The following is a 72,089-nucleotide window of genomic DNA, read 5'->3' on the forward strand; positions in this document are numbered from 1 at the left end:
TGTCAAATACTCGGAGGTCCACAATATTAGGAGAGCTGTGATATTTTCCTCTTGTGATTCTTGTCTTATTTCTCACTGTGTGTTGGCTTGGTCCTTAGGTTGGCTTCCCTCATAATAGTGAGGAAGCTGCCAGCATCTCAGAGTGTTCCCATCAACTTTCTTTGCATCCAGCAGTGAGACAAAGGAAGTCAACCTTCACCCTGACATTTATCTTGACTCTGTAGACTGTTTACAAAAATGGCTCCAATTTCTAACCCCTCTATGAAATCATAACCTTGATAACATGAACTTCTGGTTTCTCTCAGCATGAAGTGCCACATCTTTCCTTACCTCTGGAAGTTTTCTGGTCTTATGGCTTACATTAGTCAGCAGGGTAAGGTAGAAGTGATAAAATGCTTGTTCTGAGCTTAAGCTTCCCAAGAACTCCACAGTCACTGTCTTGAAGTTCTGCCTCACACATGAAGACAAAGCCTAGCTATCCTGATGGGGAGTGAGAGATGACATGCAACGGAGATAGGTCACGTCAACTGGGTCCAACCCAGACCAACCTACAGAGAGCCAAGCCTCAAACACAAGAGTCCTTCCTGGACTACAGGCTACAGATCCACAGGCAAGGTCAGCTGAGAAGAGCTGCATAGCCCACTCTAGAGCTATGAGTTATAACAAACTGTTACTGTTTTAAAACAGGGGTTCTCAACCTATAGGTCATATATCAGATATTCTGTATATCAGATATTTATATTTCCATAATAGTAAAATTACAGTTATAAAGTAGTAATGAAATGATTCTATGGTTGGGGGGGTGTCACCACAACATGAGGAACTGTATAAAAGGGTCACAGTTTTAGGAGGGTTGAGAACCACTGGTTTAAGACATCTGAGTACTGTGGTAGTTTGTTACACGGCAACAGGTAACTGATTCATAGGTTTTCTTAGACAGTATTGACTGCATGTTAAATCATAGGCTCTTCCGAAACTATTATGACACTGATTCACTTCATATTTACCAGGAGATGTAACACAGAAGCAGAAATGGAAACCTTAAGAGCAGTGAGGAATGCTAAGCAGAATGTGGGAGAAATGTGGGGAGAGGAGGTGATGCAATCGTTGAAAGCACACAATATGTCCTCCACCATTGCTTCACCAGGGTTCCCAAGTGTATGAGGGCGGAATAAGATGAACATGCTTGAAGAGCTCCACTGGACTGAGGGACTCGAATCTAAAACAGAGCATCACAAAAATCTCAGAGGAAATGTTTGCCTCAACAAAACTGCCAATCACTGGTTGCTTTGAAGGTGCAAGTTAGTGAAAATTCTTGTCCAATCTACTGGAGCCATTTTTTTTAAAAAGGACTGACAGTTTCTATAGTCCACATGAAAGCAGGCCAAATCCCATGCATTTTGATCTTATAAATCCTTCAAAGAAGAAAGCTGCCATATTTCCATGAGTATACAATGGCATACAAGGCCAGTAACACCCACGGTACTTTTCTCTGGAAGGTTCTGTATCAGAGAATCCTTCTGCAATGCCTAGCAATGCAAAGAAACCTCTAGTCAACTTTATTTGGAAACACTGCTAAGTGTTGCTTCAGTTTGTTTCTCAGTACTTATGCACTCTTCGCTTTTTCTTTAAACACACTGAAAAGGGATTTAAAATAATTTTAAAACAATTAAATAGAAATAGAAGCACAAGACTACACATTAAATTCATTCTATCCCAATAGGTATAAAGTGTTGTAAAAGCACCACTCAGTGTGAAGTCACTACTACTGAGTGCTCCACTTCAAAGGACAGACATTGACCGGTGACTGAAAGAAAATAGTGTCACCTTCGAGTACAGGAAGAAATAATCATAGGGTTCTGGTAGCAAGTAATTTTCTTTTTTGTTTCTCAGTGCTGTTCTGAGAAGCAAAGCCGGAAGGAATGTGTGTGTTGGAGAAATTAATTACGCTCTAAAATAAAAATTTAATGGAATTAAAAAAATCATATTGGTAAGTAGTCAGATTTTATTGCTAGATAGCATATCAAAACTTATGGAGAGCTTAGGAAGAAAATAAAACAAAGGGATTTTGATATGAATATTGACCTGATACACTGTAAAGGACTTAACTTTAAAAATTATATGTATGTTCATAGACTTGTTCATTAAAAATGAAGGAAAATTGAGGATGGGAAGATGGCTCAGCAGCTAAGAGCACTGGCTCCTTTTCCATAGGAGCTGGGTTTAATTCCCAGAATGCACATGGTGACTCACAACTGTCTATAACCCCATTTCCAGTGGCCCCAACATTCTCTTCCAGCCTCTGCAAGCCATTCATGCATAGGGTGCACAGACATACAAGCAGAAAAAAAAACAAGAATATGCATAAAAACAAATTTTAAAAATTAACAAATAAGGAATATTGGATTAACCAGCTGTGGAAATCAAACAAATGTTTTGCCATTCTAAACATTTCTCTGTGACGTGCAGTACCAATATCAATGGCCCCACAGTGTCACAATTGTCTGTGCCATGCCCTTGTATACCTTTACCTTACCAAGTGACCACATTTGGTCTTTTCTTTTGGACAATGGAGCAACAATACATTGGATATGTGTAGAGGTTTGAGACGTGTGCACATTTTCTCTTTTTTTCTTGGATTCCAGTCACCATATTTGTGTGCAGAGGCTAGCGTGCTACAGTCACATGGAACAGAACTTAGTCATCTCAGCCTAGTGGGATTTAAACAAATAAAAATATAGAGCCCACAGACGTGGGAGACGATACACCCTGTCTGAGTTTATTTTGGGTACAAAACTCTGAATTGGTTGTCCCCAACTGCACAGCAGATTGCCTTAATGTGCAGGGGCTTAAAACCTACGCATCTATTAACCCATACAATTGATATGGGTCACAAATCTAGATCAGCCTTGGCAGGGAGGTTTTTTTGGGGTCTCTCAGGGTGTCAGCAGAAGGTCTGACTAGGGTAGCAGGACCTGTTTCTAAGATGACTCACCCAAAGGCTGGTACCAAACCTTGTGACCTGCTACCTAGAAAGTCACCTTGGTCCTTCAGTGAGGGACCCTAAGGTGCCGAATACTTCCTCCAGAGCACCGTTTCAGATAAGAAATCAGAGATAGAGACGAGAAGAAAGGTTAAGCAAGCTTTAATGAAAGAAGAATACAATAAGAGGTTAGAATATCATACAGACAGCAAAGGCAGTTTAGACCAGGGAAAAAGAAACTAGAGCTAGTTGCAACAGTCCTCATGGACGACAGAACCTTTCACTGAAGTGGACATAAAGGTTGCATACGTCCCTGGACGCCTTCAGCCCTGGACATACAAACTGGGCTTCACTCCTCCAAGCAGCCATGGAAGAAACAGTCAAATGCACTCTATTACTCTTGGCCTAAACTTTGCACTCGATCAAGAGTTCTATGGGGCCACAAACTCAAAGAGAATGTCTGCAATGTATTTATGACCATGAATTTATCTTTCAGTTTCTTTTGGCTCTGAGTTAGGACGGCACAGCTAGTTTGATTTACAATAGTTGGTTAACCCTTCAGCTCTGAGGCTACTCTAGGCACCTGACCTGCTAGTTTGGTTTAATTTTAACTATGCAGGAATAAGCAGTTTAAGGATTGTTAACCAAAATATTGGCATTTCAGACTGTTACACGGTGCCTTTGAGAAACTGTCTTTCTCCCAATTCCTGGATGCCTTACCTTGTCTCATGCACTTGTTGGTGTTGGCAGAGGTCTTAGTTCCACACTATTTGCATCTTTTCCCAGGAAAATTACCTTAGTTCTTTTGTGAAGAGGGTTGCTGGCTTTCCACAAAGACGAATGACCCAAAAATGCAAATCACAAGTTACGATATCTTTTTCTAACAACTGTTAAAGTAACACACAATTGTCATATGATATCCTATCAATTTCACAAGTCAGGCAATTCATTGTGCAGGAAACCACATCACAGTCTGAGCCCAACGACATGGGAATCATCCCCTGTAGACCATTTGGGGGAGCGGGCTGCTAGAATACCTTGTAGATCTAGATCTGTAAGTAATACACCAGGACTTTGCGTTTTCTTCTCTATCAGTCTCCAGCATTACTTGAATATGTGCCAGACCTTACTAGGTTTTTTTTCTTTAGAGACTGCCACTGTGACACCTTGTTCTGACGTCTACAGACTCGGTGTCTGTCACACTCAATTGACAGGATTCCAACCTTCCCTTTCCTTCATCTCTAAGGCACCCACTAGCTTTGTTAGAAGCTAGTATCTCAACCCTAAGCTCTTGGTAACTTGTCTGGCAGCAACAGTTGCCTCTCTTGCCTCATTGGCTCACATGGCTATTTCTGGATAGCCCTTCCCTGGGCTCTTCGTTCTGATGATACTGCTCCATGGTAGCCACACTTCCGTCCCCACAAAGTCCTCAAATGGCCAAATTCTGTCGGTGCCCAATTTCTTCTTTGAGTTTTAATGCCATCTCGCTAGTCAAATGAAAGGAATATTTCCTCATGCATGTGTCTGTGTATGTCTGTATCTGTGTATCTCTGTGTGCGTGTCTGTGTGTGTGTGTGTGTGTGTGTGTGTATCTGTGTGCTGTTGTTGATTTACTTTCCTAAAAAGGACATTAAAAAAAGCATCTATCCACCATATGGAAAGAAAAGGAGTCCTTGGATGTATGAAGTCCTGAGTGTGTGTGCAGTGTTGACAGGAGACAAACCTGGAAAAAACTTGCTCCAGCTGAGTGCCAATGCTGATACTGTGTGCTGGAAACGTCACAGTTCTTTCCTCAGCCCCCTCAACCTGGCTGGTATTTACTGCCTGAAGACAGTGCAGAGAATGCTCCCATTGAGATTAGCTAAACCTCCCTCTTTGATCCAGCTGTATACTGTAAATCCTGCCTCCTTCCTCAGATTTTTGCAATAACCCCACCACCCTGGCCAACAGTGTATAATACACATGCTGAGTTTCTGGGTTTTTGTGGCTTATCCATCAGAGAACCCAGTCCACCTGATCCCAGCTTTCCTATGTCCGTGTTTCTGAACATCTGTATTTTCTCTATTCTCACACTGCCTCTAGTCAGGGTTCCAGGACCCTTGTAGCCATGCAAGGCTGTGGCATCACATCAACTAGAGAAGGAACTGGAAGATAAAAGAGGTCCATTGAACTCAGCCGGCAAATAAGGAGCCTCCTGGCTCCTCACAGAAACACGGGTGACTCTCAAGCAGCGGCACTGCTGACAGGTTCCAAATTCAGCCAGATTTCACTCTCTTATGTACTTCTGCATTCCTAAGATTAGGCTCAACTGGGCAGGACAGAAAGGTAACTAGAATCTCCAGGTGATGGGCTGAATCCCGCTCCTCTCTATCCACAGGGGAATGCCAATAGTGTCATTTCCATGGTCACATATAGGGCTACCTGCTCTATGTGCTTATTTTACTGTCATAACTGCAGACCACCATTTTCCATAAGTCATTACAGTGTTAAATGGCAACATAAAATTGAGGCTGGAGGAAACACAGACTAAAATGAAGTGTATGTGTGTGTACACATGAGTATGCATGTGCATTTGTGGTGTTCATGTGTGTGTGTGTGTGTGTGTGTGTGTGTGCATGCATTGTGTATGTGCACTTGCCTGTGTGTGTGTTTGTATACATATGACTCCATTTCCATTCCCTGGAAATATATATTTCATATTTGGCCACAGGTTTGCCCTTTTAGTTTTTCTAGTTCCGTGCATAGTATTTGTTACTATTAGAAAGCTGGGGAGGTTTGAAGCAATTCCACATACACCCATTCACTGTTCTGCACTGTCCTGACCTGATGATCCTGGTGTACATTCTTGGGTGCTGCTGGGAAAGCCTATCTGGATACCAGGAGAGTTGTTTCTGCTAATAGATAATTCAGGGAGAAGAGAACTGGAGAAATGCACAGATTGCAGATCTGTTTTCAATACTGAAACAGAAGGATTTACTAATAGATGAGATATGGGCAGTGATGAAAAACAAAGCATTTTGCAGCTAGATCTTGAGTCATGACATTTACTTAAGAGTCTACGTAGAAGCAGGTAAATTCTGCTGTTATTGGCGATGGTTTCTTTTGTTTGGTCGAGAGAAGAAGTAATCAATAATTCTCTTGGAAATAGATTGTGAGATGACCATCTGAACACTTAGATGAAGTGGCAAGAGGCATCTGAACACACAAACTTGAATCACAGGACTAAGTTCAGCATCAAAGTAGAGGATATTATTCAGCAGGTCAAAAAACTTTGTGTCATGAATAGTGATGTCTTCATTATGCTCAAAATTCTGTGAATTAGTACTGGATAAAGATACGTGATGATCTCTCTTTTCTGGTATCTGATAACACAGCTAGAAAGTAACTTGAATGGCTGAGGCAGGGACATCTGGTCCTAGAGGATCCATCCACTTTCAATCCATCTCCCCATTCCATGTCTTGTTACTGCAACAAAAGATGAACCGAGCTGGGTACGCTGACGAGAATACATGTGACCACAACATATACAACGGTCTCATGGTAGCTGTCTACCCCATTATCACTAATTGCTCCAGGAGTGTTTGAGGTCAAGTGTGATCATGACCTTTGATACAGCCTTCAAAGTCACAGTGTGTCACCATCACTTCTGTTGGATACTATAAACCAGCAAAGTTCAAAGGACTAGGCATTGATCTGCTTCATAGTGACAGAGAAGCAAATAATTCAGGATCATGTTTAAAACTGTCACATTTCATTCATCTCTCCCCCCTTTCTTTCTTTCTTTCTCTCTCTCTCTCTCTCTCTCTCTCTCTCTCTCTCTCTGTCTCTGTCTCTCTCTCTCTCTGTCTCTCCCACACACACACACGAAAGTAAGTTCTGTGAAAAACAGATTTTTGTCTGTCTTGTCCTCTACCATATCTCTGTGCATTAGACACTGTTTTCCAGATAAATAGAACACAGTTTTTTAAAATTATTTTTATTTTGTGTGCATTGGTGTTTTTGCCGGCATGTACATCTGTGTGACAGTATCAGATCCTGGAGTTACAGACAATTAGTTATGAGATGCCACGTGGACGCTGGGAATTGAACCTAGGTCCTTTCGAAGAACAGTCAGTGTTCTTAACCAGTGAGCCATCTCTCCAGCCCTAACAGGAGGGTTTAATATTGAAATTGAACCATGTAATATTAGAGATCAAAAGTCTTAGAATGCCCCATGTGCAAGCTGAAGACCAAGAAAGCCATTGAGATAATTCAGTCCAGATCTTCAGGCTGAGAACATGGGGGCTCTAGTATAAATACCACGTGCACAGTGAGAAGGCCCGAGGATAGTGGGGGTGGGGATGACCATGGCTCCAAGAACAGAAGAATTTCGGTATCTTAGCTCAAGAAGAGAGATTTTGCCCTTCCTTCCCCCTTTTCCTTTTAGAGCTTTCAGTATATCAAATGAACAGTATTAGTGAGGGTGAATGGGTAGAAGGTTGCTTTTTTGTTTGTTTGTTTTGTTTTTAATCATTTGATTCATTGCTTCACTGATAAGACATTCCAGAAACATTCTAGCAGACGTACCTAGAAAAAATGTTTTGACAGGTATCTGGTGTCCCTTAAGCTTGTCAAGTTGATATATGAAATTATCTATCATATCCTGGTACCAGGATAGATGTGTATTTATTAAATGAGACCCATACAAGGGCTATAAAACCATGAAAAATTATTAGGCATAAAGTAAGAGAATAAGGTTACAGGGCTCAATTACAAGCTTGCTGGACACTCCATCATTTAGGGTAGTGGCTCTCAAACTGTGGGTTGTGATCCCATTGGAGGTCACATATCATTTTTATGTTACAAATCATAACACTAGCAAAATTACAGTTATAAAGTAGCATGGAAATAATTCTATGGTTGGGGGTCACGCAACATAAGGAGCTGTATTAATGGGCCACAGCATTAGGAAGGTTGTGAACCACTGATTTAGGGTAGCAAAGGAGAAAGTAACATTATTTTCCTCAGGGTGCCCCTGAATCCCTTAATCAGGGTAACATGATCACCTAGAACCTACACTTCAACCTCTTAAAGATGTAGTATGTAGAGCCAGCTTTTTTGGTCCCAATGGCATCCAGTTCCCTTCCTCCTATGCTCAGACCATACCTCCAGGATGTTCTCACACCAGTCCTGAAGACAATTCTTGGGTATTGGGCTACAGTGGATCAATTCGAATATATGGGTAGTGAAAACCATGCCTAACTAAGGAAATACCTTTAAAACCAGGGGTGGAAACAGAAAGGCTGTAAGCTCAGCCCATGGGCCCAGTAGCCCTTAACCACATTCCCAGGTGCAGAGCACTGTGGGGCCAGGAATTTGAAACCTGGACCTGGCTTCTAGGCTGTCCCAGAGAATTATCAATGTAGAATTATCGGGCATTATTTTGCTCTGCAGTTTTATTAACTTGACTAAGACAGCAGAACATAGTAAGCTTCAATTTGGAACTCAAAATATTTACACATATAGTATACAGATAGGCATTTGTATGACTGTCCTGAGCGCTGTAACTGTGAGGTACGGCTAAACAGAGTCTGTGCTGGAAGGCACAGAGCAGTGCATTCAAAAACCAGAGTATCTGAGACTCATCTCCAATGCTCATAAACCCTTGCTGCACTGGCAATTAAAATTTGCTAAAATTAGATTATGTTGCCATCAGGGGAACTGTGTGAATGCCCTAATGAAGTCATGATCTAAACTTCCAGGCTTCTCCTAAATATGATTAACAAAGATCAAGAATTTAGAATGCCTGTCTATTTAATTAGGAATTTTATGAACTGGGAGCCCTCGTTTAAGCAGCTGAGCATAAGTATCAGCCCATACATTTAGGAAGATATATTATTTAAGTTTTAAAATTCAGGAGCATGAAAACTGAGTCCATGCCACACAATGCCACAGTGGAGTTGACCACAGAGGCTCTTTGTTCAAACGAAAGCCAGGTTCCCTTTGCAATTACGTCTTCAGTCTAAGTGTTTAGAGAGGGCCTATTAGAATCACAAATTAAATGGAAGGGTTAAGTCACTTCCACTTAGGAACTGCATTTTATGTACTAGCTCTGAGGTTCTATGCCTACCTCAGTTTTAAATAACTTTTAGAATGGAAATTTCCAAACACACATGATAGATTTTACAGTGAAACCCATGTCCTCTTCTGGAAGTTCGGCCTATAAACCTTTGCTTCCATTGGCTTTGTTTGGTGGGCTTGAATAGAATCTTCTATTCAAGGCTTCTATTAAGGCTTGAATAGAATCTTCCTCTGCACTGGAAACAATAAGTTCGTATTATGCTTCCAAATCCTTTGTCTTGCTACTTGAAGGAGATCCACGGTTCTCTCATCCTAAATGATGGGAATGGGCTCTCTTGATGGATATCTCTAGATAATAAAAACATTCACCCCAGTTATAGGTTTCACAATTCGTGTCGGTCTACTCTGGTTCACCGATGACTGAGCAAATGTTTTCTCTGTTAACCAAATAGGAGAGTGCTTGGGGAAGAAATGGGAATGGTGACATCAATTTAACACACTCTTCGACAGTTAGCACAAAATGGCAGATCAGCAGGAAATGGTCAAATAGCGTTCCCTAAGAAGAGACTCGAATTGATTCTGACAGCTTGTTCAGTCAGGCATGATGCTAACGAGATAACCTCTAATAATGACCAATGAGAACTGTGTCTGCCTAATCAGGGCACCGAGGCAGGAGACTGGAAGACTACCTGTCCCTTATATAAATGGAAGTCATATGTCAAAACCCAGAACCTAACCCATTCCATTTATTTAGGCTGTAGGAAGCCACTTGGTAGGGATCTGGTGACATTCACACCCTACACCCTAATTTCTACCACTGTACCCACAGGGCCACCAAAGGCTTTACCACCAAAATCGCCCTTCCAGTCTTCTACCTCTAGAGAAGCCACTCGGCTTTCAGCTGGGTACTAATGCTCTTCTACACGTTCCCTCTTCCTTAGCCTTTGCTGATGCTCAAGCTGAATGTGAGGAGGTGAGGCTCAAGCAGGATGTGGCATCGCCTGGCCAACTCAAGAAATAGAGCTGGAGGTCAGAGGTGGCTGGAGACGAAATCATTGAGGAAAGAAGGAAAAGGAATAATAGAAGACACGGGGACACAGGACCTCTGGCTTCCTATGTGAGGCTGAGTTCACTCAGCCTGGGGCAGAGTGTGTGCAGGCAGTAAGGATATTTCTCGGATCTTTTGGCCTCAGGGTTTGTCAGAGGCTGTCAGGAGCAAGACTTGACTCTTCCTGTCGAACACTGAAGCTCACGTACCTTTTCAGCCTCAACACGTCTTCAGGGCAGTGTTGTTGGGACTTGTCCGAAATTGCCTTATTCCTTGCCTCATTTCTTGCCCCTGAATGGGTGAGGGGCCTGACCTGCACTTTAGGCTCCCTTTGGAAGCCCCGAAGGTGAAAAACACCAGGCAAGTCCTGAAAAGGTCATCCATAGACCTCTAAGCAAAAGGCTTGGCAAATCCACAAAAAAAAAAAAAATTCTTACAGGATCTGGGTGTCAGGGCAAGAAGACCTAATACAGTCACTTCTGCTAACCTTCAGAGCAGGGCACTGTGCCATACCCCTCCCTCCCATCTCTCTCCCCACGCCAACACTTTACCCACTCCCTCTTACAGCAAAGACTAAGTGGGCTGTTAAGACTGAAGTGCAATGCCTTTCCAATTCCAACTCTCGGAGTCAGAACTCAGAATGTCTCTGTCATCCTGCACCTGGATGAAGACCAGGGACCATCTAAGGTCTTCAGGGAACAATGCTGTAAATAAAAATGGACAGAAACACAAATACCTGTTTGTCTTCACAACGCCTTGCTTTGCTAGGGTCTGGCTTCTTGAGTAAGACTGAACAGTGAGGTCAACAGGGCCACACTTGAAAGTGAAGCGGTAACTAGAAAAAAATTAATACCTCTAAAATGTGCACTGACTCCTGGGAAAACAGGGATGGGATTGTGCAAAACTTCACCTGAAGGGCAAGGACTGAGAAGTCTCTTCTTAGCCATAGAGAGCAAAACATGCCACACTGGGATTTGGGGAACTGATGCTGTAAGTGTGGTGGAAACATCACCTCTCCCCTCTCAGGTCTTCATGATTACTGGGAATTTTAGTGCAAATAATGTCTGTGTAGGTAATTCTGTGTGGCTATTAGTTCTGGGATCAGAAGGACTAACAAATCCAATGATAGGCTTACGACCTAGGTCAAATGCTGTGTCTCGGTGACTATCCCCATGGCCCAACAAGTCAGCCTGTTCTTAATCCACAACCCTGGTCTCTTCTCTCTGAGGCATTCCTCAGTAAGGGGTAAGGTGACTAATTCCCAAATGCATCTGAATGGCCATGTGACTAGCTCTGACCAGTGGAATGCTGGGTGATGATGGACAAGTTGTGAGCCAAGTTTTGAATTATCAGGCTTGCTTCTTGTCGTTGCGTGCCATTTTCTTGGGCCATGAGAATGAGCCCGGTGAGCTGCAAGAGGATGAGAAACAAAGCAGAGCTGCCTCAGCACACGCAGGCCCAATCAGGGGCTCTCTGCTTGCCAGGAGCTTTGGAAATCTGACTACTCCTCTCAGTACCCCATAAATCAGAAACCCTTTCTATCAACTAATGCAAATCTCTGTAGAATGAATTCCTTAGAGGATTCTTCTACAAAAGAGCAGAGAATCTAATCCTCAAGGCACAAAAGGGGGAGAGCGACTCACTTCCAGATGTTAGTGCCCCTGGGAAAGAGGTCCTGGCACTGGCTGAGGGCCAGCTGAGATGGAGAAGGATGGAGGCATTCCCAGGCAAGGCAGAGGTAATTGCCAACTGTGGGGCCAGGCTAGAAGCACCAGTACCACTAGGACACCAGGGCTTACCTAAAATGTAGCCCACCCTTCAAACATTCCCCATACAACCCACACCCCTCAGAGTAAAGATCACACTTGCTGCCAACAACAATTTCAATGCTAAAACTAGTTTTAATCATAAAATATTTGCAGGAGGTAAATCCTAAATCCCCTAAGACCACCATACAACAAGAAGTTAATTGAACATTGAAATTAAGAGATTTTTTTAAAAAAAAATCTTCAAAATGATGAACTTCTGTTGGAAAAATGTCTGAAGAATCCTTTACTGCATCCTCCTCCAGCTTTTACAGTCATCTGAAAAATCCTGCAGTGAAGGCATCTGATGTGTCAGAAACATCCACACCACAATAAATCATTTCTGTATCTCATTAACATGATAAAATTAAAGCTCTTATTAGAAATCTAATTAAAGTATGACAATTCCTCAACAATACAGGCCTTTGTAGCTTTACAAACTAGACGGCTATTGAGTGTGAGGACGTAAAAGAACAGCACCGAGGCCTTCTCCCACTGTCTCCACTGACAGCTTGCTACAGGAATGTGTAAGTTGAAAGTACATATGCTCAGGTGAGGAACGGTTATGGTTTACTTTGTGACTCAACATCTCCGTTCCGCTCAGCACTTATAGGTGCATTTTCTGTTCAGCAAGCACTGTCACAAGTGCTTTGGAATATTAATTGTTGCCACCTAACTCTTCTAGAAAGGCATTTTCACTGCTACCCTGGAGAGATGGGAGGTTCAGAGGCAGAGCAACTTGCTTCCCAGTCACATGCAGATGGAGCCATGGTTTAAAATTAGATGGCAGGCCAGCTCCAGGCTGATCCATTAGCTACTACACTGTGTCTACATTTTATTTTAGCTTATTCTTTAAAGAAAGCAAGGGGAGAATTTTGAAGGGTTTCTATACTACTACTTAGGTCAGGGAAAACTCCCTTAGAAACAAGAGAAAGGCGAGAGGTTTCACCATCTTTGCTAAGACCTTTTAAGATGGGGTATTTCAAAACTCAACCATAACCTGGGGATCTCCTCTCTACACTTCTATAATCTGCATCCTTTTAAGCATTTCCTAGCTGTTTCAGTCTCCCAATCCAAGGTTCCCTCGGCCTCCAGCCTGATCCAGACTCTCCTACCTAGAGTTTAGTGCTTAAAACACAAATTTGTCTTGTCTGTTCCGAAGTCTCTTAGGTGTCATTGCCTTATTTTGTTGCCTAAAAACCACATAAATGAGCCTGATACATGGAATACTTGCTTCCTGTCCCTGCTACGCTGGTATCCTATTCTAAACCCAGCAGACAGGATGTGGCTTTCTTCTACACGAACCCCTCACTGGGGCCACACTGGGATGTCTCCATCTATTGGGATTTTCTTCTGGGTTCCACACTAAGATCTGCCCATCTAAGTCAGCAATCATTCATCTCCCCTCTTGAAGCCGATGTATATGTTGCTAATGATCTATAAGAAACTCTAGCCTTCCTCTCCTACCTTTCAGCTCTGCTGATTTGTATTCAAAGCCCTTTCTTCTACTCTTTCTGGGTCAGTGATACTGTGTGATCTGCAGACAGCAGCACTGACTCATGAGGAAGTCTGTTGGATATAGTCACTAGGCTCCATTTAAGACCTACATCAGAACTTCTGGGCAACAGGGCTCAGTCATTTATGATTGATTCTCCTGTATCTAACATTAAAGCATTCTGGACCTTGGCCACAATCTCCCAAAACTATAGCATACATCTTACTGGTCTGCCTCCCTGCACTTCTGACTGCTCATGACGAAGCCAAGCACCAATAAAAGATCAATGAATAACAAGCAGTGGGTTAATCCTCTGAATGACTCATTAAACCTTCTGCATCATGCTGAAGTCAGAAAGACATTGATCTCCATCTACTACTATCTATAAATATTCTTAGAAATGCAATTTTTCTTTAAGAGTAAAGATCGATGACAACTTTCAATTTTGAATTAGTTAAGAGTTCATGCAGTTTCAACACTGTAGTAAGAGATGCTGAAGTAATCTAAAATTTAGTTTGGAAGGCACTAAAATGAGAATTCTCTAAGATGTACAGAATGTCTCCAAACACTTTCATGCATTCTACAGGGTAACCGAAGGTAGTAAGTACTCTCTGCTTCAAACTTTGAAATATTATTTATGGGCTTTTAAATAGTCATTACCATTCTTTTGATAGGAAAGAAAATGCAAATTGTACAGCGCTGGTGAAGAGGGCCACATACAAAAATATCTCAGATTATTCCGTTTCACACAAAACGTCTTCATGTTAAAATTAACAAGGTCACTCATATGACTTGTTCTTATTAGCCTTTGTCTGGCATAATCTCTCTTCCATAATAACAAATGAAATAATGGGCATAAGAGAAGCAGTCTATTTAATAAAAAACAGCTCCCAATGTAATAAAAACCAAATATGCCTTTCTTTAAGTAACTTTTTATACTACTATGGCCTTAGTGAAGAAAGACTGCCTCACAAGAAACCTTTAACGTATCACTCCGCCTGTCACCAGCAGCTTAAAGGGGCATGTATTGAGTGAGTAACTAATTGTCCTGCAGACGACCAAAACACAGATGTGGCATCGCTGTTCAACTTACCTTGAGGTTAGGGGCTTTTAAGACATTAAGAGTATAAAATAGTATCTGTTAGCAAAAAATGCTTTCCTCTGAGCATTTCAGCAGACAGGCAACTAAACCGTAATTGTAATTGTAAAGACGGAGCTGCAGAGCAGACACCACCTCTACTGCCCTAGAAAAGTATGGAGAAGACAACAGAGGTGGGAAGGTTGATGGGAAGAAAATGTGACTAAACATTCCTCAGAAGTCAGACGATGGCAGCCAGAATCACATGCTCCGCACTGTGACATCCTCAGTGACAACTATCCATTTTTAAAAACATTTTCATCTCACTCGATGCTGGCAAATTCTCAACTGGGAAACTTCCCACCCATCAATGTTATGGAACTAAATGCGTAAGTTCTATTTTGAAAGAAAATTCTCCAGAAGTGGTTTTGTTAGAATATATATTTAAAAAGTAGAGGGTAAAGTTTAGAACAAGAAAAAGAATTGGTCAGTAAGTGGAAGGCACTCACTGTCAGCACACGTACTTCCTGAGGCCCCCTACATTTTATACCAGTTGGTTTCCACTTTCCAGTTTTCTCTTAAGTTTTGGACTACAGTCTTCACAGGCAAGTCAGTCAACCAGGAAGGTATAATTTCTGTAAGATGTTAATCTTTGGTTCCAACAAAGGAGTTGGATCACTCCTAACTGTCTTGGGATAATGAAAACAAACAGTTGGATTAACTGGAAATTGCAAAGAAGAGATAAAAGCCGAGACCTTGGTGGATTAAAGATCTTTGCAATTCAGGTTCTGTCTGTCCTTAAGCTGATGAGGATGTGGGTGGGGGATTCCAGTTCTCATGCCTAGGAATAATTCCAGAAACCCTTTGAACCAGTAAACAGTAGAGCCTGAAGCTAGATAGGTGAAGTGGCTCAACAAACACAGAATTCACAATAAAGTCTAGCAGAAAAGTATTGGAGAGGTGCATAGGAAAAATATGTATGGATGCATAACTATATATGTGCGATTATAAATACATATTTATATTTATATTGTAAGTACATAGGCGTGTTATGTGCAATATGTACATGATAAAGGGAGATACACCTGATTGTTATCCAAAAGACCAACAAGCAGAACGCTGGGGAACAGAATGGGAAATGAACTGATTATATAACAACTCCACTAAAATTCTTATTTGGCAGTTTATTTCTGGATCCAATTAAGATCTCGGGAAACAGCAATGCAGGTCCCATTAGAACCCAGATGCTGTTCAGCACAACACCCGCTTAGCACGGGGAGATAGAGACTTAAGCAACTATGGCAACTATAGTTTGGAATGCCAGCCAACCACAAATTCCATAACAGGAATATAAATGCATCCATTCACTCACTCTCATTAAGTGAACAGTCAAGCTTTGAACAATGCAACTGATTAACATACTCATTGTTCTCTTATGCTTCTACCTTAAATTTCATGTTTTTTTAGGAATCAAAGATACTGAAAACTTCGCATATAAATGCTCCTGTGAAATGATCATTGTAAAATGCAGTGGTACCCAAAGGGACAAATTTTTTACTACTTCAAGGGAGAAACAAAAATGATAAGAAAGCAAATCTATGAACCAGTTTTATTTTATTTGCATTTAACATGATTATACACATTCATGTGTCTAACAAGATCTGCACTGTTACATTGAAAATACAGTACAATAACATTCAACATGAGGTACTTCATATTTATATATTTTCCTTCATAAATAATGCTGTAAGCTGCTAAAGTCAAGCACACTGATGCACAGTTGCCTAGTGTACTGAATTAGCTAGCTTATTTAAACACCTTAAAAAAAAGACAGTTCAGTGCAATAATTATGTAGAAATGAGACCGTTTACTTAAATACTATCTTACGATATGATTAAGGAATTTTGCATTAGAACTGCTAGCCTAGTTACCCTTATCCCCAGTATGAGCAATGATGAAGACTTCCAGGTATGCAGGGAAAAGCATCTACAGCGTTTTCAGCTTAATAAAGTTGTGTTTTACACTACAGCTGCCAGCCCTGTCAGAACAATGGTTCCTATTTTTACAAACTACAGAGTTCAAAATTACCAAAGAAAACCAAAGCAAGCGCATTACCTTTCATTTTGCTGAAAATGCAGGTAAGAGAACAGGCTCTGAACATAAAATCTCTCAGTTTAGGTCCAGCTTTCCAATCCTACCTACAGTTCCTATCAGAGGTCAGAAAGTGGGCGTGTTCTTTTCTGAAACATACTAATAACTAATATAAAGTTATGTTCTCCCATCCTCAGTGAACTGCACTTGCCACGCCACATGGAGGGCAGCTGAGTCACAGTAAGAGTTGGGCTGGATGCTGCTCCTTTAAGGCTATCACACCCAGCCCAAACTATCTGACAGGACTCGATTAGATTAGTGCTAAACAAAATTCCTTCTCCTCTGGCTTAACAGTAAGTGCCTTCTGGTCAGGCTTACCAATTTGTATGGTAGCTATGAGTTACTGAAATGTTTAACCATAATTTTTAAAACAAAAGCCTTTGTAGAAGCAATTTTAATTGACAATGTACCTTTATTTTATTGATGCTTTGCCAAAACTACAACCTGTCATCTCCTTTATTAGGAAACAATTGAGAGATCATTTCGTAAAGTAGTCCTTGTCACCAATAACAGCTTTTGGTCACCTATGTCAACAGATGTAAGTAATGGCAAAATGATTAAAACATTTCCCATAATCCATTGCTCTCCTCCACCAGGGAAGCTGGCCAAAGGCCGCAAGCCCATATCTATAGGGGAAGAAGTGGCCCAGAAGCACAGTGAGTGGAATCAGTCACTCATTGGGCCTTGCTGGCACCAGCAGGGGGTGGGAGGCATTTCTGACACACCCACCACTAGCCAGACAGGGAGGAGGCAGTTCCTGAGTTGGCAAGCACTCTTTCATGCGCATATTGCATGCGCAGACAGACACACACACCCCAGGACTAGCCCCTGCTCCAGGGAAGCCAACTTGGGCTTACAGAGCAGGAGAAGGAGGCGGCCAGGGACCACACTCTGGGTGGCGGGAAGCCATCTCAGGATCACGCTGAGCAGAAAAGCTGCCCAGAAACACATGGATATTTCAGTTTCTCGTGACCACACTGGACACTACCAGGGTCACAGGCACTAAGCCAACACAAGCCATCATGGAAGGAGAAGTTGTCTGTGAGCTTTTCCCTCTTTGCTTATGGTTATCATGGACAAATAAGAGCGGCATGGGATGCTGATGAGGTGAGTACTGGGTATAACCCAGTGTCACTCCGAACCATTTTTCAAAAACCCTGCAGGCATATATTGGCACTTTAAGATGGCCAGAGGCCAGGTTCTAGCAGTCCAGAAACTTGCTCATAATCAACAAATAAGATCGTCTATGGTCAAAGATCAGAGAAATAATGTTCCAATTTAAAAAAAAAAAGCATAAAAAGCACTTTATCACATTGACAAGTAGTGCTACCATTACTCCATACCTCCACTGTTTGGTCCTCTTCTAACAAGGGAGGGAGCGGGGAGTAACACAAATCCTATGCAGTAAGACTTAACAAGCAGAGAGAGAGAGAGAGAGAGAGAGAGAGAGAGAGAGAGAGAGTGAGTGAGTTGAGGGCTGTCGAAAACTACCAGGCAAGAGTGGCTTTTTCAAATTGTGTATGAGTCTCATTAAAAAATGGAACTATTCATTGTATAGGACATTTTCAGGCTTCCCTTTTACCCATTATAGTATACATTAGCATGTTTGCAACTTTATTTTTTCTGTTGACAACAAAATTTTCTAACTCCATCAATTCTCAGTGAAGTAGCTGCACTCTGGTATCTTGTCTCCTAAACGGAAAGAACTGAAGTCTGCTTAGTCAAGGCCTAAACAAAAGCCAATTCCTTACACCCAGAGTGGGAACTGCTTAGTATGAAACACATACAGGAACTTAACATGGAAAGAATATAAAAGCAAGGCCCAGAAGCAACAAGTGTAAAAGAACAGAGGCAAACATAACTACTGGCCTGTTTACTTTCTAAGTTTACTTGCTATAAAGTAAATATTCTTTCAAAATTGTGCACTGAGGTTTACCTGTTTTTTGTTTTTGTTTATTTTGAGAGAAAGGGAAAGGTTTTGTTGAAAAATAACTTGATAATATTACTTTAGAATACATATTCCACTCATCAAAGGAAATTCAAGTCAATCCAAAATCTTCTTCAGAGGTACAAAAGTGGAGGTTGGTGGGCACTTGGAGAAGCCACATGATTTCCCTAGGCATACAGACGCAACTCTAAGACCACAAAGCCTGAGTAAGAACCTGGCTCTTCTAAGCATACAGTTAAAAGCGGAATGTTGCATTTTAGCCTGTACATAATTAAAAGGTTCAAAGACATTAGAAACTGCCTACTGCTTCATTCATTACAAATTACCTGTGCTGACCACACATCTGGAGACGAGCTAAGCGTCAGGCAAGGAGGGCCCATGTGGGGTGTCTCATGATGCGCAAGGAAAGGAAGGCTCAAGCATAGAATATGAGTTCGGGGATCTGCCCTCCCTGTACCCCAGTGCCGTTGGTGCTGTCTGAGGAGCACTGAAACTGGACAGTCACCTTGCCACACTGAACTTCCGTCATGCCTTCCTGTCCAAAGTAGCTGAGTTCATTGCCATCCAGCACCACGCTGGCTGTGTAGAAGGTGTCTGGCTCAATCTGCACTGGATATTCAAACCACACAGGGAAGGTATTGCTGGATCCGTCTGAGAAGTACTTGCTCAAGTTCTGGCCCAGGACAACGCCCTGCCGTTTGAGTTCAATCTTGGCGCTGTATTCTGCTGAGCCACAGCTGGAGCCATACAGCCCAAAGCCTGCGATGAAAACCCTCTTATCAACTGCAAACTGAATGCTGTCACAGCGACCCCGATAGCGCCACTGGTTGCTCCGGTAGGCACATGACTGGAATCGGTGACAACGCTGGGGGACCAGGCCCTTGCGGGCTTTACTCACAAACTGCAGCTCTGGTTTTTTGGATGCAGTGTACCAGAGGAAGATGTCATTGGTCTCGTTGAGAGTTAATACCCCGGACTGTGCAGCACCATTTGCAAAGTCATCCAAGGCCATGGTGGGGATGCGGATCAAGTACAGTGCCTTTCCTAGGACCTTGCGTTTATTTTCAATGCTCAGGGCCAGATCTTGCCGCTGGCATTCCACTTCAGCCCAGTTCAGGGCAGCCTCAAAAACTACTATTTCTTTGGCATTCAGCGTTTCCCTGCGGAGGATACTTTCGAGTGTCTGGAAGTCGATGTCACAGAACCCCTCAGACTTGAGTGCTAGCTCAGCTTGAGCATCAATCACCTCCCAGCAACGCTGTGTCAGGTCTGGCTCCTCAAACAGGCAGCTCTGAGAGAGGAGCACACAGGCGTTCTTGGCGCTCAGGCTGGTCTCCAGGAAATTAACACAGGCTCTGGCAAGGTGAGGAACTATGTACTTTTTGGCAGCATACAGTGTGGCCAGCACTGTGTCCGCAGCCAAGTCAATTTCATCACAATAGATGTATCTGAAAAAAAGCATCCAACATGTAAACGGATTTCCACAAAATGAGCATGTGCGGCAAGGAAGGAAGTCACCGCCTTCAAGCCTGTCCAAGAATATGATTTCATGTGACAGCTACTACAAACATGTTAGAAAAACATCTAAAACACATTCATAAGGTACTAATATTTCAGCTCAGCACCAAGCTTATATAATCAAAGGGATTAACTGTGTTATCATTCATTCTCTATCCTATACATTTTCAGTATATTTTCAACAAAACAGGAGTTACTGCAATTATCTAAAGGATGCCTATATATCAGATAAGATTATGAAAACACAGCAAAATTCTATTATACCCTATTAAGTTAAAACATTGCCATTCCCAATCCCACAGTTTAACACAGTATTTATTATATATTGTTGTATGTGCATGTGTGTATGTTTGTGCACCTCGATACTCCTGGAGACCAGAAGAGGGCACTGGATCCCCTGGAACTGGAGTTATAGGCAGTTGTGAGCTATCTGATAAGGTTCTAGAACCTGAACTCTGGTCCTCTGCAATAGCAGTACCCTTAACCTCAGAGCGATCAAAGTGTAAAGTATAATATATCTAGTTTCATTCCAATTATTTTCTGCACATTCTAATAAAAACTTAGTCTTTTGACACTAAGGTCAAAAAATACATTTGAAAGATTTTGGACTTTTCTAAAATATAAAATAAAACCTGATATTAAATATTTCTGAAGCGGTTCTAAGTTCAATAAATCATCAAATTCAAACGTCAATACTCCCTTTTCAGTTAACTTCACAAAATTTTTTGAGTTCTAACTTTCTAAACTCATGCGTCCCCCACATATTCTTCCTACTTTCAGAACTGAAGAATACATTGCTTTCACATGCATCTATTAAAAGACAAAGCAAAGAGCTTCAACGTGCATTAATTCTGTGATTTGATGAGCGGTACCTATCTCAAGAGATGAAATACTTCTTGTTGTTTGGGGGAATTGTGGCAGTTTCTCACAACAGTATGTAAAGGTGGAGACCACCTGATATCTTTTATTACAGGACAAGAAAAATAGTCAATAAGAACTCTACCAGTGAACAACACGAAGAAAATTTATCCTTTTAAGTTTTCCACTAAAGCTTAGAATACTTTATCTGGTGGGCTTTTGTGATAGTTACTTTATTTCATGTTTGTAAAACATACCTAAGTAAAGAAATTAAAAATAGCTTTTCCAAGAAAAAAATATAGACATACACATAGAAGCCAAAGTTTGCACAGTCACACACAGAAGGGCCTTTGGCTTCCAGGAAATGCTCTTCTCTAAAAGGCTAAGCCGGTTACACTGGCAAGACCACTCAACACCACAGCTGTAGTACAGCTGTATGCCCAGGGGCTAGACTAGGGGCGATCCAGAACACGGGCTGGATTTGCAGTCTCACCCTGGAATTCACGGGAGCTAACACGCCTTTCCTAAACACACAGGTACTCACCCAGGATGCAGAAAGAGGAAACCTCAGTTACTGTCTCAACTACAGCACACCAGCAAGGCAAAGGGAGCCCACTGCAGTGCTACTCTGACCTCCACCTGATCCCACGGATAATTTTTAAAACCTGTACTAGTACGACTTGGGCAAGATGCAACCTTCTGCCATTCTTGCTCATGGTTCCTGGTTGTCACATGTCTAGGATACAACACTCTATTTGATTTCGGTGAGGCCAACACGTTAACTAGGGCGGCATCCCACTCAACAACAGACTGGCACTGTCACAGCGACTGACGTCACAGGCATGTGAAGAGGCTTCTGGGCGACTGTGTCTAATGGACTCCAAAGGTTAAGAAGAAATGGAGCAGTTACTGTACCTCAAATACTCACTCGCCTTTAATCCCCCTGCTTCCCACTATGAAAGTTCTAGTTCAATCAGATTTCAAAGCTATAACAGGACCAAGGAATTAAGTGCCTACAGAAACTAGAACTGACTCTAACTTACTTTTCAGCAGACAGTAAATAATAAACACTAATTGTTTGAACAGTTTGTGAGACTACTGTCAAACTGGTTGACCCACTGAGCAATTTCTTTTCAAATACTTTTTTAAAAATTTATTCCAGTAAACTTAAATCTCCAGACTAGCAGATAACCTTGAACTTATGTCGAAAATACAGTCTAAAAAAAACTTTATAAATATAACTTCCAGTAACTGGGCTTAATCATATGGTAGACTATTCTATTGTCTAGTATCAAACATAGGTAAAGATGATTTTTTAGTATCTGATTAAAATGCAAGAGTTTGCAAAGGACCCATAAAATATGAAACATTTTACGTAAATATGTAACTAGCCTACCTAATCCTTTTTAGACTTCTATATCACTAACTGAAGACTGCTTGAATAAATCTATAGAAAACTATTTTACCATTCAAAATTCTCTTCATCACCATAAACATGTCCAATTTTGTGTGTGAAATATGTGTGGGCAGAGATCAGTTAACAAGTTCCACTTCTGGTGGCACGAGACAACTCAGCAGACATGTGTCTCCCCAGTGTTGCTAACCAAACAAGGTCCCTAATTTCTACAATTCTGAAGAAGGTATATTTCTCTCAAGTCCTCTTAACACACACTGCTTTCTGGAGAACACGACTATTAAATAACGTCTATGCCAGAAAGCTGTGTTTCTTCTAAAACGTCGTTAAAGAGCAGCTCACTACATAAGCTATTCGCCCCTAGGCTCTAGGCTAAGACAAGACTCTAAATGCCTGCAACATTCCATACGACTTCCGCGGAAAAACTAAGAGCAGTTTCCTCCAAACCCATTTACTACAAGGCAAGCAGCACCCTCTCTCTCAGACTCTCTCCTCTCACAGAGAACTTCCCTCTGACTCTGAAGCCGGCAGAGCACAGACAGCACAAGCGAACTCTTCCCAAACAGACAGACAATGCTTACTTCAGCATGGCGAGGAAAGCAGCAGGTTCGACGTCCGGTATTCGGATTTCATCTTTGTCCTCAGCAAGCTCTCCATAAAACATTGCATGGAACACTGAGCTCCCAACAGCTAAGACATACTGTGGAGAAAAGGAAATCTCATTTCACGCACTAAACTGAAAGCATTTTCAGCCAGTCAATCCCGAAAACAACTGGCAAGTCAGGGGTGGGGGATGTAAAGTCCCTAACCTGCTTCTCTGCAGCAGCCAGGGTACGTGCACCCTCGCAGGGAACATAAGATTGCCACACAGGAGGTGATCTCTATTAATATCTCAAAGCCTTGACATTAATAAACCCCCGCACTGTGAAATAAGTAAAACCAAAGCTTATTTATCTGATATCTATAGGAACAGTAAACAGCAGACTTTCCAAACCTGTTACAGTGCTTCCTATCAGTGGAGAGTGAAAAGGGCATTCTCTGTGTGATATATATAACCACAAAGAAGGAAACAAAGACAAAATTAAGTGTGGCTAAAGCCCTTGGAAAGGGTCTGTTTCCTCTGTAATCCTGCGAAATGTGCACTGCCTGCCATCGGCAGGCTGCCCACACCAAGCTCCGGGCTGTGAGGGTCTCTCTACATAAATCTCAAGACTAAACCGGTAATGCAGCTGTTGCTTACTTTGTGTCCTGGCAACCGCTGAGTCCCACCTGGTGGTCCAACCACAAAATGTACATCTGCCATCAAGTCATTATTGAACATCACCGCATTTCTACAAACAGAGGCAATTCATTAATTCCCAGCAGTCTGTATTCTTACCATCCCTTTCCCCAACATGCAAAAAACTTAAAGAAGCTACTCAAGCTAAGAACAACAGTTCAGTGACTTCACAGCAAAAAAAGCAAATAAAGGGTCCAGCCGCACAACTGTCTGAGATCACTGCAAACACACAGGAAGTAACTAAAGTTTCAAAAGTTAGCCAAACTTTCACACGGCTTAGGACAAATGAAGGGTTTCTCTTCTGTGTTCCACAGACACATGCCTGCTGTTTAAATGTTACAGCTTGCAAAAACATTTTTTATCTAAGAGGAAAACAGCTGTACTGTTTTGGAGAAGATACAAGGTGGCTTTCCATTACCAGCAAAGGTTCTGGGAAAGGAGGAAACGGGGATTCATATTAAAATGCACCACAGGTCATGCAAAAGCAGAAACTTCAGCACTGGTAAACTTTGAAAGTAAACACCCTGGCCGGCACTTACCTTTCTCTGATGGTGGGATAAAGACCCTGCCAGTTGGGGGCTGGGATGAGGTTGTTGTTACAGAGATTGTGCTGGTGGTGCTGCTGGACAGTGGTGCTGCTGGAGCTGGCTGGTTTCTTACGGGGGAATATATCAGCAGCCATCTTCTTCTTCTTCTTAGTCTTCAAGGTAATTATTTCATAACAAACTGGGGGCAACTTGCTGCCGCTGCCACTGCTGCCACCGCCGCTGCCACTGCCGCTGCCCCCGCTGCTGTTTGCTTTCTTTGAACCTTTCTTGGACCTGTTCTTTACCGTCTCTGGAAGCATCAAGAAGAAGGTGAGACATTTCATGTTCTTTTCTTTATCATCTACCATGAGTACAGGATGTCTCTCTCTAGAGCTAGATATCCCAAATGTGCTCGAACATCCAAGCCGAGAGTCTAGCCAGAGCTAAGATGATAAAGGAAACAGACAAGCTGGGGTTTTGCTGCTTTTCTCAGCCAGGCAAGGTGACCTTTTCACTATGTTGAAGAGGAACTGGCTTTAAGTTTTATCCAGGACCGGATCTGTTAAATACATTCCCATCATGATTCCTGTTTTTCTTATCTGCTCATAAAAACGGCCGTTTTCTGGATCACCTGAAAAGGCTATGCTGAGCAAAGGCGGCAGGCAGAGCTGTGGCGCTTGCTTTCTGAATTAGGTTAGCAGGATGTGCGGAGCCCAGCGAGTCTGTTTGGCCGGCGAAGTTGTGTGGTGAATGGATCGGAGAGAGGAGAGTAGGTATTACAGCCCTGCAGCCGGAGTCAGACAGCCAGCGCTCCGAGCCAATAGCTGAAGCCACCAATCAGGATTGGACCAAGCCAAACAGTGACACCTATTGTAGCATGCACAGCTCTGATATTAAAGGAACAGCAGCTATATTTTCTGTTCTACTGTATATTTAAATAAGATAAACAGCAAATGAAATACATTTGCAAACAGGAAGGGAGGGGTTTATTTCGTTTTAGTTCAGGAACATTTTCACTTCAACCCAAACAAGCAAATCCCATTAACAAAGAACGGGAACACATATGTCTAATCTCTCCTTCTGGCAAAAATCTTCCTCTCAGCAGCATTTACTTGCAACTATTTTGAACAGGATTCTATAGTCTCTAAAGCTGAAGGGAATCAGTGTACTAAAACCAAACCAAACACATTTAAGTACAGTTTTGCTGGAGTGGGGCGGTCTTTTACCAGTCTTTATGAATGTCATGCATTGAGCTTACTTTCCAGTGTTTTCAAGCTATGCAGTGATCTTTGGACACGAGTCCCAGGTCACAAAAGCCTGTTAATTACGATGAGCTTATACCAGCACGCTTAGCTGAGCTGAATGAAGCCCAGAACAAATTCTAGATATGAAAATAGCATTCAAATGAAACAAATTTGGTAATCGGTGTTTAGATACTGTAATTTTCTAAAAATATGTCAGAGGGGGCTCTGTTCAGATCTCAAAATCCACTCAACTCTCATGGCTAAACTTAATCTTGTTATACAAATTGTAAATAAAATAACCCACGAGCTCTAACACAGCACCAGTAACAGGGCTATTTAAAATGATCAAAAGTCTGTTATTACCTAGTTAAAAGGCAAAAGGACTCTGCCTCAGATGGGAATCAGGCTCCCCCAGCAGTGGCTAGTAACACAGCACATACTGGAGCTGCTACACAGCTTACAGATTTATAAGGAGGGCCTTTTACTCCTATTTACAGGATGACTCTCATGTGCTCAAAGCACAGAGGCTACTCGCTGCCCCTCCATGAAGCACGCTCCAGGGCCATTCACCTGCACAGTGACTTCTTGGCAAGGTAAGGGCTCAGCAAATGAGAACCAGCTGTCACCATCACTAACACAGTACATACCAAGAATGGGTCTTTCAATCCCTAGCATCCTTATCCTTAACTCAGTCAGATCATCCTCTGTGCTGTCATTATTATTAAAAGTCACTGGCAAATCCACTGCAGGCACAGTGTTTAAGAGACAAGGTTACCTATGCCTGTTCTAGGTGGAGCCTGAGTAATGCTTATTTATCACAGTTACTGGAATATCAACTGCAGGCTAAGACGCCAAGCAACAGTACCTACGAACCACCTTCAGCTGTACTTTAGCATAATGTTGGAGAAATAATAACCTGTTGAAAAAGTATCCAGAAAGGCTGGGGAGATGGTGACTAAAGTACTTGCCAGGAGACAGACAGAGACAGAGAGAGAAAACCAAGGCTACGCACAATAGCACGTCCCTGTAACACTAGTGTAACACTAGCTCTAATAATGGGTGAGGTGATTACGTGAGGCTCACCGGCAAGCTAGCCTAGCCAATAGGTGAGCTACAGTCTAATGAATAGACTTTCTCAAAAAATAAGGCAAAAAGCGATGAGAGACATGCTACGTCAACCTCGGGCCTACACATATACACACTACACACAAATATATCACTCATCACACAGGCACCCACACCCACTACTGATAAACACAGAAAAATTCACACCCAACACACACACATCACACCACATACAAACATCGCACATGATACCACGAAACACATACCACACAAACACCCACACCCACCACCACACAATATGATACACACACACACCAAACACCCCACACATCATATACATTCACAACACACCCACCACAAAACACACACACAAACCCCATACCCACCACACATACATCACACCAGACACACAAACATCCCATACCATACAAACTCAGCACAAATTACACATACACACACAATCGCTCAAAGACACACCCACATACATATCCACAGACAGACACACACACTCCCAGGGCACCAAGGAAAAGGCAGTAGGCAAACAAGTAGCTGCTGCAGGAGCCGCCTATCAGGAGAGGTTGAACAGAGGGTCTCTCTACTGGAGGCTCATTTACATCTGCCTTGAAAGCCCTTCTGAGGGGCAGGTCCTTCTGAGCATAAATCCCAAACTTATTTCTTACAAACCCAGTATCTAGCCTCTCAGGTCAGAACTAATCAATTAAAATGGAAAGGGAAAAGCAGCCGCTTTGAGACAGTCATTATTATTTGTCAATGGAAAAAGACAAAACACAAGAAAAAGAAGAACAACACGTGAGGCTTTGAGGTCATTATTTGTTTTACATACAGCTAGCTCAACACCCATCCCAAAGAGCCTCCAAAACGACGGTTTTGACCTCAAGAGAAGAGGAAAAGTTCAGTCAGTTTTTTGAGAAAAGGAATTATGTAACGCTTTAGAAAAGAACTCTTTTTAAAAGTAAAGATCCCAGGTATTTGGAAAATCAAGCTTTGTAAGAAAAGCTTGAAAAATGCCAGTTAAGTGAAAGAAGACTGAGTTTAGACACACCAGGACAGTGCTTGCTGCAGAAGGCCACTCTGTCACTCAGGCTGGGGAGGTGGCTGTAACATGGCGGGCAAAGGGAAAGGCACACACAGCTGCCTTTCCTGCTACAGTGACAAGGCAGGTCAAACACTGCTGCTAAACCTGAAATCCCAGGGCCAGAGGCAGAACACGCCAGGAATCTTTAGGGAATGCAGAATCTCAACTGGATCAAACCAGAATTTTCACAAGGACTTTCCCAGGGTATTCAAGTTTGAGAAAGAATTCACTAAATATCTAAGTTCAACACCCACCACCACAAGTTGCCTTCAATTCAAATGAATGAGCAAACAACTCAAGATATATTAGTTTGGACAAGAACTTAACCTCTTATATCTTGTTCTTAAGCGCTTCTGTTCTGATTAATAATGCGATTCTAGGATCTAGGTGAGCAGTCAGCCAAATCAGAATACCTAGGATGTGGCGTGGCTCTCTGGAAAACCCACACCAGATTCTCAGAGGTCAACAGCGAGGGTTCAAAAAAAGGCAGATGAACCAGCCAAATCTTACCAATCAACACCTCCACAATTCTGTCTCAGAAAGCTAGGTGTACATTGTCAACATCTACAACCAACATCAGTTCCCTTTCAGCTATGCCACTTAACTACATGGAGGGGGGGTGCACTCTGAAATCAAGTCAGTCTTTAAGGGACTCAGTTTTCTCAGCACAACAGTGAGGTTGTTTGGAAGGGCATCTCTCCAGCTGACACTTAATCCAGCAGAATCACATCCTATAGTCTGACTCTGAACAGAGCACACATATCCGAAGAGATCAAGTACACAGTTCAAGCTGATGGTTTCTATTTTATTCTTTGTATTTTGACGTGGCCCGATACAGTCAATCATATCTGATGACTAGTTTAGGAAACAACTGGTTATTATGTGAGCCACCTTAAGTCTAGCATCCAAGGCTCTCCTCCATCAGGAACCTCGACTAGGGACTATCAGAAGAAAGGAAGGCAAGACCCCATGTACTCAACAGAGGGCCCATGAAATCCCTCAAATTCCATACACAACAGGCAGTGTCCAATGTTGTTTCTGAAAAGAGAAACAATAACTTTCATCTGTCTTTCTGAGTAACACATGATCCAGAACACCCGGTTCTCAACCTCCCTAATGCTGCTGCCCATTAATGCAGTTTCTCACGTTGTGGTGACCCCCTAATCTATAAAATCATTTTGTTGCTACTTTATAATTGTAACCTTGCCACTGTTATGAATTGTAATGTAAATATCTGGGTTTTCTAATGGCCTTAGGTGAGTAATCCCTGTAAAAGGTCATCAGACCCCAAAGGGGTCACGCCCCACAGGTTGAAAACTGCTACAGTAAATATGGAAAACAAACAAACCAAGTATTAATTTGAGTATCTTTATTCTCTGCTTTTGTTTCTACTTTATTTAAACACAAAGAGAACCCCTCTACACACTCTCCAGCCCAGACATAGCACCTACTGTTGGGAAGGATCACCTAACACCTCCTCCCAGCTACCATTTCTCACTTGCTCCTAGACTGCCTCAGTTTCAGAGCTTTTTAAGACATAGTTAATCGGTCTTAATGAAGTAACTGGGCCAAGAATATCTTTAGCCTTTAAAGAAACCATTCCCAAAATACACTGTGCAGAGCCTGCAGTGTACTAGGTGCTGGGCACACAACGGCTCTCTATTGACTTTATAATTGTCAAAATTGCAACTTAAATAGGCAGTTTGAGGAAGGAAATCTTGGAAGTCGGAAAAACACCAGTCTGAGAGGCCACTTGCCAAACGTTGTGAGGGGGTTGTGAAGAAAAGTCCACAGTAAAATAGGGGGGTGACGGGTAAACTGAGGGGGCAGGGAGGAGGGCGACAGGTGAACTGGGGGGCAGGGAGGAGGGCAACAAATGAACGGGGTTGGGGGTGTTGGTCTGCTTGCCATGTTTTGTTTTTCCCATTCAGTCTGGTGTGTCATTCACAACAATCACACCACACATAATCCTCTATTTATATTTCTAATCTACTCTAAGACATGTGTGTGTGTGTGTGTGTGTGTGTGTGTGTGTGCGCGCGCGCGCGCGCAGAGTTCACAAAGACAAAAGCCATACAGACACACGGTCCACACCCCTGCTGGGCCATATCAGGAAAGACTGCTCCAAGGACAGGCTCTAGAAAGTCCTCCTACGGAAGGAACAGCCATGGAGAGGTTGCTGAAATCCAGGAAGTTCTCTGAGTAGATCTAAAGTCAGAAAACCAGCTATTCCTGGTTAACATGGAGTTCTGTGACCACAACAGCAACGCTGGCAACGCTTGTTTTGCTTGCTCTACTCTAGGCTCCTTGTCGAGACTTGTATACGGCTTACTAGAAGATACCTAAAAGCCAAGGCAGTGTGATAGACTGAGAGAGTCACAGAACCTAACAGCAAAACAGTTCAACCTGATGAGTTGTGATATACTGCTCTTTGGGTTTTGCTTATTTTTCCTTTCAGCACCAAGCAAATGTTATGCTTGTGATCTGGGAGGTAGAGATAAGAGACAAAATGCTGGCAGTCCCTAAAAATAGCAGCAGCTGCTGGAAAACATGCTACATGCTTGCTAAATCCGGAGATAAACGAAGAGCCAAACACCACACATGTACAGTGAAGAAGGCAAGAGCCAGTAACAAGTGACTTTAGATTGGTTTCTTGGCATCTGAGAGCCTCATTTTCCTCATTTGCCAAATAGAATAATTAATTTCACACAGTTCAGTCCTCTCACGTTTACTGTGAAGCCAAAATTACATGTTTGTGAAAGCACTTTGATAAATGTTGAAAATGGTCTGCAAAGGTAAGTTCACACAATGAGTAGCAATTGGACTCAAGCAGAAGAAACATCACTTATGATGAACTCAACCAAAACACAGAAGCAGTGGCACTCTGCCTTCCCAGCCTTGCACCATCTTCATGTAGCACAGCTGCTGACCACATCTCTCCAGGCACGCTCTCGCCCCACCGTGGACTACACAAGTGCCAGATTACTTTGCAGCTTGCTCTGATTCTTCAAGTCTCTGAACTATGTATCTGTCAGAATCCCACACTGTTCCTGCCAAATCTACACCTGGAGACAACACTGCAGGCCACATGTCTGCAGACTTCAATCAGAGGCAAGTGCTGTAGCGCCCCACAGTACCTACGACAAAGCCTGAAGTTGCAAGCAGCCACTTAGTCACCTGACAATGCTCACACTAACCAATGAGCCACTTTGAACTCTATCACCAAGGGTCAGGATACCTAATATAAGCCTTTAAGGGAAGTGCGCCTCAGCTGTTTAGGTGGGTGAGGCAGATGCATGGTTAGTTTAGGAAGTCACCTCCTTTAGAAAGAACTCCAACTAACCTTGAAATCTGGGTAGGGGGGAGCATCCAAAGTTAGAATGCACCAATTCTCAGAAAATAGAAGCAATTTTTTAAAAAACGCTATACAGCATTTAACATACCCAATAATTACAACCCTGAAGCATACTGTATCGCAGTACATACCTTGCTAGAATACTGAACAAATCATTTAAATCTGAAATTATTCAGTCATACATTGAATGAAATAATGTTGAAAACAAATATTTAAGATGTATTATATGATATTCTGTAGACAGCTATTTAAAAAAGTATCAACATATATTATTTTGTAAAGATCAAGAAATTTTAATAGAAAGATAATCTATCACCAAGTTTTACATACTCTAAATACTGTTTAGATTATGTAAATCTCTAGATTTCTATAATTTTTTTAAAAAAAAATCTATTTATTGACTGAAGAAATGGCTTAGGGGCTAAGAGCACTTAGTAGGCTAGCCCTCTTTAAGAGGACTAGAATTGGTTCCAGCACCACTGAGTGGTCCCTTTCTGGCATCTACAGGCACCTACAAAGACATATATATATAGATATATATACAGAGATCTGCACATAACTATTACCAGATATAGTTAGTTTCCTTTTTATTTATTTATTTATTTATTTCAATAAAAATTAAGTGTAAATACATGTGCAATGTTTCACTAAGTTCTCCCATAAACATACATACACTTTAATCTGGATCTAATGATTAAAAGACAGCATCTAGTGATTACAGCCACTAGGCCTTTTTTCTTATACTATATATTTTATAATTCATGGTACCCAGAAGTCAGTGTAATAATGTAACAATACAACTCAACAGAACTATATGCCCTGAAACCGACCAGATGAGGGCCTAGAATGCGGGCTGACCTACATTAGAACAATTGTACTTTCATCATGCAGGCATTTGATAAAGTATATAATCACAATTCTCAACTGAGACTGCTACTATGACAACCGCTGATATGGTGGAAAACGTAAATGAAACCTAAAGTAAGAACTTCCATTGCCAGGCATGGTAAAACATCCCTGCATGCAAGTAAAAGAAGTTAGTAGAAACCAACCACTCACTGGGTAACAGTTGCTAGAGATATTTATCAACTGAAGATTTAACAACTGTATAAAGTAAAAGCTGGGGATGAAATGAGTCCTTAAAAGATGCTGCATATATTCAAATAAACAGACTGGATTAACAAGTTAAAAGGGAGAAACATTACTATAATGACCATACACCCCTCCCCTTTACGACTCTTACTATGTACTTGAAAACAATTTATCCAAAGAAATTTTAGTGCCTGAGATCTCTTTGAAACATCTCTGATTTAATAGGAAATTCTACGTCTGCTGGGAATGGTCACAGCAGAGCAACTCCACAAAATCTCTGCTGTGGCCTCTTCTAGGTCATCTGCTTTAGATGACAGAGAAGGAAAATATTATGTTTTGATTAATTAAAAAAAGAAGAAAATGAGTATATCACCAAGACGGTTGTTTATTTTGACAAATTTAATCTCCACCATGTGTTAGGAGAATCACCACGAACATCACAATCAGATCATTTCATGAGGAAAGCCCATGTCACTCACAAACTAGAGAACGTGTGACTGCACTGGAAGAGACACCCTGCTCCAATGAGCACATGAATGGTAGCAGAATACAGACGATTCCTGAATCACTTGATAGTTATTTTGTGCCAGTTGTGATTAATAATGGGATTCCAAATCTGTCACAGACAAACTCTACTCAGTGAAAAACTCCTAAAACACGAGAATCCTAAAAACAACACAACTCAAATGTGTGCTGTTCCCCTACTCACTCAAGGCACAGACACAGGCGGCACTCTATCCCCTTCAATTCACCCTCTCCCATCACACAGAAGCACTGCTCAAAACATTATCTTACACTTCACAATGTTTGAAGCAACACCAGGAAGACCTTCAAAATTTTATTTTTTAGCAAACCACATAGAAAGGACTGGTTAAAACCCGTGTTTGCATTACCATGCTACACACATTCACATGGCGTTAATTTACTAGTTCTTAATGATATGTCTTCCTTCATTTTTATAATATATATGATTGGAATAAAATATCATTTCTGGCAAATGATAATGATACAAAAAGACAGGTTGGTTACTCGGGGAAGGAGAACTAGAAAACAGCAGTAACTGAGATGAAAATGCACCTTCATTGGTTTTTGTTGTTGTTTTTTTAAGTAAACAGGGTCTTATGATACAGTTCCGGCTTGCCTCAAATTCAGACAAATCCCCTTGCCTCAGTCTTCCAGGTACTAGGATCTGAGGCTTGCAGCCCTGCACATGCTTGTAACACACCATCTCTGAAATACACATGTTCAAATGAAATAAAAAAGAGGTATGCATTACCAAAAAACCCTATCATCGATGGGGTACTGTAGAAACTAATTTCCAGTAAAAACTCAAAGAAAAATCTCTTTCAAGTTCAAATTAAAAGTGGTTTATGCTACTTTTAATTACTTTTAAGATCTCTGTGTGGACAGGTGTGTGCGCACATGCATGTGCCTGCATTAAGTTTATGTGTAGCACATGCATGCAGGTACCCACAGACACCAGAAGGTGGCACTGGATCTTCTGGAGCTAAAGTTAAAGTATGTTGCCATATGGTAGCAGGAAACTGAACCCAGGTTGCTTTTTGCAAAAGCAAAAGCAACTAGCACACCTAACCACTAAGGCATCTGCCCTGCCCTGATGACCTTTTGATTAACTTTAAAGAGTGCAGATTCTAGGGTGTGTTGCTAAAGACCCACAGGGTACTGTAAATGTCTGTGTAACCTTACCAACGTCAACACCAGGAATATTCAGGAAGCCTCCATTCGCCACAGGAAATAAGGTGCACTGGTGATGCACCTTCCGCTGCTCCCACCTCACTTGCTGTTGTAAAGTGAATGGATGCTGAGGAGTTTCTATACTTAATTTGATTTCCTATATTAGAACCAAAAAATAAGGAATTTGGAATAAAAGCGCAATTCTAATAATATACTCAGTGAGTTTTGTTTTTTGTGATAAGGATACTAGTTAGATGGGTCAGTGCTTCTACTAACAGAGCTAAAGATAAAATAACCTAATTGCTCTTAAAATCTGTCTCACTTGCTGAGCTGTGGTGGTAAGTAGCTTTAATCCCAGCATTCAGAAAACAGAGGCAGGCTGTTAGTACAGGACAGAAACCAAAGTAGAAATCCTGTCTCAAAAAAAAAAGGAAAAAAAAAAAAAGTCGCACTTCCCAAAGTCAAGAATCTGTTCTTTAGTCTGGGTTTTCCCAACTACATCACACAACCCTCAGGCAGAAGTATGTGTTATGGCCCTTACCTGCCACTGAAATTAACATACATCTTCCAAGGGGGAACTCTTTAATTTTTCCTAACAATACACTGAGAATCATTTTACCATAGTTTTCAGCTGCATGGGCTCATAGTAGATCATGTCAGTGTAGAGACAACTGGGTCAGACCAAAGTCACGCCTAGACTCAAGACAGAACAAAATTTCTCTTACTCAGCTAGCTCTCTTTGCTCAGGCAGCTGTGGGCAAGTCACGGAACTACTAAGGATTCACTATTTGCTTACACTAATATCCTCTAGTAAAATTTAAAATAACATCAACAACAGACAAAAAAAGAGATGTTTATTAAATGGCAGGTGGCCAAATCTCAGTTGCACTGGGATGGTCTTCACAGAGACTGTCAGAACACAGTGAGAATGGACTCGCCTGCACACCAGGAGCACACAGCAAGCATCCACCCAAGCCGTACGACTTCCAGTGTGTTCTGGATCCCTCGCCCAGTCTGACTCACTCACTGTAGCTCTGGTGACTTGTTCTTTTCTTTCTTCATAGTACAAATGACGCTGCTGCGTCCTGCCATCTTCACAGCGCTATTTTTCTATAAACGGATCAGAGGCTCACCCCATCCTTCACCCTACAGTTCGGAGGATACCTCAAGTCCGGGTCTCCTCGGCAGCTCCACTCTCCATACCCAACAGTACTACCCTGCTTATGTCACCAGATTTAAAAAGCCATTCTCTAGGGCTGCATCTCACAGCTCTATCTAGAGCTAACAGGTCACACCCACACACCTGGCATTCTCTGGTTACATAAGAGCAAAGTTCAGGCCCAACGCGTCCAAGTCCAATTAGCACTCTATATTAAATTTGTGCAGTGCAACTGATGTTGTGGTAAAATGGCCTGAGACTGTGGTCTAAGTGTTTCCAACTGTCTGTTGCAAGCTTAAACTAGGCACAGCGGTAAAGAACACAGAGAGCTATTAAATGTATCCTGAGGCTCTCCCAGACATGTCCAAGCACAAACGCAGGTTATAATACTATATCAGCTTGTAGCTAATGCAACTGGAAATAATAGAGCTCAACCTAAAGCAAGCCCCTGCATGCGCTTAAAGTAAGGCTCCGGTTTATTGGAAGTCTAACATTTAACGCAATGCAGACATTCAAGGAGAAGTGTGGGCTAACCGGGATCACTTACAGGGACAAGCTGCTTTCAACCAAACCCGATTCATGGTCAAGCATATTTATTTATAGCACAGTAGAGAATTTTAGTGATTTAATGAACTGGAAAGGATGATAAATTCTGCAATTCACATGAAAGGAGGGAAGCAGTCATATGAATAGTCCAAAAAATGCTAATTAAGAAGACTTTCTGCGCTCTGAAATGTGCTTCATCTGTACTTAACACTCAATGGATGAATTTCCACTACATTAGACACACCCAATCTTCAAACAAAGCAATAAAGTAGGCTTGTGTGAATAGGGCAGTTCAAAAACTCATGCCTCCGCAGCAGCAAACAACCACCCTCGCAAGGTCTCATGGAAGATTGTCTCCTAACACAAGCAGAAAAGTACAGTGCTGGCAATCTGGTCTTGCTCTGGGCACTTGTGTCAAGCAGTCGGGTATATGGAAGAAGGGGGAAGAAGGCAGCCATGCACCTCAGTCGCAGTCTACACATTTCCTCCCAATACTGGTGGAATATGAACTTTATTCTGGAAAAATGCTACTGAATTTTCCATCAGAGTTTCCTGGCTATGAAAATATACTTCTGAGAGGTGGTAGAAGGTTAAATATATTCCATATGCACCCGTTTTATTAAAAGTATCAAGTATCTTAAAGACTTTGAACTACACTGCTTAGGGAAGTGTCGCAAGTGGGCACCAGCAGCAGAGAGAGTCCCAGAGCAACATCTGGCAGCGCTGATGCAGAACCGACAGTCTCCACAGCAGAGCTAGCGATCAGACAGAAAGAAGAGGGAACTCCAAAGGAGAGGACTGGCCCACAGCCTGACTCTTCCTTTTCGCTATCACGCAAAGCCTGTGGAAGGTCATCCCAGGATACCCAAAAATGCAGAAGGGAACACACACTGAAGGAGGACATAGTAAATCACTTTACCTTCTGCATTCTTCACAGCCACAGCAAACAGGAGGTATCTGGGTATTTGGTAAACAGTCTGGGTGAATGAAGATTAGCACAACTCCATCTTCCTTAGCAATCATCAAAGTAGTATTCCATGGGGAGACGTGAGAGAAGGCACAATAAAAATGGTTCATTTAATAAAGCCAACACTTGAGTACACAACTCTCTAAAGCCTGCAATAGGCACCTCTGATGAACCTGAGAGAGAATGGTCACCTCGAGCGGAGCACCTGGGACACCTGTGCACGTCAGACCTGCAGCCTCTGCTGCCTCTGCTGCTGGAGAGTGAGCAAGGCGTGCTTATCAAGACTCTGGGAGACAATTCCTCAAAAGAAGTATATCTGGCATTTCAAGAAAAAAACGGACAATATTTATTGCTGATGGTAAAATTCAAGCCTCTGGGCAAAAATCAAATTCTGGAAACTATGATTCTTACACCAAGAATCTGAAAACTTCCTAGCACTTAACGCTGTTACAATGAAAGCAGCAGTATACGATCTCTGGAAACTACAGAATGAAATGTGCCAGCATCTGAAAGACTTGCATATGTCAGTGAATCAGTGTTTTCTAACCACAATGCACTGATTAAAAAAAGGGATGTCTATCAACAAAACCACATACTGATAAAAGATTCACCCAAAGGACAAGAAGATCCAATAGCTTAGCATGACAAAGGTACAAAAGTTTACCAACACTTTTTGGAACTCTACATGGCAATTTAAAAAAATAAATAAAAACCAACAATGACCCTTTCACATAGTCAGGTATATCCTGCCGGGTGAGGACATGCCAGAGCCACTTGCTCAGGACTCTAAGCTGTGGGAAGATTTTTCATGATACATGATACTTCAGGGGTACATGAATGGATCCCACAGAAACACTTACTGAATGGTAAGTAGTAAATTAACTGGAACTTCGGTTCAAATAAAGGAAATATAACGTTTATTAATTATCCATGGATGTCATCTGGAGGGAATGGGAGGATACCTTGACTGTACACTCTTCTCTCCATCGCTGGCTACATTCAGAACAGTCTACTTTCCAAAAGACATTCTCCAGCTTCAGGCACACAAGAGGCTTATGGCCCTAAGCTATCAGAGTGGGTGAGTGAAAGAGGCTGCCCTGTGCACACATCCCTGTCTACAGAGACAGGACAGGAAATGGGGAAAGGCCCTGTATGAGATCCGGCTAGCTGCCAGCAGCTCCCTGAAGCCTGAACCCACCTCCTTAAAAGGTGCTTCTAGGAACCTTGTTAGCATTTCTAATGTTGAGTAATATTTGGGAAGAGTAGTCCACTATATTCCGAGTTAAGAACTTAACGGATTTCCAGGCCATTTGGGCGTGTATATCATCCCAAGTCACATTAAACATATTTTGACTTTAAACTGTTTATATTTTAAACTAACAAACATAAAAAATAGTAGTGGTTGGCATCAGAAGTTTCTCTTCTTTATGCAGAGAGTTAAAATATAATAGCATCCGAGGGCTAAAGTTAGTCCCTAATGAGTGGGAACATGACTTATAAAAACTAAAAAACAGACACAGAGAAACAAAGTGGCAATTCAAAACAAACAAAATAATAAAATAATAAGTAGATAAAAATAGTAATACCAAAAATTTGCACAGGGCTGGAAAGAGTGCTCAGAAGTAGACTGCATGCATAACAAGCAGGAGACCCTGTGTTCAACTCCTTCCCAGTACAAAATAAATAATAAATACAACCTTTCACAAGAGCAGCAATTACCTGCAAGGCACCCTGAACAAAGTGTAGACCTGGCACAAGGAGTATTCTCCAACTGGACTACCATTAATGAACCTACAGGAAACATGATTCATATCACAAAGATCTTTCCTTTCAGTTTTGGTCAACAGTGCTGATGATTCAGAATTCAATATTAAATGAGCTGTAACCTGTTAAGTTTTCTTAATAAGAAAATGTAGATTGAGCCAGCTTCAACGAAAAGGCAAAGTCATCGGAACAATGCTGCTCCAGTATGCTGTTTCTGTGCATAAAAATCATGGCTAAAATATTCACACTATCTGATTGAATATGCAGATTACTCTTTCCCATAAAATCCACTGGGGAAAAAAATTAAGCCTTAATACATATAAGGAATTAAATACATATTGAGAAAAAAATAAGGAATAGAAAAAAACTTTTAGCTTATATTTACATAACAGTTACTGGGCTCATGTATGCCTCAAGAGCACCACATCATGATTTAAAATCTGTATGACATTTAATGTGTGTGTGTGTGTGTGTGTGTGTGTGTGTGTGTTTCACAGTACGAATGTGAAGGTCAGAGGACACTGTCTTGTCATATAAAAAGGAGAGAGAGAGTTTTTAAGGCATTCTTATATTTGAAAAACCCAGATCGAGGCTACGATCTAAGCAAACTAACATGGCGGCTACAGTGACAAAAGCAGAGAGGACAGCAAAACTTTCTTCTCGGGGAAACTGGATGAGGGGTGTGCGTCATATTACAGGCGGAGGGAAAGCACAGCACACAGACTTAACATGGGAATGTGCCTACTGTGTGCAAGGGTCAGCAAAGAAGGATGAACAGCTGGAGTGGAGAGTATGAAGGAGAAATGGGAGAGGGGGTCAGAGTGACTGGGAACCGAATTGTAGGAGCAATATCAATCACAAAGAATCTGGCCTATGTGACACAGGGCTCTGGAGATTTTTAAGCCTGGTTGACTGAAATTTGCAAAAGATCACTTTGGGGTGGAGGATGTGGATCAGTGGCAGAGCAGTTTCCTAGCATGTGCAAAGCCCTGGGTACAACCTTCAGCACTAAAGAGGAAAAGTAGCGGAGGTAAGGACAGGAGAGGGCAGAAGAAATCCTTCTGGGAGTTATGTTGATAATAAAGACAAGTCAACGAAAGCAGGATAGGTTTCACCTCGGAAGGCCACGGCAATAGTACCAGAAGAGCCCTCTGCATGGGTGTGACAGTCATGTTCATAAGGCTCCTAGCAGAGAGATCCCCTGGCACTTAGCTGGCTTCTGGGAAACTGTCACCCATGCTGGATTACCTCGCCCAGTCCTGATGCAGGGGAAGGAGGCTGGTCCTACCTCAACTTGATGTGCCATGCTATGTTCAAGCCCATGGGAGGCCTGTCCCTTCTGAATGAAGATGGAGTAGGTGTGGATGGGGAGGGGGCACATGGGAGGTGGAAGGGACAGGAGGAGAGGAGAGAGGGAAAACTGTGGTCAGTATATAAAATAAATAAAAAAGTGCTAGCTAAACAAAATTAAATTAAAAAAAAGTTGACAGAAAAGAGAAAAAGATGTTGACAAGAGAGGTGAGAAAACGAGCTATAATCTGGTCTTGGCTGAAGGCAGAATTCTGAATATATTCTTGAAAACAGTAGCAGTAGATATACCAGAATAGAGTAGGAAAGAAAACTCAAGATAATTCAATGGTTTTAGAATAAACAGACCCAGAAAGGAAGAGGGATGCAGACAGCAGACCAGGTTTACAGAGAAAGATGTTTCAAGACTGGACTTGCTAAGGCTGTCTTATTTAAGGCAATTAAGAAAAAGAAAAAAGGACGTGGGGCAGTCTGAGCAGGTAGCAGCACACATCTGGAAACTGCATAGAGGTGCATCGTAATGTATTAAAGTATTTTGAGTATTTGTATTGAGGTTGGTAGGAAGTGAGCCTTGACTCATTCCAAAGTAACAGGTTAGTAAAAAACTAGTATACATTAAAATATCTGAATTAGAAAACCAAAATACCAAAGGTATAAGAGGAAATGAAGATGTGGAGAATCAACAAGAATCAAATGCAGAAGTGACTCAAGAAGAGATAGCCAATTATTTCAAAAGCTGTCCATAGATAAGGTGAGAATTTAGTAACCCAGAATACTTTCTAGAAAATAGCCCCCAGTGACTGACTCATATCCCACATGATTGTGATTGAATATGTTTATATTTCAGTCTTCTGGTGAATTTAACTTTCTGAAGAATTGCCCCCCCTGAGATGGACTTGATTCAAACTGTTAACTGAGACTCAAATCAGTTCGCTACTTTAAGAAAGGTCAATGACAAGGGACAGAGGCTAATGGCCATTTGCTAACATTCAAATATCCTCCTCTAAAATATTTGAAAGGATAAATTTTCCCTGTCCTGACATGGGACCATGACAAACCAAAATTGTACTCCTCTTTGTCTACTAAAATAAAGCACAAGTTCGTACAGTAAGACTGTTGTTATTGACAATGCTCCAGAAGCATTTTACATGATTGCAAATGCTAACTCCAGTGCAACTTGCCATAAAGTCACAATATAAAATGCAATTACTACAAGGAAGTAAATATAAGTGTCATTATCTGCAAATGCTTATGTAAGTGGGAAACCAAAGACAGTATGCTGCATTGCTCTTAGAGTAAGAGGCAGTCAGAAAACAAATACACAAAAGCACCATCCCTCAGACTGGCAAGTTAATTTGATAAACAAAGAACAAAAGCAACAAAAACATAAACCCCTAGGAAGAACCCCAGCAGAAGTTAGGGCCTTGGTGCAGAAAGTGAGCTGCTGAGCCAAGCGGGAGGTCTGAAGAACATTTCCTCTCTCCCCATAGGAACACTGACCACCCTTCCAGACAGGATTTGGCAAGACAGTAGCTTGCCAAATGCGCAGTGTCTTCTAATTCTAAAGATGCATGTTCACAGTCTTTAATATCTAATCACAGCCTTTCCACATATTCCACTGAAGTCACAGTAGAGAGATCTTTCTACAAGGCACAGAGATCCACAGACCTAAAATGGCTGCACCAGAGACCAGAAGAAAATCAACACAGGGGGAGGCACATGGAGATGGGCAGCCGTGTTAGCCAACCTGAGAGGGCCCAGCAGTGAGGAACATCAAGAAGCGCTGTGACTCACAAAGAGGACAAGGCTGAGAAGAACCCCTGAACCCCCAGATGCCCTCTGCACCTTTCTCACTGTCTGATGCTGGCAGTTCCAGAACCCCACAAGACTGAAGCAATGCTCTTAGACAAGTAAATTAAAAACGTAAGCTTAAGTAACTGCACACAGAGGATGAGGAAAGCCAGGCAAATTCCTCCCCGGATCCTGGCCCGGCCCTCAGGGGAGAACACTGAAAGATCACTCCGGGCAGTCCAGGAAGAAACACCCCCCCCACACACACACACACACAAGCAGAGTCAGTGAATCCACAGGACAAAACCAACAGTATGCACTGGTTACTGTTAGGTCTCTGGGGCAAGCCTCAGTACTGTGGCAACTCCTTACTTCTTGCCCTGCCCCCACTCCAAACCTCTCCAGCCCAGCGACTAGGCTTCCCTTCCCCCCACCTATGATCCCTGTATTACCTTGGCCATTTTGGCCACAGGGGGTTCCCATGTGCTTTCCTGATCCCCTCTCTCTCTCTCTCTCTCTCTCTCTCTCTCTCTCTCTCTCTCTCTCTCCCTCCCTCCCTCCCTCCCTCCCTCCCACCCTTCAAGATGCCTCTGTCTGTGCTCTCCCTCTGAAGGACAATAAACCTTCTCCTCAGCCACACCTGGGAGCAGGCACGTCCACATCGTCATTCAGTTACCACATGGAAGACAGACTAGGGGACTGGGGACTGGCACAGGAGGCCACTTATATTACAAGTTCGGGAGACATTTAAAACTTTGTACAGATTAATTTAAGTCTAGCATCTTTATCTGAAAGAACAGATAAATAGAAGGATTTCTTGAATCATGTGATTTGATCTGCCATATTTCTACGTATTCTAAATCAAGGATTTTGGCACTAACATTTGAGATTGGTGTGCAGATGAGGAAAGGTTAATATTCAAACCTTCAACGTTTTGAAGATTTATGTCACCCCTGGACATTTGAAACATAACTGTTTATAAGGAAGAAAACATAAAGGGTAAAAAACATGAAAGCACAAAACTGTGATAATGTGTAGTACATTATACTAAGTAGTAAGACGAGTTAAATATATTTTTTAATGGAAGTATTTTGTTATCAGGAAAACAACATAACATAAATTACCATGAGTAATGAAGTGACCCTTCTGAGAGATGTCCACATTTATACTTCCGAATATGACTTTTGAGCATCTCTCCTCGTAAACCCCGTTCTTAACACCCATATGCAATTTTTAATAAATCCCAACTCTGCCTCAAAAAACCCAAAACCAAAATAATTTAAAAAACTATATATATGAAACAGTTTCACAATATTTTTTAAATAAAACATGTCTATAACTCCCTTTTTTTAAAAAAAAATCACCATTTAAAAGCAGGAATGGAACTAGCATAGACAACTCCCAAAGCTATAAATTACTAATTTCAATATTAAAACTAAGAGAATCTTTACAGAAAACCAGGGAGGATTAAACACTGGAGTGCTGGAACACCTGACCACAGAGTGGGTAAGGAAGGAACAGGTCAGCACAAAAACAAGCTAACAAGCTTCAGGAACCATAAAAGAGTTCACCTGCTTCTTGAGCTGTAAATCTAGTCAAGGAAATCACAGACGCCAAGTCTTGCACACAGGGCATTGACCTGGGCTGGGTCTGTTTCTTAGGACTGCGCTGGGCCCATATCCTCTGCCATTCTACTGGCCTTCTTCTATCTGGTTCATTCCTTATCCCAAGAAAGGAGATTTATCCCAAGTAATTAAGGCCACCTAGCAAGGACAATCTAGGCTTTGCGACCTGAGAACCTAAGAGCATATTCTCAAAGCAGAAAATGGAATTTAGTATTTAAAAACAAACAAAACTCAAAATAAATAAAACTCAAGCAAATGGGCATATCCATCATAAAAATTTTATTTTCAAATAAGAGGAGACATTTGAGATAGAAAGCTAAATAAAAGGCTTTATTTAAAAGTGTGTAAGCCAGGAAAGATGGCACATGCCTATAATCCCAGTACTCAAGAAGCTGAGGCAGGAGGATGCTTGGAATACACAGTGAGTTCCAGGCACGCCTGGGCTATGCAGTGAGGCCATTTCCACAGACAAACAGAAACGTTCACAAGTCAACCCTGTCTCTGCAGGGCAGCCAACTGGAAGGGAAAGCAATTAACAGACGATGGCTGCCACAGGAATCTGACTGTGATCTTACTTTCCTTATATTTGTTGCAAATACTGTTTGCTTTAAGATGCTTAAGAAGCCCTGGAAGCAACAGAAATCCTCAGCTATGGCAGCAACTAACTTTTCAGAAGCATCTATCAATGACAGCACATGAATACCCGTGCTCAAGGATCTTTTACTGGACTACCGGAATAGGGTAGTAGTTCTTCAGTGTGGTGGAAAAAAATGAGATGGTTTAAAAAAAAAAATCCTATTTCAGCACCATGAGGTTCCTGGGTCCAGATTACAGAGTCCCATCACCATTCCCTCTCACAGCTGAGTGGTGTATTTGCAGAATTCGGTGGATGGCAAGTTAACAGAAAGTGAATTGGCACACAGAAACAAAAGAAAGGATGCCCAAGACATGTTCAGAATCAACACAACCCCAGTGACACACTGGGGTCCACTACACTCATTACATACAAAGAAGCTCGAAAGACTCCAAGACACCAAGTCTGAAAAGCACAAGCAATGTATTTCTATTCTGCTGTACTCCCAAGTGGTTTTTCACTGATTCTGAATGCTGGAGGAAGGAGTTCCATGCTTCTCCCTCTGTCATTTTTAAAGGATAGCATTACACAAGTGGTTTGAGATTTTGAAGCTCGTCTGGGGAAACACCTAGGAATCAAACAACTTCAAACGCTGACAGCGCCATTTTTTTTCTCACAAAATACTGACTTCTTTTTTTTTTCCTCGTTTCCTTTTTGCTTTGCATGGCTGTAGGATATTTCAGGTTTCTAAACTGCTGAACATAAAAATGTCTTAGTGCTTTAAAAAACACCGTTCACAGTTCTCAAGTTTGTGTGTGTGTGGAAGGAAGGATGTCAGGAACATGAAACTTTGCTAAACAAATCAAAGTGTGGACAGATGAGATGAGTACTTGGGAAATGCATAAGGACTGGTGTACTCAGAGACGAAAACGTAGCCCTGAGAAGTATCCTTTCATGCCAATCTGCAATTATCCGGGAAAGAAAGCCTAGAAGAGAAAACCTCCTCCTTTCCCTCGCTGAGGTCTATGAATCAAAAACTTCAGAGGAATCCCTTTTAGACCCAATGGTAAGAAGTCCCGCCCACTTCCCCTGGAGGACTCATTGCTATGGGAACCGACCGTAACCCTTTAGAGTCAACACCAGAAGCCTAAAGGATAATCTCCCAGAGACTGCGTTACATTAAACATCGGGCCCTGGCATAGGGTTGGGAGGAACGATTAAAATGAGATAACAACGCGGCTGTAACAAGGGACCGAACGGGTGTACTACTAGTTCCAACAGGAATTCTAAACACCACAGTCAAATATTCTAGCTCAAGTTTGACCATTAGGAAAACTTTTCTCCCTTGCTGGTGGGAAACAAAACACAGTTGTGCGTTCTGGACAAGGAAAAATAAACTAGAGTCTTCAGCCCAGCAACTACAAACCGAATGCTACTACTTTGTAAAGCTAGTCTTGACTTTCTCTTATTCAACGAGTGTCTCTGAACTCTACTATTCTCAGAATTGCAAGCGGAATTATTTTTACAAATAAATGCCTTGTGTATGAATTAGTCCAGGCTGCAATGGGAGCACGGTTAGGTTTAAAACTTGCCAGCCAATCTGCCGCACAGACAAGTTTGGGAACTATCCTAGGGCAGGATTTAGAGGTGGCGGGAGTATTTCAAAAAGCCTAATTATATCCATTGGCCTTCTTAAAAAATATAAACAACTAACTAGCTTTCTGCACCAGCACATGGGACAATAGAGAGCTGGACACACAGACTAGGCAGCACTTCTTAACAATACTTTCTTTGAGATAAAGGCAATAAGAATCTTTTCTTCCCAAGACAGCACACAATCAAGTCAGCAAACTTCAACAACGTTAGAGCGAATGGGCCCTGCAAAGCACTCGGAACTTGGAAGACGTAGAGCAGCAACAACAGGACCCCTCCAGGACACACCTGCGGGGACCTGGGCGAAAAGGCTAAGCAAGCGCGGGTCCCCAGAATCCCAAGCCCGGGACCCGTCGGCCACGCCCCAATAAGTTTCTTGGGGGAAGTTTGCTCGGGCCCCTCGGTGCTCTCGGTCGGCTCAGAGCGGACTCGGCCCAGCACTGTGCAGGTGGCCGCCACCCTGTCCCGGACCTCCGCCCCCACCGAGGTCGTTTGGCCCACGGCGTCTGCCCGGTCGCGGCCCGGCTCGCCTCGCCCTCGGTGGAGTCGCCTCGGCCGCCCCGGTCCTGGCCACTGGCCCAGCACCCCACCCATAGCCCCGGGAGCTCGCGCCCCGCGCCCGCCGCCGCCCGCGCCCCCAGCTCGGCCACTCCCGCCTCCGGGCGCGAGCCCCAGCCTGGGCCCACGCCGCGCACGCGCGCAGCCGCCGCCACTCGCCCGCACTCACCGTCCGCGGTCTGCGTGGCTTCGGACGCTACCGCCGCTCGCGGCTTCCACCAGGTGCCCGCTCCGCAGGCCCGGCCAGGGCACTCAAGGATCCGGAGCCCGGCGGGCTAGGCGGGCACCCGCACGCAGGGCACGCTCCCCGGGACCGTGAACGCACGCCCGAGCGCCAGGAGGGGCCGGGAGGCGCTCCCGGAGGCTGCCCTGGATACGGGGCATGCGCAGAGCCCTCCCTTTCCCAAGGCCCGTGAGGAGTGGGCGGGGATTCTGGACGGCAGGGTTTGAAGACTGTAGAGCAACTCCAGGACTAGGTAGTCACCGTGAGACCTCCATGTCCTTGCCCCAGAAACTGCGATTTCCTTTCTAGTTCATTCATTACATCAGATAGTAAACATTTATTGAGCATCTATGTTGCAGACTACAGAGCAGTCTTTCGGAGGAGTAGACATTTTGTCTTTGATGTTGGAACTCCCTTTTGACGGATGAGGGGAAGGCATAAATAAGGGATCATTCTGCATTGGAAAGAGCAAACATTAATTCCACTCTTCAGTGGCAGAGGGAAGGAGAATGGCTGCAGTGCTAATCAAAGCTTAGTTGAGAAATGGAGAAACAGGCAGCGCTGAAGGCAGAAAGAAGACAAACTAGCCTGTTGGGGAAGATAACCACAGGGGCATAGCTTTGAAGGATTCTGAGCTCCTGCATGCTACCCTGACTGATGTTTAGAGGGCAAATGGAATGTAGTTGAAACTCTTCTGGAAATAATCTTTCCCCAAGATTGCAACTCTATTTAGTGAATAAATGGGAAGTACTTAAAATGGGAGAAAGAGGAATCCTGGGTTGGCCTTCCGAGGTACAACGCCTGAAATGTTTACCTATCTTCTAGGTAAGGAGTCTGAGTTCAAGAATATTAAGACAGAGTTTGGGGTGAGCCAACTCCCAGGGAATACTGGTCAAAGAAGTCCCTATAGCCCACAAAGCAGTACGGACTATTACTGTTGCTTTCTCACTGGGGACACTAATGTTGAAGAAACCACACCTGCTTTGGTGTAAACCATCAAGCTGTACAATATCAGAAGGTCCTGTATGGTCTGGGGAGGAGGGGATACATGGGATGACTCTGTTAAAAACGGTCTTACTTAGTTGAGTACCCTGCATGCTACATTACTAACTGCCCAGGGAAGATGAGCTCACTGGCGCAATAATGGCAATTCTGTTATGGGTATTACCAATCTTTTTTTTTTTTTTTTCATGCTTGCTTTCCAGGAAGAAATCTTCATCTGGTCCTACAGACTTGGACAGAAAGCTGTGGCTAGAAACTCCTGGGTCCTAGTTGGATATCTACAGCTGTCATTTTGCTCACTGGAAATGATGTTCCTGTCAAGTTGCTTTCTACATATTTTTTCTTTATGTGCATAGATAAGTGCTGTTGTCAGCTTTGGTCGAAAGGGCTCGTTTTGTTCAGTGAGTAGCAGTGACTGCAGCGACTCGTCTGTACAAAGTACTGAAAATCACTGTTGAAATCTGAGCTCTAAATAGAAAATCGATGTCATCCTCTCTAGGGCTCAGGGAACATTGTGAAGAAAACCAGAAAGAATAAAAGAAGACGAGGAAGGAGTAAATTATTGTGGAACCCTTCCTTTGGTGTGTGACATGCTCTCACATTCTTGAACTGTTAGTTGCTATGATTATCACCCTAAGGCCTACTCAAGATTGGGGCCATCATCTTTCCGCCATAGGGCAAGAAAGGGTCCAACAGGACTTACTCCTCCTTTGAGTTATGAATGCAGTTATGGTTGCTAGAAGATAGAGACCTTTCCTTTAGCAATAATCAGCAGTACAAAATTCCCGCGAACAACCCCTCATACTGTGTGAACAACTCTAAACTTCAGAGATCACAAAGAAAAAGGAAAAGCGAAAAGAAAGGGGCATGCAATAGAAGATAAGAAAGAAATGGTATGTCAATGGGAGCATTTATCCAAGATGGGGTTTTGGCTGCAAATATGATCAAAATGCATAATGTATGTATTTGAAAATGCCATACCTATTATTATACATAATTAGTATAGGATTTAAAAATTAATAGAAAGAATGTAAAGAGTGAATAGAGAAATTCCAGATGTTTTTAAGAGAAAGAATGTCTCTCAGCTTTGTTCAATACTGCTTTGAAGTAGAATGAGGCTGATCACGGTAGACATCTTCCACATGGTACTGATCATCATCATCCTTGGTAAAAGTTTATCAGTGGACAAAGACACCAATAAAACACACAGCCATAAGCACTAAATATTTATTTTAGTGTAGGTTTGGTTCTGTAAGAACATGTCTCTGTGTATTTGAAAAAACATTAATATAAAAATGACATATAAATGAAAAACACTTAGGATTTCTAAATCAAAACCCATTAGATAGAATGTACATACCCCATAACAAAAATTCTGCTAGTGCCCCACTAATGACTCTGTGCCTTACCATGTCCATCTGTGATATGGAATCATAATATTTACCTGAACAGTCATTAGTTTTATGGTGGACTTTCTTGGCATAATTTCTAGATTGTGGTTTTTATTCTAGATGGTTCAGTTAAGGTATATTTGAGATGTCATTAGCACATCTGTAGCTCTGAGAAAAGCGCTTTGCACTGTTTGTGAGTTTCATCCAATCAGTTGAAAATTTCAATATAAAAAAATCTGAGCAAAAATAATTTTACCATCAGTCTGCCTCAGACAGCTCTTCCCAGGTTCTCCAGTCTTCCACGCTGACACCACAACCCTGCTTAGTATCTCTTTCTTTCTCTCTCTGTCTCTCGCTATATCTCCTCTTTCTCTATATCATACTTAAGTATATGTATGTGTGTATATATGTACATTATTTAACATGCACACATATATGCTGCATGGTAACAACAACAAATACATATAAATTAAGTAAAAACACAACATTCAAAGTTGAGTCATTCATAAATTTGTTTCACATCACCAAATCAAAAGTAGACAGAGATCTTTAAATGCAAGATCACATCTTTTGGAAAACAGGGATGGAAATGATGGTCAAACCCTAGTAAACTAACAAAACTGTGTTATAATGTTACATGTTGTCTTAGTTAGGATTTTATTGCCATGAAGATACACTATGACTGTGGAAGCTCTTATAAAGGAAAGCATTTAACTGGGGCGGGAGGTCATGTATAATTTCAGAAGTTTAATCTATTATCATGGCAGGGAGCATGGTGTCCTATAGACATACAAGATGCTGGAGAAGGAGCTGCTATATGTTGGTATGCAGGCAAGAGGAAGTAGACTGAGACACAGGATGTAACTTGAGCATATATGAGACCTCAAAGCCTGACTTCATAGTGGTACACTTCTTTCAACAAGATCACACCTACTCCAACAAGGCCACACCTCCTGATACTGCCACTCCTTTTGGGACCTATTTTCTTTCAAACTAACATGTATATGTTATAATGAATGTAACCTTGAAACAACCAAGCCCATATTTGTTCCTTGGCCCTTCTTTCCTTTATTTCTTATGTCTGTAAGACTTAACCTTTCTGTTTAACTCATAGGAGCAACTTTCTATTTAATAGACTGGGTATGTCTTGGTTCATAGACCACTAACAAGAGCCAATAGAATCTTGTACATTCATTTGAAGTTTTGTGCTTTGACTTATATATGTCATTTTTATTTATATATAGAATATTCATATTGGTTCTGTTTCTTGGGACAACTCTGGGAAATACATCTTGTAACTTTATGAAGAATATAATGAACTTCTCAATTGAAAGACCAAACATAATCTTTAACTTGCTACCTCTTAAAAATATCCAATTTAAGTATAAAAAAATTTCAGTACATGATAGAAACTGGATAAAGGGCAAATACTATCACCTGTGAGTGAGCACCAAGGGCAAAGTAAAAGAGGGAAGGGTGATATTTGCACTGTGAATGCACTTTTCTCAGTCTACTGGGTAACAATGTAAAAACCAGATTTACAGAGTAAAAGGAAAAAAAAAATGATGTCCATCGCTACAACATAGAAAAGGTGACAAGTGTATATATTTTAGTTGTTTATAAATGAATGTCCTAAATAGAAACTAATTAGGAATAAATACTAGATATATGCTAAAACAGCAAACTTACAAAGGCAGATATACAAGACCACTTCTGCACATTTTATTCCCATTTCTCTTTTGGTTCTGTTCATTCTATTTGCTGCCAGGATGGGAGAAATCTAGGAGCTTACTTCTGACAAAATTCCAAACCTCCCAGAGTGGCTGCATGCTGCAGCATTCAGTCTGTATTAGCGTTTTTTTATTGATTTCTTTCTGGAGAGTCCAATAGCTAAGGGGAGTATGCAAAAGTGGTTAAAATATTCCATTTATTCTACAAATATCACAATATGTTATTCTAAGCAATGCCTCTATCTTGAGGGAATTTATTAAATCATCCAAGAAATAGATTCCTGACTATAATTTAGAAGAATGTGACAGGTACCTTAAGAGGAAATGAATGATTTGGCCAATTATACTTCATCAGATAGATAATGCCAGAGGCTTTCTTTCCTCATGGTGATCTCACCATGGTTCCTAACTTTCCATTTTGGTTTGGTAAGAGCCAATGAGGTATGACAGAACTTTTAAATAGGTTTCGTTTGAGGTTAGTAACTATTAGATGACTTAACATTCTCATTCCACTGAGTCTTGGTTTCTCAGATGACAGGACTCTGAAAGGTTAGGAATGTCAAAAGTACAGTTCATTTAGGCCTAACACTCCTTCTTAGCTTCTCTTGTTGTCTTGGCTATTTTATTTAAAGGAGAATTGAAATCAAAGTATAAAATAATAATTCTCCTGGCATAGTGAAAATTTGTAACAAAAGTACATAAAAAGTACCATAACAAAAGTCTTTGGTTTGGACTGCTAAGGGGATAAGGAATTGGAAGCTGTTGCCATGTGGAGCATGATGAGTCATCTTTTAATTCTGTGATCAGCTCCAGTATATGAAGTCCTCCACCACCAGAACTAACAAAAACAAATGGTTAGGGGAAAATATATAGCATTTTAGTAATCTTTAAATCATCAGGATGTTTGATTATGATAATTTGTGAATATCTTCATTTTGTGAGCTTACCAGGGGAACTGGAAAATAATCTGGGAAATATATCCAAGAAATGGAAGAATTTTAATACAATTAATGGTAATGGCCTCAAACCTTAGATGAAAATTTTCATTTGATAAATATTAGTGGTGATAGTAGAAGCTGAGAAATAATATATAATACATATATAAGTAATATATATTCAATTATATAGAAAATAGATAGATGATAGAAAGATGATAGGTAGATAGATAGATAGATAGACAGATAGATAGACAGATAGATGACAGAGATATATGTCCTAAGCCAGAGTTGTTCAAAGATTTTGAACATTAGAATGTCAGCTCACAATGTTAAACAATGTGCTAGCTATGAATGCATCATTTTTCTATGCAACCTTCCTTTATTTTAATCAATCATTACTACCTGGATTACAATAATACATTATCCAGGTCCAAATTATAGTAGAATGTTGTCTCAAGGGCACTGTAGATTTTCTTCATGTGAGAGTATTTGATCTTGAAATGATTAAAATTTAACAAAAGGGCCAACAAACATGGTAGTAATTATTAATTACAAATTCAGTCTTCCTCTATTCTGTTAAGATTTTATCCCATTGACAAATAAATGTGATGGAAATAGTATTTTAACAAGATGAAAAAGGGCTTGGTGACACATGCCTATAATCCCATCACTTGGGAGGCTGAGATAAAAGGATCCAGACTTGAAGTCAAGACTTGACTACATAGCAGAATCCCCATCTCAGAAAGATGAAAAACAAAATCCTTCAGAAGCAAAACAAGCAAAGCAACCCAACGCAACTGTGTGACTTTTGTGCATATTATTTCTGTGTCTCAAATCCCACTTAAACTTTGTGTGATGGGTTGAATGAAATTGACCACCAGAGTATAAAAGTACCACTTATAGGGCGTAGCATTATTGGAGGTGTGGCCTTACTGGAGAAGGTGTGGTCTCATTGGAGGAAGTGTGTCACAGGGACTGGGTTTTGAGATTTCAGAAGCTCAAGTCAGAGCCAGTGTCGCCGTCTCTCCTTCTTGTCTGCAGATCCACAGCATAGAGCGCTCAGCTCCTTCTCCAGCACCATGTCTGCCTGCAAGCTATCATGATGACAATGAACTAAATTTCCGAACTGTAAGGCAGCCTCAGTTAAGTGTTACCATGGTGTCTCTTCCCAGCAATAGAAACCTGAACCAAGACACTTTGTATCTGTGTTATATTTAAAATATTAAATTTAGGGTAATCATGAAAATGAGATTCTTGTCAATTATTTGCATGAGCAGTAATAAAAGGGAAAAGTCATATCTTGAGCTGCTTGTTCCTTTTTGAAAAATGGACCTCTCGGGGGAAATCACACTGTTTTCTTGATTGTGAGCACACCCTTTATTGAGTCAGTTTCGCTAAGATCACAATTATTAGAATACTTACTTCCTTGGCCATTTTTATCTAGTGGGATGGCAGCCTAGATCAGAACAGCCTAACTGAAAAGAAAATTTCTATATATCACTTTAAAAATGAAAAAGGACCAACTCTTTTTAAAAATTTTTATTTATTTATTTATTTATTTATTTATTTATTTATTTAATTTGAGGCAGGACCTCACTTTCTGTCTTACACTTGCCTGGAACTTGTTACATAGCTCCTACCCGGATCGCAGGCATCTACCACCAGACTAGACCAATACAGCAAAAAATAATTTTGATACTATTTTTCATGTACTATATCAAAATATCTTTTCAAAGGCAATAAATTTTGTCAACTGGTAAAATACAATGCCTTTTACTGTAATGCTTGAATCTATGTATATTTGCCTCAATACACAAGCAAGAACTGTTTTACATAATGGACCGAGCTATCAATTGCAAAGGAGTGCAGAGAAAAACAAAGGTTCTAAGGACCAGCAAGCAGAGAAAAAGGGTGTGTTGGTCAATATCACGTGCAAAACAAACACTTGCTTATATAATTATTTTTAAATCAGATTAAAAATTCTGACAAAAGATACGGTATTTGCAGCCTTTTATGGAATCAAGAAAACTTATGAAACCTTCACATTCTATTGCATCCTTTATGGTTTGCTGATAAAAAATTATGTTCGTTTTTATTATTTATCCACAAAATCATTTTAAGAAGAGGTTTTTTAAATTGTAAAAATGACTGAAATATAAAGAAAAATCCTTTTCAAAAAGGATACAATAAAGTTTGAAGGAGAGATTAATTTTTAAAAATGCAATAATTATAGCAACACCACAGAAAGAGAATGATGAAAAGGAACTCAATAAAACATGACAGGAAAATTAAATATACACTGTTCATATATGCTGGACGTGTAGCCTGCTGCACTGAAACCTGATTTCACAACCTTTGGAAAGTCTCTCATCGTAATGTGGGCCTCACCCATGCGACTAGCTTTGGCCACAGATACCATGACAACTTCATGCAACGTCTTTAAAAGGGGCTTGTGCTTTTGTCTTAGGCAGTCTCGTATTGTCAGCTCCATTGCCTAGCTGTGCTCTAGGTTCTGAGCCTGGGTTTTAAGACCACCCAGAGCAGAGCTGAGTGGTCTCATTTAAGGCTTTTCTAGAATTCCTGGCCTCTAACAACCCACCATCCAAGAGGAGTTGCTTGAAAAATATCCAGGAGTTAGTAGCAGCCTTCCTAGGAGCAGAATCTCCCATAGACCAATAGACTAGGAAGTTAATAAAAGTTGAGGAAAGGCTTCAAATGGTATAGCAATGAGATCATAAATTCTTTAGCCTTGGGATAAATGTGAAGCATGCGGTCATGGTCATTCAGGTCATCCTGACCTACCAGCGTGTGTGTCTGTGAACTCTGTGATGTTGTAAGATAATAAAGAACTTCCATGTAGAAGTCTTTTCCTGTTTGTTACATTTCTACCCCGGAACGTAGAGCATAAGCGACCAAGGATGTCCCGTGCTGTTCTTGCTGATCAATGCTGCAATGCTAAGTGTAGGTTGCTGTAAGTTGCCCTTCTTCTTCTATTTTATTAATCTATAAACTTCAAGAGCCTTTGGAGCCATTTTGGAAGCACTTTTTCTAGACAATGAGAACTATTGTTTTCTTTCTGATGATATTCCTTGTTTCTTTTTTAATAAATTCTTTATTCTTAGACTTGGTATCTTGGCTTAACTTGCCTGTTAAGTTGACAGTGATCAATTTAAAACAGAAGAGTTTTGACTTTATGAAGGTATGGGGGGAAAAAAACACCTCCTTGGTAAGCGAGACAGTGTCACGAACCTGTACCTCTTATTGGCCATGCCCAGTGACATATAGTTGTTATCCCAGTTATTTGAGAGGCTGAGGCAGGAACATCACTTGAACACAGGAGTTAAGAGTACAGCCTGGGAAACATAGCAGGATCCTGTTTCAATAATTAAATATTAAGTAAAATAACATTAAGTATAAATTGTAGTAGAGAAAGATATTTTCCTTCTGGCCAGATCACGTACAGAAGGGGCACTAGTCAGCAGTTTACATCAAGTACTAGGTTTAAATTGCAACCTAGAATAGGCCACGTTACATATGACATTAACCAAGCATCAGACTTTTATCAGCAAGTATTCTAAAGATATACTAATGATGTTCATTTACAAAGAATATTAGATATACTATATTCTTAGTATATTTAAACATAATTTTATAAACCAATAAATGTGAATAAATATAAGCAAACTTAAGAAAAACTGTTATGCATTTCATACCAATTTAAAATTTTACATTAATTTCAAAGTGTATATGAGATTTAATTTTTTCATATATTAGAATCACATGAAGAATTTATAAAAATCAAAATGTCTAGACCATTTAGATATCTGTGGATATCCAGACCATATATCCATAATTATGCAATTATGACACAGACATAAGAAAAATTTAAATTTTTTTTAGCTAATGGCAATATGCTGCCAAGAATGGGAACAAAAAACTTAAACTGGATCCCTGTTGTGAGGTATGATAGCCACAAGTAACTAGGAACCATTTAAGATAAGACTAATCTCAATTTAACTGAACCATTAATGAAACGAACATACCAGATTTTAAAGGAATAAAAAGTAAAAATTATTATTAAAATATTTGTTTAAGGCTGAAAACAAGCGTGTTTTCTTCTCTAGGATAACTTATTTAGTGCCACTCAAGTTTCAGACTCTTATAGAATGTTGCAATTATTTTGTTAATACATTAAACCTTATACCAGTAAATTGTACTCCATACAGATTTGAATTGCCATGGAACATTTTTTGCCAATATGGGTAAATAACGAAAAAATGGACTAATAAAATCCCATCAGGATATGCTATACTGTTTGACCTTTGAAAAGCTTTATCACTCTGCATGCTCATGATAAAGAGAAGACTCAATCTTCTTGAGTGTAGCTGGAGAAGGCATTCTTCCCTATCAAATAACTTGAACTAGACCCCCTGTGGTTCCCATTCTTCTAAAATTACCTTTCTAGAATCTTACATGACAGAAAAACAGCATACACCACTAGACTCTTTGTTTTGGTTTTCTTCAGAAACAAATAGAATTCAAATGAAATTGGTTTGTTTGGCGGTGGTTTGTGGGAAAGCTGGTGGTAAAGGAGGGAACTGAAACAATGAAGAAAAAGCAGCCAAGTCGGCTGCAGGCAGCTAGAGTTGCAGAATGCTGAGGACTCTGAAAGCTGGCATTGAACACACACATACACACACACACACACACATTTCAGTGAAGGGCCAGGAATTCATAGATCATTGCTGACTACCTTCTGCTGAACAAGTCACAAGAGAGTAGAATTATTAATAAGCAGTTCTCATCTATCAGTGATTTGGGGTGTTCTCAGTGAAACTATTTCCCTGGCACCTCCCTTCAGTTCCTGTTCATGAGCTTAACAAGGGTCTGTGGCCAGGAAAAAGCCCATGAAATCCAGTAGGTCATAATTGTAGTTTAATGTTCTTGCACCTGTATGAGCAGAACAGTATTGGGATGTCCAGGGTACATGGAGATACAGAAACATCACACAGTCCCTTCAGAAGCATATCTGAACATGATCTTCGTTCTCCTGGGGGATTATCATCATTCTCATGTTAACTTTTACTGCCTTCTCTGCTTCGTTCAGAATTCAAAATCCTTCCTGCAGGCATGTTCTAATGATGCATTCAGCAGATAGCAACTCTCACTCCAACATGGCAGCAAGCCCAACTAGCTGCGCACTCTATGAAAGATGCGTTTCATTCAGGCTCTTTCCAAAAAAGTCTAGAAGCTGTTTAATGAAGGTACAGACGTCTCAAAAGAGTCCTGAAGGCAAAATTGCCAGCAGTTCTCTAACGGTCTACCTCAGCAGGAAAATTTACACTGTTTCCCGTCCTTTCTTCCTCCAAGTTGATATTTGATTCTGGCTGAAGGCAGCTGAGTTTTGGTGGTCATAGATGATCTAGTCACAGACTAGAACCTCCGAGACTGAATCACGACAAACCTTTCCTTCTAGGGAGTTGATTGTTTTAGGTGTCTGTTTTAAGGGCACAGGGCTGACCAGCACACTGCCAACCTTCTTCTAATAAACAGAGTATTGGTCCTCACCCCTAAAATATAATTATATATCCCCAAATTAAGACAAAGAGCCTATAGAAAACTGTGATACAAAGAAACTATATCAATGGGAGAAGAAGATTCTCCAGGTCCAGCATCTCAATTTCCTCCGCTAATTTCCTTTCTACTTCCAACTCAATCTAACAAGCAAAGTTTCCGTTGATTTCTAAGGGTGATTCTAAGCAAGTTAGGAGGCACAACAAAGAAACTCATTAAGATTTTTGAAACTTTACTCCATCGAATAAGGGAGTGGCAGCCTGACCTTTTCAACTGTTTCCATATGCTGAACACTGGATTGAAATGCTGAATGGAAACAACCAACTGTTACAGATTAGCAAAAGGACCGGTATTCTTTTGACATCGTGAGTCATGGTGGATAGAAAGATACTGACACTCAGTGTTTAATTTCTAAAAATGTGGTTGAATGAATCAAATTATGTATCATTTGATGCTATTAAATGTGAGTTCCTGCGCTGCATGTGGACCTTCGCCTGTGAAATTAAATGTGCCATTTGCAAGCTATCATGCAATTTCCTGTTTTCTGAAACAAAAGCAGCAATCTGGGTGCATTAAAGGTCGTTCTATAATTGACAAACCTGCTTTTATAAAACTTGATCTGAAACACTTAAATGACTATCATTTGCACAGGGAAACTCATTAAAAGTGCAAAATCATTTAAAAACTAGGATGAGAACCAAACTTGTTTTTGTTCCCCTGGACTCCTTCCAAGTGTACATTCTTATAGTTTACAAGGTTTCTTTCTCTTGGCTCGGTTGCCACATTTGATTTCTTAACTCGGTCAAATAAGGAGAGAAAAGAGATGTCCGTGTCTCCATTTTTAAATACAACTAAAGGAGAATTTTCTAGTTCGGCAACTGCAAGGCAGCTACGTTTTCGTCCCATCGCAATAGGTTGACTTGTAGCTTAGTTTCAATTTTTAAATCACGTATTGAGGAGGCACGTATGGAAGGATGGACACAACTCGCCAGTGTAAAACTCAGCGAGTCTTCCCAAGCTAAAGACATCTGGGAGGCTGATGATCAGGACAAGCAGCAGTGTAAGACCACTACCCCCACCCCCCAGCCTTGAAACCACTGTCCATTTTCACAGGACAACCAAGGCTCTCCCTGCTCACAGAGTGGATTCACTTGAACTGAATTTGAATTATGTATAGAGGTACTCTTTTTGATCCCTTTTGCTCTGTTAATTTGTGAGCATAATTGTATATTTTATTTTATCATTGTATACTATTTCAATCTGGTATTTTAAAACAGCCATCAATTTGATTATTGATGGAAAGTTTATTTCTATTTTTTCAAGAATAAATATTGATGCTATGGACCTCTCTATACACAGTGAACATAAATATGTATTTCTGTTGAGTTTATATCTAGGAGTAAAGGTGCTTGGTGAAAGATATACTCTGCCTTAGTTGATTTTCTCCAGTACTCTTTGGGAAACTTACAGTCCTAAGGCCTTGTCAGAGAGTTATTATTACGTACTATTATCTATTCTTCGAATTATCTATCATTCCATCATGGTCATTCTGTGATGTATAACAATATATAATTAGTGCTATTCTGGTTCAATTTTAATTTTAACAATTGGAAGCTAAATCTCTTAGTATCATTAGCTTGTAAGTTAAATAGTGATTTAAAAAAAAAATCTCTTGTTTTTCTGTTTGTGGCCCCCACCTACGTAAATGCAGGCACTTCAATCTGTCTTATTTAAACCACCTGTTTATTTCATATTATTGGTGAGGAATACTGAAACCTTGAGATTATCTCTGCTTACTTCAGTAGAATTTGAAGCCCATGAAGCAGAGGAACAATTGATTATATCAGAGTAATGAGGGTGAAGCCCACTGACTCAGTGTTATGTTCACACCAAAAGAGTTTTGACCGATATGCCACAGTCCTGACTAAGTGCAAGGCCACGAAAGAATACCACATGGATTCTCCCTGACGTAACCACAGCCATCTCAAATCATCACTGCCATGATTGCTCTGGAGTAACCCTAGGCAGTTTTTTCTCCATAGTTTGCCAACACACTGCAAGTAAACAAAACAATTAGAGAGGTGTGTGGAGCTTTATGACCATAGCTTGGTGCTAGGAATGTGGTTTACCCTGGCAGCAGCTTGAGATAAGTCAGGTACATTCTAGTGTCGATGAAGTATTTTTTTGTCCTGTCCACTTTATAATCCCCCCATTATTCTGACACTTTGACACTTTATCAGCAAAACCCCATCAAATTACATTAAATGCAACCCTGCAGCTTTTTATCTCTCTTCAGCTTCACAGCACCAAAGGGCCATTCTCATGAACTGGGATCAGTTTGCTCTGGTACAGCATTGTATTTTCATTTCATGAGCGCTATGTACATGCTGTTATAATTTTTGTTATTTAATATGTAAAATATTATATGTTCCCCTATTTGTTCCCCCAAACCATGATTCTGCTGCCTAAATTGCGTCCAATTCTATATTTTTAGTTCATGCCTCTGGCCTTGTGACCTTTTTAGGGGTGGCTAATCATCTGTAATTGTTTCTGACTTCTCTATTCAACTCTTCTCTCCTGCCATTTCTGACCCAGGAACTTTCATCTAGCCTCCCTTGAGGCTTTCTTTCTTCTTCTGTACATAATGAACATTATGGACATTTCTGCACTCTCAATGGGTAACAGTTATTATAATGGGCAATCCCCAGAAAAGAGATGGAAGCGAGAACAATTTCAGTTGATATGTTCAATCTTTGATGCTTAATGTGTAATACACCTCTTCAGTATAGTCAGTATCTACTGCAAAGAGGAAATCACAGAAGTGCTTAGTCCTACTGCAACTTGATATGCCATAGTTTGTTGATATCCATGGCATGCCCCCCCCCCGTTCTGAGTAGAAACATAGAAGAGGAGTGGATTGGGGGAGGCATGCAGAGGCGAGGTGGAAAGAGGGACTGGGAGGAGAGGAGGGAGGGGAAACTGTGACCAGGATGTAAAATAAATTAATTAAAATAAAAAGAATACTTTGCTCATTATCTTCTTTATATCTAGCTTTGATTTAGCACACTGGTAGATTATTGAAATAACACTCTATAAAACTTTCCGGATTCAGTGACTTAAGGACATAAGCATATGGTCATCTCATGAGTCTGAGGGTAGAGAATTTAGTCAGGCCTAAGTTGGACAAGTTTTCCAGTCTTGGTTGGGATTTTCCTGCATGTTTGTTTCCTAGCTGTCTACAAAACCTAGGCTGGAATGACCGAAATGGCTATATCTGTTCTAGGTGTTTCTTTCTCCTGTTTCTGGGGCAGCAGTCTAGCCTAGACAAGTCCTTTCTGTGGCAATGGTAAAGACAAGGGGACAAGTCATGTGGCTGGTGACCCAGTCAGACTGGGAGGTGCAACAAAGTGTGTGGCTAGAGGCGTGGAATGGGCAAGGATAAGAGGTAGGGTGTTTTTGAGCTCTATCATGACAGGTCATCTCAGGCAAGTTACCTAATCCTCCTAAACCTCAGTTCTGTTGTCAATAATTAAGGGATGATTATAACCCAGGAGACTCTCCCGAAATTTTATAATGATTTAAAATTTGATGTAAGTATTATAAAATCATAGGTGCTTCAAAAGTGGTTAAGTGATAAATGTGTGAGATGACATTATCATTTTTATTATTATGTTTACATGGTTGGTTTTAAGCAGAATGCTGAGGTGAGCGAGCTTGGCTTTCAGCACCTCTGGCCTCACAGGTTGCTTCAAGTCTTACTCGGCTCCCTATTACAGTAGCTCATTATAGTAGGGTACCCATATTTAGGAAGCATGTAATCAGTGACTAAGCGAATGAATTAATTTGTTGAGGAAATGGCTATTTGGCTCTCATCTTATCTTGCGTTCAACCAGAATAAACTATGACATACCTGCACAAAGTTTCCTCCACCTGTTGTGATCAAGTTTCAGAAACGCAAAGAAAAACAGAGTGGCAGAGAAATTCACAGTTTAGAGGTAAATAAATGCAAGCTGAAATGTTGTTTCCACGTCAAAGTCAACATACGCTGGCAGTTGAAGTGGGATGACACCCTAACCTTTCACAGGAGGCTTTAGAGGGAACACTTTGAGGGTGGGAGGTGACTGAGAGCTGCGGAAACATGCTGGCATTTGTGAGAGGGATGATCCAGACTGAGGCAGTAGACTATGGACAGAAACTGAGACCTGTCATATTCAGTCACTGCTTATTAATGCTGGGATATATAATAGCATCATAAGTGTGCGAGGAAATGAAGTTGGGCAGGTGTGAAGGTGAACACAAGGATTTGAATGAGTGAGTGAAATGCTCAGAGTATGAGTGTCAGGAAGACCAGAGTGGGGAGAATAAACTGACATTGGTCATAGTCAGTGGTAGACAAGAGTTTGGTATTGTAAAAGTTTAGGCAAGAGACGGTGTGTCCTTTTTCCTGAGGAGCATCAGGAGACTAAGGAGGAAAGGGTAAATATGACAGCCACTTGCTGATATTCGTAGGACTTTGCAATGAACTTGATGGATGAAAGAGGTATGCTCACCCAGATTGTGGACATAAACAGAGTATCCAATTTATCACCATGCAAGTCAATCAACAGATAATTATTTGCTGAGAGGATACTTTGGGCAGACCAAGGCAAGATGATAAAGGCACAGTAGTCTGGTAATTAGTAAACAAGTAGTTGAACTAAGTCACCCATTTAGAATAAAAGCCTCTGTCAAGGAATGAATACACAATTAGATAATTGAGAGGGGTAACTGAACTTGTTAATAAGCTTTCTTGTCATGAACCTGGGAGATATTATTCTAAGTCTATATTGTTCTTGTCTTCGTTAATTGTCATAATAGAGTCTATTTCCTTAATAGGAACAAAACCCAGTTCTTTTTCTAATCTTTATAAAATGAATGGGACTCAAAAATTAGAGTTCTAGAATTTTCTTACAAAATGCCTGGGCCAGCATTGAATAAATAACTGTCTTTGCTTACAGATGGTTGTCTCCCTGTCCTAGCTTGGTTTCTGTTGTTATGAGAACACACTGAGCAAAGGAAAGTTACAGAAGAAAGAGTTCATCTCATCTTACACTTCCAGGTAACAGCTGATCACGGAAGGAAGTTGGAATAGGAACTGAAGCCGAGACCATAGAGGATTTCTGCTTACACACTTGCTCCCAGGCTCGTGTTCGGCTGCCTTTCTTATATCTCCCAAGACAACCTGCCCCAGTGTGGTACCACCACAGTAGGTTGAGTCTTCCCACATCTATCAATAATTAAGAAAAATGGTGCACAGACATACCTATATGCTAATTTGACAGTTACAGTTATTCAATTGAGGCTTCCTTGTTCTTTTCACATGACTGTATCTTTTGTTCCCTTGACAACACTAGCCAGCACACACCCAGTGACTCTTCCATCAAGATTATAGGGCTATATACTTCACTCTGGGCAGCTGTTTCTGGAGAAGCAAGAGATAAGAACTCAGATGCCCATTCTTAATTTTACACAGGACCATTCCTCAGAGAGGTGGCAAGGGCAGGGAGTCTGGAAATCCTTCTCACAGTCTTACCAACAGTGTTCAACAGATGGGACTGCTTGTTTTACTTTTTCTAACAACTTAGGTTGGATGCTATAGAAGCAGACACTATAATGATTAATCTTGTACCAGTGACAAACAGGGGAGTTCTCCTTAGGAGACAGCAAAGCAAGTGGAGAGGAGAACAAGCCACCGCTTTAATGGTTTGCTCTAACACTGCTAACACAAAATAACCAACGGCAGCAATTGATGTGAGGATGGATTTATTTTGGCTTAGGACTTTAGAAATTTCAGTTTATCATGTGGAATTGTAAGTGGCCATTTCGTGGTGGCTCTGCTGGCATTAGTGGGATGCACGGAACTCACCCATGACACCAGGAAGAACTTCCAAAGACTTTCAGGGACCTGACTTTGCCAGCTATTTCCCAAATGATATGGGCTCTACAGCCTTTGAAATAGCACCATAAACTGAAAATAGAGTAGCCTATGTGTATGTATGGGATGGGGTGAGGGTGACAGTGGAATTCAGATAAAACAATAACATTCTGCCTCTGTATGTAAGAACATAGACAGAATATAGCCAGGCCTTATAAAACTTAATTTTTTTTTAGAATTCCAAATGTTAAGTACTGTCTTTGCACCATTTTAAACCCTTTCCCAACTCCTCCATGTCTTTTCTCCACTCCCTGTCAAATTCATGACCTCTTGTTCTATAATTATTATTGTTACACATGGGGGTGGAGCATTGTGAAATTTCCTCTATCAGTGTTGGAATGTTGATTGGTGTGGTGATCATGTGGGTCTTATTTAAGCAACCACATTGTTGATATTTCATATATGCAATTTGCCTGTGCTATATAGAAGACACTATCTCAAAACAGGCTGCTCTGTCCTGTGGCTCTTACCATCTTTCTGCCATCCCTTTCCACCATGTTCCCTGAGCCTTTTATATAGGGGTTGCTTTGTAGATGCACCAATAACAGTTTGAGATCCCACAGTCAACTTAATCCCTATGTTTTACCCAGTTGTGGATCTTTATAGCAATCCCTATCTGCTGCAAAATGAAGTTTTTTTCCTTCTTCTTCTTCTTCTTCTTCTTCTTCTTCTTCTTCTTCTTCTTCTTCTTCTTCTTCTTCTTCTTCTTCTTCTTCTTCTTCTTCTTTTTCTTCTTCCTCTTCTTCTTTTTGGTGAGGGATGAGAGCTGCTCTTACCTATGGGTGTAAGAATAAATATTTAGAATATAGTTAGGAACAATACTACTTTAGGATCATGGCAGTGGCAGGTTCTCCTCCAAGGTCTTTGAAATCTATAGCTATGCATAGTTGGCTAGATTTGCAGGATCAGGTATGGATTCCCTCTTACCTAGTGAAACTTTAGTTCAATTAGACAACTCTTCAGTGCCCCAAATATAAAAGTGACACTGTTGCACCTTTGGGGAGAAGTCTTGCCAAACAGATCACTGCTGTGATTTATAAACTTTACAGCTAGATATGATTACTGATAGCTTTTCTCCCTTCGAAACATTAGCCAGATTATTTGTCAGAGGGCAGCAGGAATTGTTGCTGGAGGTTTCTGTCCTGCCCAGTCTCACAGCCATTCAGTCCCAAAGAAATACACAGAGATCTACATTAATTATAAACTGGTTGGCCAATTAGCTCAGGCTTTCTTATTAACTAATTCTTGCATCTTACATTAACCCACAATTCTTGTATGTGTTAGCCACGTGACTTGGTACATTTATCAGTGAGGCATTATCATCTTCTTCCTCTGTATCTGGGTGATGACTACAGACTGAGCCTTTCATCTTCCCAGAATTCTCCTATTCTTGTCACCCCACCTATACTTCCTACCTGGCTACTGGCCAATCAGCATTTTATTAAATCAATACAAGTGACAAATCTTTACAGGGTACAAGACCATTGTCCCACAGCTCTCCCCCTCTTTTTTTTCAAAATAAAAACTCTGAATCTAGTTTCCTTTGTTTAGCTTTCTTCCTGACTATTACCCATAACAACTTGTAACCAACACTCTAAATAAAGAAAAGCATCCATAATTCATTTGTTGAGAATTGGGTACAGTTTTCTAAGCTAATTCCTGCTGATTGGGGTGCTGATAATCTTATGGGGACCTAAGAAAATTTAGGATTATGATCAAGTCCTGACTGGAATATTCTGTGAGGCTTGATCATCTCAGCCAGCAGTTTTGAGGCTGTTCTAGATGTAGAACTCAGAGAAAATGCCAACAGAGGTCCTCTGAAATGTTGAATCATCTGGGCCATCCGTTCCTATTTCAGATTTTTTTGGCGATTTTCCTTGGTCAAACTTGATTTTTCTTAATCCAGAATGAGTCCACAGCCTCTTGTTTCCTGTAGAAACAAAAGCAAAACCCAAAACCTCTTCTCCAAAGTAACATATCTTTTGACTTAAATAAGTCAAGGCATTTTCAAAATATATATGTTGTATTAATCCAGCAACGTTTATAATCAAATGTCTTTTAGCAGCTGTTGCTCCTTCCTCAGCTATCAAACAATTTAAAGACAACACAATAACATACAGTATCCAGATTCTCTGTGTATTTTCCATATTTATGTGGCTTTATTTTAAAACTCTATTTTTTTATTTTTATTTTTAATTTTTGGTTTTTGGATACAGGGTTTTTCTGTGTATCTTTGGTTGTTCTGGAACTCACTCTGTAGATGAGGCTGTCTTTGAACTCACAGAGATCCACCTGCTTCTGCCTCCCAAGTGCTGGGATTAAAGGTGTGTGCCAGCACACCCAACTATTCTCTTTTTCTTTTCTTTTCTTTTTTTAAAGAACTTTATCCTTTTTTTTTCCCCCAAGCCTACATATATTTTTAAACACACTGTAAACCATTTAGAGTTTTTTTTTTTTTTTATCTGAATCTACCTTTACTGTATCTCTCTCTTTTTCTGACTGCATGAGTTTTGCTAAGTGATATGGCTAGGATTAAAGCCGTGGTGTTGACGGCTGGATTCACTGCATTCCTTAGCTTTTTGAGTGTCTAGCTTCATGACAGAGGTACTGGTGGGAGTCATGTTTATTGCCACAACTCTATGGAATTGTAAGGTCCCTGCCACCACCAAGAAGCATGTTGTCGGCTATTCATAAACACCATGTAAGTGTTTTGTGGTGTGGCCTCTTAAAAGAGATACAAGGTTTTTACAGCTAAAGCTGAGTCAGGAAGCCTCTATTAAATGAAATGTGCTTGCCTCTAGCAAACTGAGCCCACCTGAGAAGATGCTGCTATCAAGAAGCCATGCTTAATCCTACTCTTTTGTGTCTAGAATTACTTCCCAAGCTCTCTCAGGTTTTATGTGGATTTAGTGGTCCACACTGTCACCCTTTGTTGACAGGAGAATTCTGGGAAGAGGAAAGATCAGTCTACAGTTGTCACCCAGACACAGAGGAAGCAAAATGAGAATGCCTCACTGATAAAAGGTACCAAGTTATATGGCTAATACAGACAAGAATATGGGTTAATGTAAGATATAAGAGTTAATAAGAAGTCAGAGCTAATAGACCAACCAGTTTATAATTAATGTAAGCCTCTGTGTGTTTCTGTGGGACTGAATTGCTGTGGAACCAGGTGGGACAGAAACTTCTATCAACAATGAATGACCTCTAGTTCTGTTTCTTATAGAGGTCTAATCTCACATGAAAACTCATGAAAAATGTATTCACTATCTGAATTTCCATTGGCATATTGGACTTCCACACTCCAACCATTGTCACCCAACAATCTCTGATGACAGCATCCTAGGGCTTGTAGTCTACCTCTTCAAAGTCTTCTACGTTCTTCCTGAAAACCAATCCAAAGGCTTAATAGCAATGTGAAAAAGCTTAACCATAGCAATGGCCTCACTCTTGATGTCAATTTGCCATGTTAGTTAATTTTTTTGTTGCTATGACAGAATGTCTGACTGGAGCAATGGATTTATTTTAGCTCCTGGTTTCAGATATTTTAGTGCACCATAGTGGATAAAACATGACAGTTTGGCTCATGGTGACTCTGTTTGTGGGAATCTGAAGGTGATAGACTCTTGATCCAGACCAAAAGCAAATTAGAAACCATATTAGAATCAGAAGCTAGTTTAAACTTCCAGGGTCTATCTCAAGTGATTTGTTTCTGCTTGTAATAATTTATACTAGTGGTATTTGTACAATAATTTTTATGACATTAAATTCTTAGTGTGTGTGTCTGTATGTGTGTATAAAAACAGAGATGAACTTATGCTGTCTTTATTTCATTAAGAAACAGAAGAAGAGGAAACTGAAGGATGAAAGAGGATCCTGGGAAATCTGGCATGGCTCTAACATTATCTACATGTTTGGAGATCTCAGTGTCCCATCTTAGCAAGATAAAGTGAATAGATTGAGGACAATGATTCTCCTAACATTGTGATGCATAAAGATAAATAACATAAATATATTTTTGTTATTGGGTATTGAATCCAAAACTTGATGCATTCTGAGATAGTGTCTTTATCACTAAACTATATATACACAGGCCCTAGCTATGTATGTTTTTAACATAAAAATTTCATTTTTTAAAAATTTCATGGATACCTTTTGAGTAGAAAACAATAAATGGCTCAACTTTATTTACTTTTATTCACTTATTTAAAGCATATATTTTAAGATTTTACTTAGTGATAAGTTGATTCCGAGGCCAGAACTTTATAATTTGAAGTGAGGTGCAGAACCCTTCCCAGGAGAGGCCGATATTTGTCTAGAAATATTGAGAGTGACTTCAGATAAATTGCATACTTTCTTAGAGAAAAGTGAACTAATACTTGTGTAGTTGACAAAAGGACTAAATTCTTAAATTTAAGCTGCTTTAAATTCTTAAAGCGGTTTCTGCCAAGACCATGTCTGTTGAAGTGTTTCTTTTAGAACTATGGAAAACTCTGTGGAAATCAACAACACCTCTAAATCATGATTTTACTCAGAATGGTTCAACATTACATCATCTTTGGGCAGGTAGTCAGAAAGAATTAGGTAGAAAAATGCTAAAGAGAAATTTCATTTCCTGAAATAATATGTCCAAGATCACAATAAACTTACTTGCTGTCTCTTTGAAGTATAATTGATGTATTAATCAGGTTATATAATGAGCTTTCATTTCTTTCACTATGTAATATAAAATTTAAAGAAATTCAAGATTGATTTATTTTCTTACGCACAGGGTAGACAGGCAATAACTAATGAGGAGATGACGAGTCTGTGATGTTTGTCTTTTGTAAAGGAAACAGTGACTGTTCTGTTCCTTTCTGTAGCTGCCCTCTGGGAATGACAGGTCTGAGTTTATCAGACCTTCTGAAGACCTGGAAAAATTGAAAACGTAATACTCTCTCAGTATCAAAATTTTCTCAAATTACTAAATTAAAAACTGTGGCACCCAAATCTCACAAATAGCAAGATGCCATTCCAAAAATAAACTATAAAGTTCTCACTCAAAATTTAAGGTACTATTGAGTTAAAGTTATGACTTTTAACCTTGACTTTGAAATAAGTTTCATTTACTGTTTATTTTAACTTATGTTAAGTTTGTTTTTACATTTTTCTTCCCAGCACCCATTCTCAGTTATGATGTGTATTTACTACAAGTCCCACTCCTCAGTAAATTTTTGTCAGTCTCTACTCTGTCTTCTGGGATTTCAATACTGACAGCACATTTAGCACAGAGTTTATTATGAGCATCTGAACATATCTATGACAAAACAGAAATGGAATCTAGAGCCTCTGCCCCACTTCTGCTATAGTCCCTGATTTCTCTTCTTTAAGACCCCATATTGTTTCTATAAAGCATTATCTCTAAACTAGATATCCTTAATTTTGCCATGGTCTCGTACTGCACCAGTACAAATTCAGTTCAGTTCAATAATTCAATTAAAAATGCAAAAGGTGTACTTATTACATTAACAAAAAGTAACATACCAAAAATGTTCACTTCTGACATTCATTCTGAGTACTGAGGTCTCTTTAATCACAGGAAAAGAGAGTAAATTGGTGAAACTTTTAGAAGTCCATCCAACTCTTCATTAATACATTTAGTAATATGTACCAAGTTTAACAGTATACATACATAGCCCGTAATTCTACAATTCAGTTCCGAGGAATCTTATTGCAACAAACCAACTGAAATATTAAAGGGGGCTGCGGCTTGAATGAATGTCAGCATAGCCATAATGGAATAGTTTTCACTCACTAAATATCAATCAAGGTATAATTATGTTTGTGACATGAAAGTAATGCATCAAATATGCATTAGAAGGAAAGATTATGTTTTCCTTATGGTTCTATTTTTTTGTTAAAATGTCTTGATGGATACAAATGTGACAGGAAATGAAAAAGAGGGAGAAAAGAGATTAAAAGATGAGAGGGAGAGGGGAAAACACTATGTGATGGTAGTCTTTGCGTGACATTTAGAATGGGACTAAAGATGACCTTGTAAGCTGTTTCTTAATAGCAAAATTAATGTCTTTTAATATCCCTAATATTAAAGCACTGGGAATCAGATGGCTTCATTTTTGAATAAAAGTATCAGCGGGAGCACTTTGACTGGTGTGCCATCCTTCTCATTAGTGCACCTGGAAGCAAACGGTTGTGCAATGTCTTGACAAATTGTCAAACTCCCTTCAACATGTAGATTGACTTCTGAAACAATACCCTTTGTATTTGCAATACCAGAAAACATCTTTGAAAGTTTCCTTAACAGAAAGATTTCTATTGGCCTCACTTCGTGTCCGACATTTTCATCTTCTCATCCTAGAATTTCTCCTTTACGCCAGCATCTGTGTTCCCCACACTCCTGTGCAATGGCAGTCACTTCATCATTCCTGCAGTGGGTGGGCTCTTTCTTCCTTGACTTAATTTACATTCTCTTTGAATCTCACTTCAAAAGAACATGCTCACCCTATGGTGGTGGCGCACACCTTTAATTCCAGCACTCGAGAGACAGAGGCAGGCAGATCTTTGTGAATTGGAGGCCAGCCTGGTCTATAAAGTGAGTTCCAGGACAATCAGGACTGTTTCACAGAGAAACCCTGTCTCAAAAGAAACAGAAAAAAAGGGAGGAAAGAAAGAGGGAGAGAGAGAGGGAGAAAGAGAGAGGGGGAGAGAAAACGTGCTCACTCCATCTTCATCTTTCTTTAGAAATGTTACTCTTTTCCCCCCTGCAAATTCATTTTTCTCCCTTTGTGATTTTTGCAAAATGCAGTATGGATCATTATTAGGATGTAATGTAGCAACACCTTCATCAGGTTCACTGTGTGTGAACCAAGTAACAAATACGCAGTGACTCACGGCTGAGCAATAGATCTCCACACACCTGTATTATTAGCAAAGATGGGCAAAGGGGCTAGAGGCAATTTCTTTTAGTTTACATAATTACAGTTAATAGCACTTGGTAACTAAAAATTGAATCACCTTGTTTGGGAACAAAGGCTAACTAAACTCTGTATTTAAAATTTTTGCATATCACATTCATCAACTCAAATAAACTAAGCATAAAAAGAATGGAAGAATATTGCCAAAATCTTCTAGTGAATGGCTATCTTTGGAGAGTTGCAGTTGTGCTTTTAAAATTTTCATTATGTATGTTCTGAACTTTCCTACAATTAATGTTACTATTAATTGCTTTGTAAGAAAATGAGAAATATTGAGAAAACATGGTACCTACTTTTCTATCATTCTTTGCGGTTTGTTTTTATTTATTTCATTTCATTTTGTTATGATGCTGGAGAACTAAGCCAGGGCTTTCAACATGCTAAGCAAGCATTTTATTTGAATTTTTTATTACTGCTAAATCTAATTAGATTTTGGTATAAATCAATAAATTTAATTTGATTCAGGTAACTTGGGGATTCTTTAACTAAGAAGAGATTTTGTTTTAGTTATTCTTTGAAATCCCCTCCCTCTAAAATCAGTTTTTATTTGAACAAGTAACCTTGATTTGAATTACTTTCAGGAAAATGCTCCATTATAATATTTGTCTTTATCCCAAGAACATTGATTGATGTGTTTTTTCTCTTATACTTGTCTCTTTTGTGCTGGTCAGAGATATTTTATAGTGGTTTCCAATAAAATCTTCCATATTTCATATATATTTAGAGCTAGGAATATCTCACATGGATTTTATGTGCTATGTCTCTGAAATAGGGAAGCTATTTATTCTTTTTATTTAATAATATTGCTTTTAATCATAGTGAACTCTTGTTAGTGGAACATATGATGGGTCACTTTCAGGTTTTTGTTTCTGCTCTACATTGAGTTCTACTCTTCTCTTCCTCCTGTTTCCCACTGTCTTACATGGCTATGTTTTTCTCTCCTTACTGTGCAATTTATATAATCATCCATACACCCTGTAATCTTCCTCCTACTAAAAATAACACAGTATATTCCCTCCACCTGTCATCGGATTTTTCTTATCCCCTTTACTGCTAAGTTAGTGAAAGTCATGATCACTTGCTGGCTCCTTCTCCCCATGCAGCCCAGAGGTGGCATAGCTGGCCCGACTTCTGAAGGCCGCCTCTTCAGAGTAAGGGAAACTTCAAAAAGTGTCACCACTAAGTGTGAGTCACCACTAAACTGTTCACAAATAAAACTGGTGTTGAGTGCTTCTGCCTCTCTTAGAGGCTGGAGCCTTCATACGCATCAGGCAGAAGCTGCCTATGTGGCTGGGCCCAGCCAAAGTCCTGAGTTCTAAGGCTCTCATGAGCTTGGCAGGGTTTCTCACAGCCTCTTGTGGCAGATTGAATATGTGCTGTGTAAACTCAAATGGAAAGGCTTGGAAACTTTCAGTGGGTTTGCCCTACACCTCTCCCTTTGTACATTGTCATGCAGTTAATTCAGCTGTGTGTCCATTTAGCACAGTTAAGTCACAGCTGTGTGTTTGACTCAAGAAGTCCTTAAAGCCTCTCAGACAAGAACTAACCAAGAGGTGGGCACAGGTAGCATGTTGCAAATTACTTTGGGATGGTCTCTATTAAGGTTTTTATTCTACTGTTCCCATGAAATCCACCCTTGCCAAGGGATCCAGTTAATCCTTTGATGCTCAATCCCTTTGTCATTTCCCAGTTCTCATTTTATTTTGCTGTCAGTGGCTTATGAGTCAGATTGTCGTGGTTTTTCTTCCAAACTACTTCCTTCCTTGGTCTCTAGGACAATACACTTTCCTGGAATTTCTCCTACATTGTTGACGCATTTTCCATCTTCTTTCCTGGATGTTGTCTCATCCCTGAGCTCCATAGTATAAATAATTTACATAATAACAGTTTGCTGGCATTGTGTGTGTGTGTGTGTGTGTGTGTGTGTGTGTGTGTTGGGGAGGGGAAATAAACTAAATCTGACGGCTGAAAAGAAAAAGGAGATGAGGAATTGAAGGCAGTACAAGGGACAGAAGGAAATAGCTTTTCTCACATAGCTTTTCCACGGAGGGTAACAAAACTAAGATACATCCTAAACCAAAAAATAGAGCCAGTGAAATATTTCCAAGGTACCGTAAATGACTACTGAATTATTTGAATGCTGTAGAGAGTGATCCATTGGTAGGAAGTAGGAGACAGGTGGATACAGGGGGCAGAGTAAAGGTTGTGGGCATCTGTTGAGCAAGTAGAGGTCTCATGTTAGCCTAGAATTAGAAGAAGCATCATCTATGACTAAGAGAAGATAAACCAGTAAGTATGAAGTCATTTGCTTAGAGACTTGTTGGTGTAGTGGGCATGGAAAGAATGCTCCAGGGTGCTTTGAACATCGAAAGAAGTCATCTTTGAACTGGAATGCCATGAAAGGCATTTGGAAATCTGAAGAACAAGATGCTGAAGGACGTGAGAAAAGCTGTGGAATATGATGATGCATAAAACCCGAGGAGTAAGGACTGTACAGGTTTCTATTGACCTTGTACATGGTTCTCATGAACCTCTTCATTCTCTGATAGAGTTCCTTCCAGGCTTGATGTTAGAGGGATCTGCTCTGTAGTGGAGGCATTTCGTAAAATAATTCATAAATATGACTA

General features: G+C 40.7%; 1 protein-coding gene across 3 annotated transcripts; it reads right to left on the bottom strand.

Moving 5' to 3' along the window:
- Positions 1 to 16,066: 16,066 nt before the first annotated feature.
- Btbd3 (BTB domain containing 3) lies at positions 16,067 to 45,975 on the bottom strand. Of its 3 annotated transcripts, none has more exons than XM_085696789.2 (5): positions 45,826 to 45,975; positions 24,177 to 24,474; positions 23,599 to 23,689; positions 22,940 to 23,058; positions 16,067 to 20,016 (listed from the first exon to the last, which is right to left on the bottom strand). In XM_085696789.2, exons 2-5 carry the CDS (start codon positions 24,317 to 24,319, stop codon positions 18,984 to 18,986), a joined length of 1,386 nt encoding a protein of 461 aa, XP_085552915.1. In that variant the 5' UTR covers positions 24,320 to 24,474; positions 45,826 to 45,975; the 3' UTR covers positions 16,067 to 18,983. The 3 variants fall into 3 exon arrangements, with proteins under 3 accessions (XP_085552915.1, XP_048311395.1, XP_048311394.1); XM_048455438.3 differs by lacking the exon at positions 45,826 to 45,975 and adding an exon at positions 36,336 to 36,423; XM_048455437.3 differs by lacking the exon at positions 45,826 to 45,975 and having other exon boundaries at positions 24,177 to 24,963.
- Between the last annotated feature and the right edge of the window lie 26,114 nt (positions 45,976 to 72,089).

Source organism: Myodes glareolus, chromosome 10 (assembly GCF_982192425.1).
Source record: "Myodes glareolus chromosome 10, mMyoGla1.1, whole genome shotgun sequence".
Taxonomy (NCBI): Eukaryota; Metazoa; Chordata; class Mammalia; order Rodentia; family Cricetidae; genus Myodes; species Myodes glareolus.

Bases quoted from the DNA above. Each gene is read 5' to 3' on its own strand.
- Btbd3 (XM_048455437.3), bottom strand. From the start codon at position 24,532: ATGGTAGATGATAAAGAAAAGAACATGAAATGTCTCACCTTCTTCTTG. The intron at 23,690-24,176 runs GTAAGTGCCGGC...CTCTGTTTGTAG, and splicing joins TATCCCACCATCAGAGAAAG to AAATGCGGTGATGTTCAATA. The intron at 20,017-22,939 runs GTAAGCATTGTC...GCTTTTTTTCAG, and splicing joins GCTTTCCTCGCCATGCTGAA to ATACATCTATTGTGATGAAA.